The 72,089-nt window shown below is 32.0% G+C and overlaps 1 protein-coding gene across 1 annotated transcript; it reads right to left on the bottom strand.

The window, feature by feature from the left end:
- Positions 1-56,390: 56,390 nt before the first annotated feature.
- On the bottom strand, positions 56,391-60,264 carry LOC110664888 (beta-glucosidase 17). The gene is made up of 13 exons (XM_058145649.1): positions 60,091-60,264; positions 59,933-60,002; positions 59,763-59,821; positions 59,588-59,663; positions 59,425-59,502; positions 58,928-59,015; positions 58,584-58,839; positions 58,388-58,503; positions 58,035-58,252; positions 57,911-57,942; positions 57,284-57,386; positions 57,061-57,169; positions 56,391-56,786 (listed from the first exon to the last, which is right to left on the bottom strand). The coding sequence occupies exons 1-13, from the start codon at positions 60,217-60,219 to the stop codon at positions 56,546-56,548; spliced, it is 1,575 nt and encodes a 524-aa protein (XP_058001632.1). The 5' UTR covers positions 60,220-60,264; the 3' UTR covers positions 56,391-56,545.
- Positions 60,265-72,089: the final 11,825 nt, after the last annotated feature.

The following is a 72,089-nucleotide window of genomic DNA, read 5'->3' as shown; positions in this document are numbered from 1 at the left end:
TCAACTCTTTTACTTCCCGAGTCAGGATCCGTAGAGGTTCTTCTTCATATGTCAAATCCGATTGTATTTCAATTTCTTCCCTGGAGATAACATGTGAAGGATCTGAGCGGTATCTTCTTAGCGTAGACACGTGGAACACATTGTGGATCTTGTCCAGCTCTGGTGGTAAAGCTAGCCTATAGGCCACTGGACCCACACGTTCAATGATTTCATATGGGCCAATGAACCTAGGGCTTAACTTACCTTTTCTTCCAAACCTCAATACCTTCTTCCACGGTGACACCTTGAGGAACACTTTGTCGCCAACCACATATTCTATTTCTTTTCTCTTCAGGTTGGCATAAGATTTACATGCATGCGAGGCAACCTTGATTTGCTTTGATTAGTTTCACTTTCTCCTCGATCTGTTTCACAGTGCAGCCCTACAAGTTTGTCTTCGCCCAATTCAGTCCAAAGACACTAGAGTTCTACATTTTCTCCCATACGATTACTTCATATGGGGCCATTTGGATGCTAGCTTGGTAGCTATTGTTGTATGCAAATTCTGCCAGTGGGAGGTATCTATCCCAACTTCCCTCAAACTCAATAACACAACTCCTCAGCATATCCTCAAGGACCTGACGTATATTTCATGTTATTATTATCATTTCAGTTCAATATGTGTATTTGTTTAATTGGTTTCAATTGTTTACCTGGATTACTCTTTCTGATTGCCCATCCATCTGAGGATGGAAAGCTGTGCTGAAGTGGAGTTGCGTACCCAAAGACTCGTGCAATTTCTTCCAGAATCTCGATGTAAACCTTGGGTCTCGATCGGATATGATGGAAAGTGGAATTCCATGCAGTCTAACTATCTCACTGATATACAATTCTGCTAACTTCTCCAGTGAGTAGTCAGTCCTAATTGGCAGAAAGTGTGCTGACTTCGTCAATCTATCTACTATCACCCATACTGCATCATGTTTCTTCTGGGTGAGAGGTAGACCACTTACAAAATCCATGGTGACTCGATCCCATTTCCATTCAGATATGCGTATAGGCTGTAGCAATCCTGATGGAACTTGATGTTCTGCCTTGACTTGCTGACATGTCAAGCATTTAATCACATAGTCAGCTATGTCCTTCTTCATACCAGGCCACCAATACTGAAGCTTCAGATCATGATACATCTTTGTACTTCCTGGGTGCATAGCATATACACTGGTGTGTGCCTCTTTTAGAATACTGGCCTTCAATTCCCCATCATCCGTACACAGTCTTCCTTTGTATCTGATACCCATCTGCTTTCACCCCAAAGTCAGTTGCTTTTCCTTCTGAGATTTTGCTCATAATAGCCATTAGCTTCTCATCTACCTTCTGCCCATCTAAAATCTGCTGTAGCAGGTTTGGCCTCACTTGCAACTCGGCCAAAATAGCTCCATCTCGAACCAAGGATAGACGGGCATTCAATGATCTCAAAGCTGTGATGGACTTTCTGCTCAAAGCATCAGCAACTACATTTGCCTTCCCAGGATGGTAGTCAATTACACAATCATAGTCCTTCAGGAACTCAATCCACTGTCTCTGTCTAAGGTTGAGCTCCTTCTGGGTTGGCAAGTATTTCAGGCTTTTGTGGTCTGTGTAAATGTAGCACTTTTCACTATACAAGTAGTGCCTCCATATCTTCAGTGCGAAGATAATTGCTGCAAGCTCTAGATCATGGGTAGGGTAATTCTGTTCATGTGGCCTTAGCTGCCTGGAAGCATAAGTGACCACCTTCCCCTCTTGCATCAATACACACCCTAACCCATTATGAGAGGCATCACTATAGACCACGAAGTCTTTTCACGACCTTGTGCTGCACACTGGTGCCTCTGTCAACATAGCCTTCAACTTCTCAAAACTGGTCTGACACTTGTCATTCCAGTCAAATCTGACATTCTTGTGTAACAACTTAGTCATTGGGGCAGCTATTAGGGAAAATCTCTTCACAAATCTTCTGTAATACCCAGCTAGCCCCAAGAAACTTCTGACCTCAGTTGTATTCCTAGGAGGCTTCCATTCCATCACTGCTTCTATTTTCTTGGGATCCACCCTAATCCCATCAGCTGACACTATGTGTCCAAGGAATGCAATCTCATTCAACCAGAAGTCACACTTGGACAACTTAGCATACAGCTTCTTTTCTCTCAGGGTTTGCAGAACAATCCTCAAATGTTCATCATGTTCTTCCCTGGTCTTGGAATACACCAAAATATCATCAATAAAGACCACTACGAACCGATCTAAGTGTGGATGGAAGATACTGTTCATAAGGTCCATGAATGCTGCTGGTGCATTTGTTAGGCCAAAGGGCATCACTAGGAACTCATAATGCCCATATCGGGTCCTGAATGCAGTCTTTGGCACATCTGCATCCTTCACCCTCAACTGATGATACCCTGATTTGAGATCAATTTTAGAAAATACCCCTGCTCCCTTCAACTGATCAAACAGATCATCAATTCTAGGCAACGGATATTTGTTCTTCATAGTCACTTTATTCAACTGCCGGTAATCGATGCATAGCCTCAAAGTCCCATTCTTCTTTTTCACAAACAGCACTGGAGCTCCCCATGGTGACACACTGGGGCGTATGAACCCCTTATCAAGCAACTCTTGCAACTGAGTTTTCAACTCCCTCAATTCAGTGAGTGCCATCCTATAAGGAGCAATGGAAATGGGTGCTGTACTCGGCAGTGTCTCAATAGCAAATTCGACTTCCCTTTCTGGTGAAAAACCAGGCAATTCTTTAGGAAATACCTCTGGGAAGTCTCTTACTGTGGGTATATCACTCAGGTTTGGTTTAGCCTGCCTAGTATCCACCACATGTGCTAGGTAGGCTTCACAACCTTTTCTCATCATTCTTCTTGCAACTGTGGCTGAGATAACATTGGACAGGAAATCTGTCCTTTCACCCACAACAGTGATCTCATTACCCTCACTAGTTTTCAGAGAAATTCTCTTCAATTTGCAATTGATGACGTGACAACCAGTCCATTCCCAAAATCATGTCAAACTCGTAGAAGGGCAACTCAATTAGATCTGCCAAGAATTCACACCCCTGAATCCTTAACGGGCAACCCTTGTACACTTTGTTCACCACTACACTGTGGCCCAATGGATTAGTGACCAGAATGTCTTGGTCACTCTCCCCTACTAGTGTCCCCCTTTCTACGGGTAGGTTGATGCAGATGTATGAATGAGTGGATCCTGGATCCACCAATGCATGCACAGGTGTATTGTAGAGGGAGAACGTACCCCTGATGACGTCTGGGGCATCTTGCTCCTCCTGAGCTCTCAAGGCATAAGCTCTGGCAGGTGGTCTGTTATCTGGCCTCTCTGCTGGCTCAGATGCAGGCCTCTGTGATGGTCCCACTGCGTCAGATTTGCCAGATTTCCTACCCCTTTGTGGTGCAGGAGCAGGTTTGTCTGTTTGTGTTGGAGCAGCTATAGTAGTTCTGTGTGGACAGTTCTTCAACTGATGCTCTGTTGACCCACACCTTAAGCAGGCACCAGTCACTCTCCAACACTCTCCCTTATGCCACTTCAGGCAGTGTGGACATGCAGAAGATGCTGGGGCTGGTCTCCTGAACCCCATCCCTGGAGAGCTGCCCACTGATGGTGTGGACTGACCTCTCCTAGGGGTAAGCGTGGCTGGGCCCCGAGGTGACCACGACCTTGTGGTTGACCTGAACTCTGTACAGGTGGACCCTTGAACTTCTTCCCAAATTCAGGAGCTGAACTAGACTGACCTGGGCCCCTCTTTTGCTGTCTCTCTCTTCTGGTTTGCTCACTTATTCTAACCTTTTCAACTTTATTGCAGCTTCCACTAACTTGGTGAAGTCAGTGATTCCCAAGGCAGTGATCATGATCTTTATATTGTCATTCAATCCCTCTTCAAAGCTCTTGCACCTTTCAGCTTCATTAGGGACTATCTCCCTTCCATAGCAGCTTAATCGGACAAATTCCTTCTCATACTCGGCCACTGACAGCTGTCTCTGCCTCAGATTAATGAACTCTCTTCTTCTCTCTTCCAGGTATACACTACCCACATATTTCTTCTTAAATTCGGAGAGAAAGAAGTCCCAAGTTATTATTTCTGGCTGTACTTCACTGGACACAGTATCCCACCATTCATATGCATCGTCTTGCAGCAAAGATATGGCAGCTTCTAAATTTTGCTCTGGAGTGTAGTGGAGTTGTTTTAAAACTCTGCCTGTTCTGTTCAACCAATTTTCGGCTGCAACAGAATCATCTTCTCTCTTGCCAAAGAAGTCCACTGCTCCATATTTTCTCAATTTCTCCAAGTGTGATTTTGGTTGTGGAGGTGGTGGTGGTGGTGGCATTACCCCAGCCATTTGTTTAAAGAATTCGGCCATTTGTTGAAACACGGCCTGTGGAGGCTGAGCAGGCTCTGCTTGAGTGTGAGCAGTTCTCCCATACCCCAGTCTCACCGGTGGAGCATGACTCTCCACTTCCTCCTCAACTGCTCTCTGAGATGAAGGGTCCATATCCTATTCAAAATAACAAAGACAAACAGATCTGCATTAGTGTCACCTCGACTCTTACAAATGCAATGCATGGTATGGACTCAATCTAGGCCCAGAAACGCCTAAACTGTGCTCTAATACCACTAAATGTGACACCCCTTACCCGTGTACAGTATATCCGAGTAAGCAATGTCACACGGTGTACCAGCACATTCTATTTTACCTTAATTAATTTTTATCATGGTTTTGAATACAATTTATGAAAAATAATTTATTTAAGCCATTTATCGAAATTATAATTTATTTGAGGTTCCGAAAATTTTATAGAAAATCCGGCAGAGTACCGGCTAAAAATGGAGAAACCAGTTCTTCGGAACCTGTGAAAAACACTTCCTATATTCATATTCAATTATCTCAAACTCCAATATCAAAATCTCAACATTTTTCAATTTCATTTCTCAATCATTCATCTCATGTGATGGTCAAGTACAATTCACAGATAGATATTCACATTTTCCACTCACCAACACAGTTTTCATTATTTACATGAACATCAAAATACATTACATAGATCCAAATACATATGAGAAAATAAAAATTAGTTTACAAAATACCAAAATGCAACCTAGTGTCCTACCAATGCACTGTGGAGGGTGAGGTGACACGGACACTATGCAGAGTTGCAGGATGGACTCACCCAGTCTGCGGTCTACTGGGCTCACGATCAGTATCTCCAGAACCTACGCGTGGTAAAAGCAACGCGCTAAGCAATCATGCTTAGTGGTGCAATAATAAAATAAAAGAAAATATCAGAAAATAAATATGTATTGAATGTATATGTCTTATTTGTTTTGCGTTTGTTATATTCATTTATTTCGTTAACTTTGTCCATTTTCATTCATTTGGTTGCCCAAGTAACCTATACTGGATGACTGGACTGCATAAACGTGACCTTTGGGTATCAAGTACCTCGGGCGTCACACCATCGGTCACATATGTATCTCTGGTGTGCATGAGCAGCTAACAAGTCAGAATAATATTAGGCACGAGGCCAAGTCTCAACACAATGTCAAAATGGCTAAAAGCCATAAAATCATAGAATGGCATAATGCCATGTGCAGTACTGCTAACTGAACCCTATTGGCATGCCAAACTATCCAAACCAATCTTGCTAGGTATACTAGGGCATTTGATAATTTAAAATTCTTCAATATGTGAATTTCAAGTTTTGGTGTCACTATTCACTTCATTGGTCAACAAAAAGTTGACTTTTGTATAGAAAATAGGTGCATTGGTTTTAACACTCCCAATGTACCACATTTTGCATTTAAAACTTGTTGGAATAAGTCACCAAATCCATTTCCAAGCTTAGCACTAAGGGGCAGAAATTTCAGAATTTGTACCATAATTTTACTGTTCCATTAGGGACTGTTACAGTGGAAATTTGAGGAAATGGTAAACATGAAAGTTGTTCCTTATTTTGTCTAGTTGAATTTCTTTTTTTGAATCACTCCATTTGGAGTTTTGTAGCTCCAGATATGGTCCAAAAACCACAGCTGGCCGGATTTCAATTATGCAAAATTTACCAAATCTATAGTACCATGAACAGTGACTGCCACTGTCTTGTTGGATAGGTTCTGGTCACAATTTGGGGTGGATTCCTTCATGAAAGTTGTTTGTATATATCTCATCTTGTTGCTGTAAAAATTTCAGGTCAAATGGACCATTCTACAGTGAGTTATGGCCAAATGAACAATTACTGTTTATTTGGTCATTCTGCAGATTCTGCTTGCAGGGTATCCGGATTGGGGCCAACTTTTGGTCCACTTTCTTTGGTCTTTTGGGCATGGTTTCTTCAGCAAAATTGTGCCATTATAAGTCTAGTTTCAGGTCCAATTGGCCAAACACCAATTGAACCTACACAGCCAAAGATATGGCAGTCCAAACAGGCTGGACTCACAGCCTCCCTGCTGCTGTCACTAGGCAGCATGCCCATTTCAGTTTGCCATGCAATAGTTCACTCCTAATTATGGTCAACTTACCCCAAATGGTCACTAATTGACCATTAGAATGTTCTTTAACAATTTCCTAAGCAAAGTCAAATTTTCACTCCCAAACCCTAGCTCAAATTCAAGGTTTTCACAAATTTCCTTAGTTAACTCTTTCATTCCTTATATATATATATATATATATATATATATATATATATATATATATATATATATATATATATATATATATATATATACACTTTAAACATAATCTCTAATTCACTCTAAGTCCATTAAAACAATCAAACTCATTCCTTCCTTAGGGCTGCCGAAATTCATGGTATACATACACATGAATTCTTTTCATTTAATTTACAAATTCTTGCTCACTTTAAGCCCTTAACATGGAATAAAAGGGATTTAGGTATAAATAGGCACTAACCTCTTGTAGGGCAGAATTTTCCAAGCTTAAACTTCACTTTCCTTCCTTTTCTAGGCTGCCAAACACTTCCCAAGAGTGTGTGGATAAATTTTAGTGAAGGTGACTTAGGGTTTTAGGGTGAGGTTTGAGAGATTTTTAAGCTTGAATGGGGTGTTAATGGGGGTTTGGCTTAGGGTATAGATTTCGACTGGTTGGGGAAGAAGAAGGCTGATAGGTTTTTTTAATTCCTTTGGTCTCTCTTGTCTCTTTTATTAGTTAATTAAATAGTTGTTTAATTGTGATTGGTGAGAACTTTTTAAATGACATCATATTGATGTCATTATTTGCATTATATTGTATTTTCTTTTCCTTTCTTTTCTACTAACTTCAAATTAATTTTTCATTAACATTAATTCATATTTTATGTCACAATAATTATTTACTCAACTGGACAAGTCGGCCAAAAATCACCTCTGAAGGCGAAATGACCAAAATGCCCTCCGTTTGGCTTAACGGGTCAAAATTGTCTGTACCGATTGAAAAATTTTTCTAAATATTTTCTTGGCATTCTAATGCCATAGGAACCTCAATGACCCTTCTCTGGAGTCCCAAAAATTATTTTATGAATTTTTCCCCGGGTCTAGGGCTCCTAGTTGCGAGAACCGCAACTTACCTCTGGTTACCCATCGCTTGGGCATCGGCTCATTTGACTTGGTTGTATTTTATTTCTAAAATTTTTACTAAATTTTTCTTATTAATATTTGAGTTAATTATGGTTCCTCACTTTAGTTTAAATATTTTTCCGGACGTTCTAGCTGTCCGGACCGATACCGGTCACCGGAACAGTAGAATGTACGGAGTTGCTACCGGGAGGGTGTTACATTAGGTGTTAAAATTTGATTGAAAAGATTTCGGGAAAGAACTCTATCCCGATCTCTTAAAATATATATATTAGAACCTTTTTTGAGAGGATTTGGGTAAGGACTCTCTCCCGATCTCTTAAAAAGTTTTTATTAGGGTTTTATTTAAGAGAATTCGGATAAGAACTCTCTTCTGTTCTCTTAAAATGTTTTTATTAGAACTTTGCTAAGAGAATTCGAGTAAGGACTTTCTCTCGATCTCTTAAAATGTTTTTATTAGAATTTTGCTAAGAGGATTCAGGTAAGGACTTTCTCCCAATCTCTTAAAATGTTTTATTAGAGTTTTAACTAAGAGAATTCGAGTAAGGACTCTCTCCTGATCTCTTAAAATGTTTTTATTAGAATTTTGCTAAGAGGATTCAGGTAAGGACTCTCTCCCGATCCCTTAAAATGTTTTGTTAGAGTTTTAGCTAAGAGAATTTGGGTAAGGACTTTCTCCCAATCTCTTAAAATGTTTTATTAGAGTTTTAGCTAAGAGAATTCGGGTAAGGACTCTCTCCCGATCTCTTAAGATGTATATATTAGAATTTTTGCTAAGAGAATTTGCGTAAGAACTCTCTCCCGATCTCTTAAGATATTTTTTATTAGAATTTTTGCTAAGAGGATTCAGGTAAGGACTCTCTCCCGATCTCTTCTGATTCATCAAAAATGAATTTTAAAAGGTCTCGATCATGAGACCGAACTCGTTTGACCCTATTAGATAAGAGAACATCACTCACATCACCTCTTACTTTTCATATTATCCCAGACTTTTAATTTCCGATCTCATGATTTATTTACCGAACTTTTCTTAGCTTATTATGACTCCTCATTTGGAGTCGCCTAGCCATCTTATTTCGGAGGTTTCCCATCCGAGCTGAATCCCGAATCCCAATCTCATTCCTGTTTTTTCACGGAGTTAGACTGAGTAGCTAACCTCCCAATTCGTCTGTACTATTTCTAATCATTTTTACCTTGATCAGGAATCTCCACATTGTTTTCTTCCATTCATACTCCTTATGGTACTTATGGAATGTCAGTATCCTGAATTATTTTTTTTGCACGAAATATCGTAAAGAAATTAAGGACAACGTAAAAAATAAAAGGTAAAACTTGCGAACATCATAAAAGGTGAAATAAATCCAATTCAAAGTAGACTTATTCTAAAGATTTATTGCAACAAAGAACCTAACAAAGACTCTATGTCATGAACATTTGAGAATAATAAGTTGAGCACTTACCTGTAGAAAAGACTGAAATAACAAGTAAGCTGGTACCGATGTTTTCGTGTATCCGGCGCCACTAAAACTGAATCAGTAAGGTGATTTTGAGAAGTTATAAACGATTGAAGTGAGATCTACTCGATAGATGGTGATTGAGTTTCCAAGACCGTGTGAGGTTGTCTAGGGAATGGATTACAAGGCCTATAGCTTCCGTGGTAAGATCCTTTAGAAAAACTTATTTCTAAAGTCTCTAAGAACCTTGAGAGTTTCTAATTGAAAATAAAGCTACAGTAAAATTCTAGGGTTTTTCCTTAATAATCACCCGCTCCATCCATAACATTGCATGCAAGTATTTATAAGAGATGGGTACTCAAAACAGAGGGTCAAGATTCTAGCAAGAGGAGATGGAGGGCTCGGATTTAAAAGAATGTGATCTAACGTCTTAGAATTAAAGAGAATCAAGATTGAGGGTCAAGATTTGGTTCAGAATCTCTATCCTTTCATTCTTTAATCCAACGATCAGGAATTTTGCCTTACAGAATAGATCCAAGGGCTGGGAGCTAAAGGTGCTGAATTAGTTATTTACTTTTAATCTAAAAGTCTCAAATCTGTCCTTACAAGTGTGATCAATAGTGTAAATTGAGATGTACTGGGCTGCTTTAATCGTTTGAGATCCGATGGTGAGGAGTTAATCTTACAAACTTGAAAGTGATTTTGATCCTCCAAGCTTTCTTATCTCTATAGGTCATTTCTCAGTTTAGTCGATCTCTTTTATGGTTGGTAGACTTGAGGCCTCTTGTTTCGATCTCTCAATCTGATATTTTTTCTTCTCGATATTAATTTTTGATCCCTTCCTCACCTCTTAAAGCAATTAATTCTTTGATTACCAATGAACCGCTTTGAGTTCTGCATGCAATAAATGCCAAGGCCCTATATATATGCAGAAGAATTTTATCCTTCACATACTCACAACCTTCCTTCTCCAGTGAATTTTCAATGTTTTATTTTTTCGTTCTTGGCTTTTCCGGCAAGAATTCTTCTCACGACAACCACCTTAATCTTTTTCCAAATATTTTCTTTATTCATCTTCTAAAAATGAACAATTTTGGTGATCAGAGGTTTATGAGGGCATCGTCCGATGACGGTGAGAGAACTGGACTAGTTGACCAATCAAGGTCGAAACTGACTACCTCGCTAATCTCAGATCGGCTCATCAGTATGGCTTACAGATCGATCTCTAACAAGAGAATTGCTAATTTCAATTTAATATCAGTGACTGCCTTTTGAAGTTTATTTGGCTCCTCACCATCTTGGGGGTCCCGATCGTAGCTCAGTTCTGGTTGATGACATCAACGAAGACACCGAGCTTCTTGTAGTCTTTGCCATAGTTGACGAGAGCTACCCTCCCGATCTCCACGTATCTCTTGAACGGTATCTTGAAATCGGGAGTGGTTCAATCCGCAGGAACAAGATAGGTAGAATGTACTAGAGGGAAATTTGTAATTATTGATCTTGAGAGATCGCCAAAATGATGTAATCTGACCTTTTCGAAATGAAATAAAGTTTTATTTATTCAAAATTGATTGTTTATTTTATTTTATTATTGCATTATTTTCCATTCTCTTATGACTGTGTCTGATCTGATCTTGACAATTCACACTCATGGACCGATCTCTCCTGACCGATCTTTAAATATCCGATCTCCTTGCCACGTTTCTGGAATTCACCTTTGATGAGTCATCAGAACAGTTCAATCCCATTAATTGATGCGTCTCTTTGGGTTGCGTGAGCATTTAATGCTCGGGCAAGTATAAATAGAGGAGAGTGTTGGCTATTTGCCTACTTATGCCATTTTGAGATTCTCTAAGCAACTACTACATTCTTTCCTACCTTCTAAAGTTTTCTAACACCGTTTTACACTCTGGTAAGAGCTTTAATCTTTTTCTGATCAATTTTCTTTTTATCTTTGAAAATGAGCGGTACCGACTGTCAGAGAGCTGCTAGTCCTCCTTCTGTTCACATCTTACGGACATCAAACGAAAGTGAAGTGACCAGACCAAGTGAGTGACCTAAACTTTCTAGAACCACTGTCTTGGTCCATGGTCGAGCGACCAAGTCAAAATAAGCATCGTCTTCAAGGAAAGAGAACTTACACATGGACGAATTGCCATCGGTCCTCAAGGAGACCGATCTCTAGTCTATTAGCCAAGAGTACAATCTTCTGACTAACTCTTTTGAACTTATCAGATGTCATGGCAATCTCTGAGCCGATCATTTCTTTGAAGAAACCAACCTAATCATTGTAAATGAAGAACAATTGAAAACCGAGCTTCGGTTTCCCCTAGACAAATTCTATAAAGCCGTTCTAAAGTTCCATCATGTCTGTATAGCCCAGGTGCATCCGAACTCTTGGCAGACTCTGGTGGCTTTCAGAGGTTCATGTCGAGCTAAAAAGCTCGAGCCTACGGCAAAGGTTTTTGTTGAGTTGCATAAGCTCGCTCGGTGGAAAGACGATGAGTTTTGGTTTTTCCTAGCCAAGCCAAACTACGGGCTTTTCACCAATCTCCCTTCCTCATTGAAGAACAGGAAAGATCGATTTTTCATATTGAGGAGCAAGGACCCGAATGGCTTTGAGGGCATTCTGTAGTTGGCAGTATTTGGTTCCTTCAGTTCCAAGGAAGATCGCCCTAAATAAAGACGAGAATGCCATGATAAAGGAGTTGAAGGATCAGGCGGCCGCTCACAAGTACTCATGTTTGGATGCGATTATGGCCGAACTGAAATGGTGGTTAATGCAAGTGATCACCCATGAGGACTATGAGCTGCAACTCTCTGACCTTGGCCCTGGGATCAGTATAATCTAGATCTTCAGTCTCCTAACTTTGGTGATCTCACTAACTTGCTCTCTGTGCAGGTATGGCAGGAGGTAAGAGTGCAAAGGAGAGCCGTAAGTGAAAAGGGAGCTTGCTCAAAAAGTGTGGGAAATGAAAGTTACCGCTGCTGCTACTACTCAGACAACAAGGTGAGACCTGGTAGAAGTACCAAGCTCCCCGTTTCGACCTCCATAGCAGCCAGCCTCAAAGGTAGAGATCATTCCTTCTCCACCTCAATAAGTCGAACCTCCACCTCCACCAATCTCTTCAAGTGCAGAAGGGGGCCTTCCTGACCAGTCGTAAGGACACTCTTTCGAAGTGCTCAAGTCCTTATCCATTCTCTGGAAAGGAACCGTTCAGTTCAGGGTAATCCTGACCTAGCCAAGGTCCTGAGCACCACCATCTACTTTCAACAAGATCGGAATAGATTGGCCCCGGATAGCATTGACGATCTCTTAGCTCAGACGATGAGCTTGGGTTTGGAGACCATTGTGAAATAACACATAATCAGATAAAAGGCCCATCTCTTGAGACAGGAGATTTTGAAGGCGGTCCAGGATGCAGCTTTCGTCGAAGCCCAACTCTCATCTGCTCAGGACCACATCGCCCAGATAGAAGATTGGACGAAGTCTTACGAGGAAAAGATAGCTGAAATGGAGTGGGAACTTAAAGATGCTCGGGCCTGCCGATCTGCCGATGTCACTCGCCTTACCAAAGAGATTAAGGCGAAAGAAGAAGAGACCCTGGTGAGAGAGGTTGGTGCTTATGTGAATGCTCATGGCAATCTTCTGGCCGAGCTTGTGAAGCGCTATCCTAAAGAAGACTTCTTTTGGATGGAGGACCTCGTCCCGAGAGCTAAAGAAGATAGCGAGGAGGACCCTGAGAGAGAGAGAGGGAATGATGAAACTAAAAATATACCTGAAGAGCAGATTAGGGGAGACCCTCCTGCCGAATGATTTGTATATTTTCTATTTTGAAATGAATCTAAGTCTTTTTCATGCTCAATTTTCTTAATGAGATCGGAAAATATCCAAACCAAATTGCCTGAGTAAATCAATTGAATACAGTTGAACATTAAACCTGAGACCGGTTATTAATCATGAAACATCAAGCCACTTCAAGATATCAGAAAACCATTACATGTGAACATGAGATCGGACGGTGCTGTGACCAAATATCGACTGAAACCTTGAAACATTTAAAGAGTGATTTGGTAGAATTATAAAGATTTGAAAATGACTTAAGCTTATTAGGGTCGGAATCATTATTTAGAGATCGAATAAAACCTTAGCTTTGTTGAGAAATGTGTGAACAATTTGAATGAGATACCTGATCACAAAACTATATGCAGATTTGGAATTTTGAGGTATCTGAACATGGTGAGATCGGAAAACTATAGCATGTAAGATTGAATGGTCCAGAGATCCAATATCAATCCAAACACATCAAATAAAGGCGAAGAGATCGGAAAACAATCTAACTTGAACGTGAGATCAAGTTATTCTGAAGACAAACCATTGCTGAGTTCAGAAAGGCAACCTGTGATCGGGTCATTAGTTGAGAACGGATAACATTAAAATGGATAATCCATTCAAGAAAACATAATGAAATTTCAATCTCATTACAACTTTAAAAGAAAATTGTATATTAAGTTATGCATTTGAGGGTCGACCAAAATATGGTGTCTACACTGAGTATAAAGAAGATAGTGTCATGTCTCATTGCTCAGACTCTCCTGCTTGGAAACATTTTGATCATATACATCAAAGTTTTGCATGTGAAACAAGAAATGCCAGATTGGGTTCGTGCACTGATGGGTTTCAACCATTTGGGCAATCAGCCCAACAATGCTCTTTATGGCCTGTGATAGTTACACCATACAACTTGCCACCATGGGTGTGCATGAAGGATTAGTACATGTTCTTATTTGTGATTGTGCTTGGTCCGAAAAACCTTAAACAGAAGTTGGATGTGTTTTTACAGCCCCTCATTGATGAGTTGAAAGATTTATGGGAGGTGGGAGTCCAAACATATGATGTTTCCAGCAACAACATTTTTCAAATGTGAGTTGCATTGATATGGACAATAAGTGATTTTCCTGTATACTCAATGTTGTCAGGTTAGAGCACAGCAGGGAACTTAGCTTATCTTGTCACACCTCACCCTTTCATAAGATATGACATGCTCTCATAATATGCCTAATAAATTACCGAAACACCCTCTACCAATAATCCATTAAACATATTACAAGGGATTTAACGATTTCAAATTATTTTTTAAATTAAACTTATCGATAAAAGATGTAATAGTTATTTAAGATTTAAGAAAAATACTATCGAATTAACTAAAAAAAAATTTGGCGTGGTGACGGCTAAAAATCTATATATCCAAAAATTTTAAACTTGTCAAACAAAACCTGTAGTAATAAATGTATATCACAAATTTATCAAATCAACATTTTATCAAATGCTTTTCTTCATTCACAACCAAAAGAAATACATTCTTACAAATTTATATTCATTATAATAAAATGATATTATATCACTTTTATATAACTGCTCAAAAATTTCTTATATACATATAGTCATTATTTACATATGAAACAAAATTCAAAAGGGTAACCTAGAAGTATACCCCGCTTGCCAAGTAGAATACGGCTTCTATTTTTCTCACACGACAGTCTTTTCCTTTCCTCTACCTGTGACAGCATAAAAACAGTAATCGCTAAGTACAAGAACTCAGTGGTGCACAACCATCAATTTATAAAACTAACATAAAACATAAGATGTTAAATTATAACAAAGTATTTAACATGTTCAAATTTTCCATGTAACATGAAAATAATAATATTCACAATCTTCAACAAATCATTTATTTTCAACAATACATTTATTATAACATTTAAAAATAACTAGTATTGCCAATATCTCATAGTTAAGCAATAACACAAAATTTCTGATCAATGCCGTGTTGTACACCACGACAAAACTCTCTCAACCCCATCTAGTCGAAACTAATGAGGGAAGCAAAGCTAGATAGCAAATATGAGTGCACCCATCCAATCTCAATATCAATTGGTAAGCCACAGAGAGAGGATAACATAACCAATCTCAATCCCACAAGTGAAGGGTAAACATATCCAAACTCAATGTCATAAAATGAGGGAAGCAATCAACGTTTGTCATCCCAACTATGGTTTTAAAATAATTTTAAAACAATTTCCATTCAAACAACAAATATTTCAAATAATCACAAATCATCATATATGGTTGGTAACACATCAATTTCACAAACACTTCTAAATCCCATACATCCGGCCACCCTGGTGCTACAATAGAATATATGGTCAAATGTTCGCGTTTTCAACACAATAATAAATTCTTTTCAACATTAAAAGTATTCTCAAAACAATAAAAATAATTCTCAAAGATAAAGGAAATTCATATTTAAGCTTGAAGAAAATCTATTCTTTTCATTTGCAAATTTAAAACACAAGAAAATTTGAGTTGTGCACAAACCTTATCTTAGTCTCCTTTCTTTGACCTATTTCTCTCTTTACTTTAAACTTCTCTTCTCTATTAAAACACACAATTTCAAAAGCTTCAATACTTATTCTAACTTCCACCAATAACTAACTAAATAAATTTCTAATGAATTCCTAAAATAACTACACATTCTAACTATTTCATATTACAGGGTAGAATTTGAACATGTCTTTAGAACTCAATTTCAGTCAAGTTCTAGTCATAATTTGTCAAATTGGTCTTCATGATGTCTTAGCTTTAATTATCATTTTGAATTACTCAATTTGGACGTCTAGATAATTAGTTATAATCAAAATACCAAGTACTATTTCTGGGTCCCTTATCCTGAGATTTTCAGGTTTCCAAGATTTTTAGCTGAAGTTGCACTCAATATCCAAACACTTTATATCCAGAATTTGTACTAGGTCTCTAAAGAAACGTTTTAGACCTTTGTCTTAAGTTTCCAAATCATTTTGTATCACCTCAATTGGAGATGTACAAAGGAAAATCTGCTCTGTTTACTACACAAGGGTTTTGCTGGAAATTCAGGAATCTCAGTCTGGCCAAACCAACTTGCACTAAAATTTCAATCACTTTACCCTTACATTTGGGTCTGGGTCTAGGTCAAAACATGAAAGTTGTAGCTCTATGTCTTATCATTTCAACAAATTAAGAATCAGCTCATTTGGAGTTTCCTAGAGTGAGTTATACCCATTTTAATCTAGACTATTTAGGGTGTCCTACTCCTAAGTTCCAGGTGTTGTAACTTAAATTCTAGCCATTATTTCAAGTATCTACACATACAATTAGGGGAACTTATCTGCATGAAAATTTTAGTATATTGTCTTATCTTTAATTTTCCATTAGTTTCACATCAATTGGAGTTATGTAGCTCAAGTTATGAATTTTTAAATAATCTGGTCCTGTTATCCCCTATTAGCGGACTAGGGTTTTGGGCACTCCTTTAAGTTCCAAATCACTTCTAGCCTAGTGTATCCAAGAAACTCCTACCAAAACTTGATAAAGGAAGAAGGTTATAGTACTAACCTTGATGAAAACCAGCTGTTACATGTTTCCTTCCTTCAACTCTCTAACAAATCTTTCAAGGAAAAGTCTTCTCAAGCTTGAATCTCTAAGTTTTCCTTGCTCCCTTCACTTGAATCTTCAAAATTGGTAGGATCTAGGACCTCACTTAGGGTTAGCTTCTGAAATTTGAGAGAGTTTGGGGCTGTTGAAAGAAAGAAACAAAGAATAAAAATGGAGGAAGAGTGAAAAGGTGGCCTACCAAAATGGAGAGATAAGGGAGAAGAAATTTGATTTTCTTTTATTAAAAGTTTAATGAGCTTTCAAGTTTTGATTGGTTGTCTTTTCTTTTTTTTCTCTTTTTTTTATTTTATGGCTTTTCTTATATATTTATAGCATAATTTGCATGTGCAAGTCACATGCCAACCCTTGTTACAAGTGTGCCCTCAACCTTCCTTAGAAATGCCATTCATGTCCCTTTTTGTATTCTTATGTAACTTATGTCCTTCTTTTCATTTCTTTAACTTATTATTTCCTTATTTTACCTTATCTAAGTCTAAATTAAATGTCTCATAAGGTGCCACAGTAATTAGAGTAGAAGGCAAATCCCAAAATACTGACTTCAGTTACTTCCCAAGCTAGTCACCCATCGCTACAACTAGAGCACATTTAACTGTTTTTAAATCTGTATTTTTTGACTACTTTTGACTTAATTAATCTTAATATAATTTAAATTATGACTCCACACTTCAATTTAAGGATGGTTCCAGACATTCTAGCTGTCCATATAAATGTCAGTTTACCAGAACAATAGAAAGTTTAGAACTACATAAGGTGAGGCGTCACAATTCTTCCCCCCTTAAAAGAAATTTTATCCTGAAATTTACCTGTTATCAAACTCTGAACAATTGTGGATGTTGCCTTCTCATATGCTCTTTACGTTCCCCAGTGGCTTCTTTTTTAGAGTGGTTCCTCCATAACACCTTCACTAGAGGAATTTGCTTATTCCTCAACTACTTTGTCTCCTTTGCTAGAATAGCCATGGGCTCTTTATCATAAACAGGATCTGGACTAACTATAATAGACTCCAATGGTAATATGTGTGAAGGTTCTGATCTATATCTTTGAAGTATGGATACATGGAACACATTATGAATCTTATCCAACTCCGGAGGTGAGGCAAATCTATATGCCAATGGCCCACTCTTTCTAGAATCTCATATGGTCCTATGAAGCAAGGACTCAATTTTCCCTTTCTCCTAAATCTCATGATCTTTTCCCATGGTGAAACTTTTAAAAACACCTTATCACCTTTATTATACTCAATGTCTCATCTTTTCAAATCCACATAAGACTTCTGCCAGTTAGATACAGCCTTTAGTCTATCTCAAATGATTCTAATTTTCTCCTCAGTTTGCTACACAAACTCTGGGCCAATCAACTTTCTTTCGCCCACTTCATCCCAACATAAGGGGGTTCTACATTTCCAGCCATACAATGCTTCATAAGGAGGCATTCCAATGCTTGATTGGTAGCTATTATTATAAGCAAATTCAATCAAAGGAAAGTGTATATCCCAACTTCCTTTAATCTCAATAACACAAGCCCGAAGAATATGCTCCAAGATTTGAATTATTCTCTCATATTGGCCATCTGTTTATGAGTGGAATGCTGTGCTGAAATTTAATCTAGTTCCTAGGGCTTTTTGAAGACTATCTCGAAATTTGAAAGTAAATCTCGGATCTCTATTAGATACAATAGATACTAGCACTCCATGTAATCTCACCATTTCATCAATATACAACTTAGCCAACCTGTCCAGACTATAATCCATCTTCACTGGTAGGAAGTGTGCAGACTTAGTCAACCTGTCTATGATTACCCAAACTGCATCATGACTCTTTTGAGTACGAGGAAGTCCCATCACGAAATCCAAGGTGAACCTTTTCTATTTCCACTCAGGGATAGGCAATGGCTATAATAATCCTGCTCGTACCTGGTGTTCTACATTCACTTGCTAATAAGTTAGGCATTTAGCTACAAATTCTGTAATGTTTTTCTTCATCTCTCTCCATCAATAATGCTCTTTTATAGTTCTATACATTTAAGTCTTACTAGGATACATGGCTAATGGTAAATCAAGTGATTCTGATAAGATGATCTGCTCCAATCCAACATCATTAAGAATGCACATTCTACCCTGATATAGCAACATGCCTTCATAATTTAATGAAAATTCTAGTTTTTTGCCATCCCGAGCCTCTTTCATTAGCTTTAAATAACTATCATCATTCTGAGCTACTGCTTTAAGCTGTTTAATTAGCATTGGCTTCACTTGCAGAGCAGCTAAAATCTACCCATCAGTAACTATCACTAATTCTGCATGTAATGCTCTTAAGTCATGCACCATAGATAGAGTTGAAACTTTCAAGGTAGCTATGGTATTATGATGTCACACCCTACTCCTCATAAGGCATAACATGTCTCCGTAGTACACCTAATATATTACCGTACTTCGCCTACCGGTAACCCATTAAATATACTACAAGGGATTATAAAACAATTTTCGATCATTTTTATAGTGGTGGGAACGTTGAATATTTATCAAAAGCCTTTAATTGAAATGTTGGTCATGGATCAAATCCTCGATTAAAATCTGGTGTTAAGAATTATTTTCAAAATTTTGGTAGAGTGCCTATTTTGAGAAAACAGTTCTTCAAAACCTAAAAAGAAACACACTCCTAATATTTTTACTCGACCACAACTCCAATAAAATTCATTTCTCCACACAATTCAATCCCAACAATGAATAAATCATTTACAGCAATCAACTCAACACATTTTTAAACCTACACTGGACATCTCATTTCATAAAGGAAATAATTTATCATTCACAAAATACAAAAATTTAATTATTTACATTAATTACAAAACTCAGAAATAAATTTGAATATTACCATAATTTGCATTTTAATTACATACCCAAAATAATATTATAAAAGTTCTTGTACAACTGCTCAAATAAATTACATACATATAATTACATGCATACATCAAAATCTATGTTTATACCTATGATATACTCAGAGCTAATCCAAATGTGTCTTCAAGGCAAAGCTACAGGAAATCTCACTCGGCTACTCTATCATTATTTTCACCTGTGACAGCATACAAAGCTATCGCTGAGTGGTGAACTCAGTGCTGCACAACTATAATTTAAAATGTAATACAATATGCATTGACAAAATTATAGCAAAGAATTTGAAAATCTTGAAATTCATCAAAACTCCAAAAGTCAAAATATTCATTGCCAATAATATAAATCATTTGTTTAAACAACCTTGATCAATAAATTCAATTTTGTTAAATCATAACTGAACATTTAAAGTAATTCCAGCAATTTATGGAAATAGATATTAATTTCAATCAAATTAAGTATGCTCAAATTTCATTTAAAATCACAATTCCTTACTATTCAAAAACTATTATTTATCTCACTAACTATGCAAAACTAATCCGTAAGGGCCATCTTCAGAGCGATCCTAACTCCCTGTGACGAGGAGGTCGAATCATCGTGCACATTACACACCACAATAATGCAACTTCCGAAAGGGTCAATGAAAAACTTAGATCTAACCTCTAATAAGAGGAGAATCTAAGCATGTGTACGTACCATGATAATCAAAACAAAGCTAACTCCATTGTCTCCTCAACAAATGAGAGAGACGGGTAATAACCTAGTCAAGCATCTATAGTGAGATATAAAATAATATCATGCATCTCTTTGTCCTTTTTGTAAGCATAAATCACAACACAATTCAATTCAATGTCAATTCCAATATCTAATAATTTTTATGCTCATCACAATTCAAAACATATTTTTATCACAATTTTTTCAAAACTAATTTATTCAATCCACGACAATGCTCAATAATTATTGAAATACAATTTTATAAAGCTAAATTCATACATACTATAACAATTTCAATAATCATTGAAATAAATCCAATACTTAATAAACATAATACATAAGAAAAATAACGTCTTTTAATCATATGAAATATTCAGAATAAAATAAATTAAAAACTAGTTGTGCACAAACATCTTTTGTTGACTAATTTACTCCAATTTTCCGTTTTTCCTCAAAGATCCTTTTCCAATCTCTTTTTCAACTGAAACACATAATTTACAGTGTTTCAGTATCATATCTCATAATTAATCCATTAATTTATATCATGCCTACTTAATTATAGCCTTAAATTTGCTTAAAATGGTATCCTTTGAATTTTGCATTTTGGGTCACTATTCATTACACTATTCAAGTTAAAATGTTGACTTTTTCCTACTAAATAGGTTTATTAATTCTAATTGCACTCATATACCACATTTTGGGTGTCAAATTTATTGGCATTGATTGCCAATTAAATTTCCAAACTACCTAATTAAAATCCCAAAAATTTAGTTTTTGGTCACAAGTTTCTATTGTTTCATTGGTCTATCTACAGTGGAAATTTGGCTAAGTGTCATTCATCAAAGTTGTTCCATATTGTCTTAGCTTTTTTTGAATCACTCTATTTAGAGTTTTGTAGCTCAAGTTATGCCTATTTTTCTAAGGCTGGCTGAATTTGTTTTAACCAAGAATTCTGGGCACTTTCTTGGTTCTGGCAGTTTTGGTGTGCTGACTACAGCTCACTTTTTGGATGGGTTATGGTCAGAATTTGAGTTTACGTTCTTCATAAAAGTTGTAATTCTATGTCTCAGTTTTTCATTGGTATAAAATTCAGGTTATTTGGACCTTCCTAGACCAAGTTATAGCTATATGAACATGTACTGTTCATTTGATCAGTTTTGTACAGAGCAGTGTGCTTAAATCTGGATTTGACCTAACTTTTCACCACTTTATGTTCAGTTTTAGGGTTGGGTTTCCTCATCAAAATTGTAGCATTATGTCTTAATTCCATCTCCAATTGGCCTCACACCAATTGGAGTAACCAATTTTTAGTTATAGCCATTTGAATTGACCAAAGTCAAACTGCCAGCGTTCAACACTTTGCCAACCACCATGTATTTCAATTCAATTCATCAATTCACACTCTATAATACACTAATTGACCAAATTAAGTATCACTATTGTCATTTGGTCATTAATTCAAAAAAAGTCCCCAAATTTTCAACCAAACCCTAACTACCATAACCCTAATTCATCAACTAACTCAATTCATACACAATTCTTTTACTAATCATGTTTAACACCACAAAACACATCACAATTCAAGTTTTATTTAAACAAACTCCATCAACTTCTACCATAACCATGGCTGGCCGAATTTCCATAAGGCTCAATCATGCATGTCTTCTTCATTTTTCATTAATTTTCACTTTAACTCAACTTAAATTCATGTTTAAAAGAAGATAAAAGTTAAAAATTACACTAACCTTAATTGAGCCAATTCCAAGCTTTCTAAAACTTCAACCTTTCCTCTCCTTTTTGCTCCCAAGTTCTTAATCAAAGTCTATAATCAAATTTTTGTGTTGGGACTCAAGGATTTTATGGTGTAAAATTAACGTTGGTAAGAGCTCAAGTGTTCATTAATGGTGGAAAGAAAAAGAAAAGAGAGAGAGAGGAAAAAGAAGGTGAGCCAGCCAAATGAAAAGAGAAGACAAGAATTTCTTTTAAATTTTCTTTGTTTTTATCTTCACTTTTGACTTAGTCAATTTCTAATTAAATAAATTTTATTTATGATGTCATGGGTGAGGTCATTTGGATGATGTTATTAATTCAATTTTCTTTTCTTTTTTCTTTTTTCTTAGTTTTTTTATACTTCTTTAATTAAATTCCATATTTCAAAATTTTCATTTCTCATATTTTATTGGACATTTAGGTCCTGAGTCACCTCTAGGGGTGAATTGATCAATTTGCCCCTCACCGTTCTGATCCGGTTTACTAATAATTCAGTATTTTCTTTCGGAACCCTGATCTAACTATTTAATCTGGTTCTCCACATTTTTCTGTGATTTTCACATTTCCCCTGGCTTTGCAATTTTTCGTAGGCTTGCGGTTTCACAATACCCCATACGAAAACAGGGTTATAACTGACATCGCAGTCACTTCCCGGTGCGGTCACCCATCCCCGTGACCCCCGACTTATTTAACTTTTTATGTTCTATTTTTTTTATCTGTATTTAACTTGTAGTGATCATTATTAATTTTTGTTCAGGATTTTTCTAGGTGACTTAAACATTATTCTAATCCTCTTAATTGCCCGAACCGACACCGATCACCGGAACAATAATTTGCATAGGGCTATGCATATAGGGGTATTACAATTCTCCCCCCCCTTAAAAGAAATTTTGACCTCGAAATTTTGCCCACTGTCAGTCCTTAATCATCTGTATGTGTCATTTTCTCGTGTCTCTCTCATATTTCTATGTAGCCTCATAATCTGAATGATGGTCCGTAGCATTTTAGCCAATAATATTTACTCATCGATTGCACACTTCGTGTGCCAAGTTTCTTATGAGCTTCTTGTCATAAGTTAAGTTTGAATTCATTTCAATTTTAAAGGTAAGCAAATTTGTATGCTAACATATCCACTCTTTCTAGGACTTCATATAATCTTATGAAGTGAGAACTTAGTTTTTCTCTTATATAATCTTTTTTTTTTCTTTGAGTCTATGTAAGACTTCTAACAATCTAATACAACGTTTAATTTATGTGTATAACACTAATCTTCTCTTACTATTGTTCTATTTAATATTTCGATTCATGTTTTTTTATTGAATGGTTATTGTGGTCGTATTCGAATTACTTATCTAGTTATTGGCCGTAGATTCATAACTATTATCTTACCAACTTTATTTTGAATATAGGTCTATGAGCTATTTTACACCATCTTGTTTGCTTTTGTTTAACTCATTTCTTACTGTTCTATTTGTTTCTTTTTCCATTCCACAACTTAACTCTAATTATTTTATTCCTCAATCTTATCTTCTTCATTAACTTGACTGTCGAGTCATGATTTAGCACCTCTTATCATCCCTAATAAATCCGCTATACTTCAATATTACTTTGATTTGGTCCTCTGACCATTCTAGTCAATACTTTTACTAATGTTCGTAACATTTCTTTGTTACATTTGAGCCAATTATTCCAATTTTCATTTATACCTTTCTTTTATCTATCGATATTCTATAGCTTATTTTTCATTGATTTACAATCATTACTTCCTCTTGTACTGAACTATAACCTATCCTTTAATACCCTAAGAAGGGAGTATACAGAATTGTCCTTTTTCTCTGGTCCTGTACCAATCATAATCTATTCATTATGGTCCGCACAATAGAATTGTGCTCTTTCTAACAAATCCCTGGCCAATTATTCTTATCCTATCCTTGTCTTAATTAGAACATCATTTTACAATTTATGATGATCATCCATAGCATCCTGTCTCCTTTAGGGGGAACAAAATTTTTCTTTGTGATTTGCTATTATACTATTATAATACTGTTTTTCGCTAGACTTTAGGTGAAGAATCCATAACAATACCAAAATAATTATAACCCCATATCCGAGATCGGATGACCTCGCCCTATCAATGTTATCTTAATTTATGACTATACCGAAATCTCTAGTCTTATGGCAATTCCTGACGTATCATCATTTGGGTTAGACAACTAAGTCAATGACTCTAGCTATCTTATAACTATAACCTTTAAATATTCTAACTTTAGAGATTTAAATCCAAGATTAGGATTTTCAAACTCATTTCCAATAATAAAATTTTGTCTTGGCATTATTGTACCAAAACAGATGCCGTGGCAACTATTCTCATCTTGGTGTACTATTGGGTAGTACGTAGCTCTACACAATAATCTCAAGTCAGTACTATAATCTGCAGTTTACAGTACAAACATTAAGAACATTACATAGTTACTATGATATATTCCAATAGATCAAACTTTCCTATATTTTATTCTTTTCGAATTCACTAATATCCAAAACTTATTCTGATTACCATATCCATTGACAATTACTAGTAGTAACATCTTTGCCCTCATTTAGATTAATTCTATTACTGTAACTTACTTTTAGGTCCTCTTGCTTTACATTAAATAGGCTAACTAATTAGCTTTATAAATTCTTGTGTGCTAGCAAATACTTTTCACTGACAAACTCTTCTAAAACTAATTTCAATTACACTTATTATCGTAATTCTTATCTTAAAGGACTAATCACTGATGCATCAAAATTTATTCTCATGTAAAGGAATAGCAACAGAACATATAATTCTAACACTAACATACAAATAAGTAGTGCTGGGATCAAATAATAACTAATTGTTTCCTCTAAAATTTAAAAACTTACCAGTAGCTACATCCGAAGTTTCTATTCTTTCTCCTTGGCGCATAGTGGATGCTCTGACTGGTGCACTACTATATTCGGGTGATTCACTGTGTTATGGTTGTGAGGAGTACCAACTCTATTTCTATCTCGGCCCTGACCAACTGTCTGTAAACTTCAGAGAGTTGGTCGATGTGCTCTAGTACAATCTCTAGCAAAATGTCCAAGCTTTCCACAATTGTAGCAGGCTCCAATGGCTTTATGACAAATACCCCATGTAGTTTGCGACAAGAGTTGTATATGCAAGGAGGATATGAACTTCTAATTGTTCGATGACTGGACCTTAGTGGCTTCTGTTTTGATAATCCTCCTCTGTCATATCCCTAAGCTCGGGGTTCCTCAAATTCTTTTCTCTTCCCCAAATTTCTACTTGAACTCTGACCCATAGGTTTCTCCCTCTTCTCTATTTCACAGTGCCCTTGTGGAGGTTAGGTTTGTGCTTGAGCTTGAGCTAACAGAGTATCAGCCATTTGCTGAAAGAAAGTGGCCATTTGCTGGGCCATTTATGCGATAATTTGTACCGGTGGAACTAGTACAGTCAGGCCTTCGACACTCTGAGGAGCTGAGGCCTCCCCTTGTGCCGTAACTGCAACTAGTTGTTCTACTGGTTTATCTCCCTCTTCCATTTCTATTCACAAAATATTCTTTTCTTAGGATAACCTACACAAGGAGATTTCTCTCCATTAGCTCATATTCATGATGTAAAAGTACTCTATGTATCAAATATTTGAGCAGTTGTATTTACCAACAAAATATGTCAAATTCACAGTTCAAAATTTATTTTAAAACCATTGCTGTGATACCACTAAATATGTCACACCCTACTCCTCGTAAGGCATAACTTGTTCCATAGTACACCTAATGAATTACCGTACTTTGCCTAATGGTAACTCATTAAATATACTACAAGGGATTTTAAAACAATTTTCGATCATTTTTATAATGGTGGGAACGTTGAATATTTATCAAAAGCCTTTAATTGAAATGTTGGTCATGGATCAAATCCTCGATTAAAATCTGGCGTTACGAATTTTTTTTAAAATTTCGACAGAGTGCCAGCTGTATTTTGAGAAAACAACTCTTCAGAACCTGAAAAGAAACACACTTCCAATATTTTTACTCGACCACAACTCCAATAAAATTCATTTCTCCACACAATTCAATCCCAATAATGAATAAATCATTTGCAGTAATCAACTCAGCACATTTTTAAACCTATAATAGACATCTCATTTCAGAAAAGAAAATAATTTATCATTCACAAAATACAAAAATTTAATTATTTACATTAATTACAAAACTCAGAAATAAATTTGAATATTACCATAATTTGTATTTTAATTATATACCTAAAATAATATTGCAAAAGTTCTTATACAACTGCTCAAATAAATTACATATGTATAATTACATGCATACATCAAAATCTATATACAAGGGTATACCTAACTCAGAGCTAATCCGAATGTGTCTTCAAGGCGCAGCTACAAGAAATCTCACTTGGCTGCTCTATCTTTATTTTCACCTGCGACAGCATACAAAGCTATCGCTGAGTGGTGAACTCAGTGGTGTACAACTATAATTTAAAATGTAATATAATATACATTGACAAAATTACAGCAAAGAATTTGAAAATCTTGAAATTCATCAAAACTCCAAAAGTCAAAATATTTATTGCTAATAAAATAAATCATTTGTTTAAATGACCTTGATCAATAAATTCAATTTATCAAATCATAACTGAACATTTAAAGTAATTCCAGTAATTTATGGAAATAGATATTAATTTCAATCAAATTAAGTATGCCCAAATTTCATTTAAAATCACAATTCCTTATTGTTCAAAAACTATTATTTATCTCACTAACTATGCAAGACTAATCCGTAAGGGCCATCTTCATAGCGATTCTAACTCCCTATGGTCGGGGAGGTCGAATCATCGTGCACATTACACACCACAATAATGCAACTTCCGAAAGGGTCAATGAAAAACTTAGATCTGACCTCTAATAAGAGGAGAATCTAAGCATGTGCACATACCATGGTAATCAAAACAAAGCTAACTCCATTGTCTCCTCAACAAATGAGAGAGATGGGTAATAACCTAGTTAAGTATCTATAGTGAGATATAAAATAATATCATGCATCTCTTTGTCCTTTTTGTGAGCATAAATCATAACACAATTCAATTCAATGTCAATTCCAATACCCAATAATTTTTATGCTCATCACAATTCAAAATATATCTTATCGCAATTTTTCTAAAACTAATTTATTCAATCCACGACAATGCTCAATAATTGTTGAAATACAATTTCACAAAGCTAAATTCATGCATACTATAACAATTTCAATAATCATTGAAATAAATCCAATACTTGATAAATATAATACATAAGGAAAATAACACCATTTAATCATATGAAATATTCAGAATAAAATTAATTAAAAACTAATTGTGCACAAACCTCTTTGTCGACTAGTTTACTCCAATTTTCGGTTTTTCCTTGAAGATCCTTTTTAAGTCTCTTTTTCAACTGAAACACATAATTTACAGTGTTTCAGTACCATATCTCATAATTAATCCATTAATTTATTTCATGCCTACTTAATTGTAACCTCAAATTTGCTTAAATGGTATCCTTTGAATTTTATATTTTGGGTCACTATTTATTGCACTATTCAAGTCAAAATGTTGACTTTTTCCTAATAAATAGGTTTATTAATTCTAATTGCACTCATATACCACATTTTGGATGTCAAATTTGTTAGCATTGATTGCCAATTAAATTTCCAAACTATCTAAGTAAAATCCCAAAAATTCAGTTTTGGGTCACAAGTTTCTACTATTCTATTAGTCTATCTATAGTGGAAATTTGGATAAGTATCCTTTATCAAAGTTGTTCCATATTGTCTTAGCTTTTTTTGAATCACTCCATTTGGAGTTTTGTAGCTCAAGTTATGCCTATTTTTCTAAGGCTGGCCAGATTTATTTTAACCCAGAATTCTGGGCACTTTCTTAGTTCTGGCAGTTTTTGTGTGCTGACTACAGCTCACTTTTTGGATGGGTTATGGTCAGAATTTGAGTTTGTGTTCTTCATAAAAGTTGTAGTTCTATGCCTCAGTCTTCCATTGGTAAAAAATTCAGGCTATTTGGACCTTCCTAGTCCAAGTTATAGCCATATGAACATGTACTGTTCATATGATCAGTTTTGTACAGGACAGTGTGCCTAAATCCAGATTTGACCTAACTTTTTACCACTTTGTGTTCAGTTTTAGGGTTGGGTTTCTTCATCAAAATTGTAGTATTATGTCTTAGTTCCATCTCCAATTGGCCTCACACCAATTGGAGTAACCAATTTTCAGTTATGGCCATTTGAATTGACCAAAGTCAAACTGCCAGCATTCAACACTTTGCCAACCACCATGTATTTCAATTCAATTCATCAATTCACACTCTATAATACACTAATTGACCAAATTAAGTATCACTAATGTCAATTGGTCATTAATTCAAAAAAAGTCCCCAAATTTTCAACCAAACCCTAACTACCATAACCCTAATTCATCAACTAACTCAATTCATACACAATTCTTTTACTACTCCTGTTTAACACCACAAAACACATCACAATTCAAGTTTTATTTAAACAAACACCATCAACTTCTACCATACCCATGGCTGGCCAAATTTCCATAAGGCTCAATCATGCATGTCTTCTTCATTTTTCATCAATTTTCACTTTAACTAAACTTAAATTCATGTTTAGAAGAAGATAAAAGTTAAAAATTACACAAACCTTAATTGAGCCAATTCCAAGCTTTCTAAAACTTTAACCTTTCCTCTCCTTTTTGCTCCCAAGTTCTTAATCAAAGTCTATAATCAAATTTTTATGTTGGGACTCAAGGATTTTATGGTGTAAAATTAAGGTTGGTAAGAGCTCAAGTGTTCATCAATGGGGGAAAGGAAAAGAAAAGAGAGAGAGAGGAAAAAGAAGGTGAGCCGGCCAAATGAAAAGAGAAGACAAGAATTTCTTTTAAATTTTCTTTTTTTTTTATCTTCACTTTTGACTTAGTCAATTTCTAATTAAATAAATTTTATTTATGATGTCACGGGTGAGGTCATTTGGATGATATCATTAATTCAATTTTATTTTCTTTTTCTTTTTCCTTAGTTTTTCCATACTTCTTTAATTTAATTCCATATTTCAAAATTTTCATTTCTCAGATTTTATTGGATAGTTAGGTCATGAGTCACCTCTAGGGGTGAATTGACCAATTTGCCCCTCGCCGGTCTAATCTGATTTACTAATAATTTAATATTTCTTCTGGAACCCTGATCTAACTATTTGATCTGGTTCTCCACATTTTTCTGTGAATTTCACATTTCCCTTGGCTTCGCAATTTTTCTTAGGCCTGCGATGTCATAATATCCCATACGAAAACAGGGCTATAACTGACTTCGCAGTCACTTCCCGGTGCGGTCACCCATTGCTGTAACCCCCGGCTCATTTAACTTTTTATATTCTATTTTTCTAATCTGTATTTAACCTTCTGGTAATCATTATTAATTTTTTTTCAGGGTTTTTCTAGGTGACTTAAATATGATTTTAATCTTTTTAATTGCCCGGACCGACACCAGTTACCGGAATAGTGATTTGCACTAGGCTATGCATATAGGAGTGTTACATCTAACTTAAGGCATCTGCCACTATATTAGCTTTCCCTGGTTGATAATCAATCAAACAATCATAATCTTTTATTAACTTTAGCTATCTCCTTTGCCCCAAATTCAGTTCCTTCTGAGTGCCCAAATATTTCAAACTTTTATGATCTGTATAAATGTAACATCTTTCCTCATACAAGTAATATCTCTAAATCTTAAGAGTAAAAACAACTATTGCAAGCTCCAAATCATGGGTGGGATAATTCCTCTCATGTGGCTTAAGCTAGCGTGAAGCATAGGCAATGACATTCCTATCCTGCATCAACACACAACCTAGTACATTATGAGAAGCATCACTATAGATGGTATACTCTTTGCCTGGTGTAGGTAAAGTCAATATTAGAGCTTCAGTCAAACACCGTTTTAGCTTATCAAAGCTCTCTTGGCACTAGTTAGTCTATTGAAATTTTTCATCTTTTCATAGTAACTTAGTCAAAGGAGATACCAACATAGAAAATCTCTTCACAAATATCTGCGATAATATCCAGCTAAACCAAGGAAACTAAGAACTTCTGTAACATTCTTCTGCGGTTTCCAATTAAGGATAGCTTCCACCTTACTAGGATCCATTTTAATTCCCTCTACCGACACCATATGTCCTAAATGGACAATCTTCTTTAGCCAAAACTCACACTTGGATAATTTGGCATACAACTGCTTCTCCCTCAAGATCTGTAATACAGTTCTCAAGTGTTCATCATGCTCCTACGCATTCTTCGAATACACCAAAATATCATCAATAAACACCACTACGAACTGATCAAGATATGGCCTAAAGATTGTGTTCATTAGGCTCATAAATGCAGTTGGAGCATTAGTCAATCCGAATGGCATTACCAAAAATTCATAGTGGCCATATCAAGTCCTGAAAGCAGTCTTTGAAATACTTTGCTCTTGCACTCTCAATTGATAGTACCCCGATCTCAAATCTATTTAGGAGAACACAGTTGCATCTTTTAACTGATCAAATAAATCATCAATCCTGGGCAGAGGATATCTGTTCTTCACTGTTACCTTATTTAGCTGTTTGTATTCTATGCACAGACGGAGAGTACCATTTTTCTTCTTAATAAACAGCAATGGCGCTCACCATGGTGACACACTAGGGCGTATGATATCAAGCAATTCCTGTAATTGAACCTTTAATTCTTTCAATTCTGCAGGCGCCATCCTATATGGAGTGATGGATATTGGCTTCACTCCAGGTATAACCTCAATCTCAAACTGCACTTCTCTTACTGGGAGCAATCCTGGTAATTCATCAGGAAAAACATCTGAAAAGTCACACACTATAGGGATATCCTTAAGATCTAGACTCCCCACACGTGTGTCTACCACATGTGCCAGATAAGCCTCATACCCCTTTCGAATCATCTTCTTAGCTAGTGCAGCTGAAATGAGATTAGAGGGCAACAACTGTCTCATCCCTTGTATCTCCACATCTATATACTCAGGGAGGCCAAAAGTGACTATCTTTAATCTAAAGTCAATCATTGCATGATGCCTGGATAGCCAATCCATGTCCAAAATAACATCATAATCTTTGAAAGGCATCTCAATCAAATCAGACAAAAATGTGTGGCCTTGAATCACCAATGGACAATCTCGATATAATCTATTCACTTTCACCTCCTGTCCTAATGGGCTAGTCACCAACACATCATAATCCATTTTCACGTAAAGAATAATAGTATAACTAACAACTCCAGCACTAATATATGAATGAGTAGATCCAGGGTCAAATATACATATACATCTTGATCAAAGATGGAGAATGTACCAGCAACCACATCAGAAGTTTCTACCCCCTCTCTTTGACCCACGGTATATACTCTTATCGGTGCACCAATCTACTCAGGCTGATTAACTATACACTGACTAGTGGTAGTATTGCCTTGGCCCCTACCTCTGCCTCTGCTAGCAGACTATGAAACTCTTAGGGTAGAACCCTAAATTGACCCCTCTGCTATTGTGTAAGGCATAGGTCTACATGTACTGGTGCAATCTCTAGCGAAGTGTCCAGCTCCTCTGTCACACCCTATTCCTCCGTAAGATGTAACATGATTCCGTAGCACACCTAATGAATTATCGTACTTCGCCTACCGGTAACCCATTAAATATACTACAAGGGATTTTAAAACAATTTTCATGAAATTTAAATCATCGATTAAAATCTGGTATTATAAAAATTTTTCAAAATTTCGGCAGAGTGCCGGCTATATTTTGAGAAAACAGTTCTTCAAACCTGAAAAAGAAAATACTCCTAATTTGTTTTCTCAATTACAACTCCAAGAAACTTCATTTCATCTCACAATTCAATCTCAATAATCAATCATTTCATTTTCAAACCAATCTCATCATAAAAGAAACATTTCATTGATTACAAGACTCAAAAATTAATATTACAAAACTATTCAGGTAAATGAAATCTCAAATTTACATTTATAATAATTTACATTTAATTACATACCAAAATATTTTACAAGAGTTTTTATACAACTGCTCAAATAATTTACATACATATTGTTACATGCATACATCAAAACCTTTGTACATGGGTAAACCTGGAGCTGATCTAAATGTCTCTTCAAAGAAGCTTACTCAATTGCTCTATGCTCTTTTCACCTGCGACAGCATATAAAGCTATCGCTGAGTAGTGAACTCAGTGGTGCACAACTATAATTTAAAACATAGTACAATATACCTTAACAAAAATTACAGCAAATAATTTGGAAATCTAGATACTCACCAAATTCCAAAACTCAAAATATTCATTGCCAATAATATAAAGTATTTGTATAAAATGACTTTGATCACGAAATTCAATTTATCAAATCACAACCAAACATTTAAGGTAACTCCAACAAAATCAATTATACACAAATCATAATTGAAATCACAATTCTTTACTATTCAAAAACCATTCTTTATCTCACTAACTATGCAAGACTAATCCGAAAGGGCTATCTTCGGGGTTATTCTAACTCCCTATGGTCGGGGAGGTCGAATCCGATTCTAACTCCCTATGGTCGGGGAGGTCGAATCATCATGCACAATACACATCACAATAATGAAACTTCTGAAAGGGCCATAACATAAAAAACTTAGATCTAACGTCTAATAAGAGGATAATCTAAGCCTGTGCATGTACCATGGTAATCAAAACACAACTAACTCCATTGTCTTCTCAACAAATGAGAGAGATGGGTAATAACCTAGTCAAGTATCTATAGTGAGATATAAAACAATATCACAATCCTTTTAGTGAGCATAAATCACAATACGATTCGATTCAAAGTCAATTCCAATATCCAATAATTTTATACTCATCACAATTCAAATCATAAATTTGCTTTTTTCCATGCAAATTGCCCATCACAATTCAAAACATGTTCTATCACAATTTTCCAAAAACATAATTTATTCAATTCACAATTTCACAAAGCTAAATTCATATATACTATAACAATTTCAATAATCATTAAATTAAATCCAATGCTTGTTAAACATAATACATAAGAAAAATATATCATTTAATCATATGAAATATTCAGAACAAAATCAGTTAAAAACTAGTTATGCACAAACCTGATTTGAGTCTCTCCTAGGCCTTGACTCAATGTTTTTTATGCTTCTCAATATCCTTTTCAACTGAAATACACAATTTAAAGTGTTTCAGTACTCAGTTAAATTATTTCTAACAATAAAATCCAATATTTAAATTTGCTTGATACTATTCTCTTTAATTCATTTCATTAGTCAACCTATAATGTTGACCTTTAATGCACTCTAGGCGAATTAATTTTAATATTCCCAATATGTCACATTTTAGAGCCCTTTTGTGTTGGTATATGTTACCAATTTCATTTTCAAGTGTATTGCATTTTATTGCAATTTACCAGATTTCAGTGTACTATTTTGACCTAGCCGGACGACCTAGTTCCCTCGGTTTTCGGCTTTTGGTCCAAACTATAAACTTGTAGGTCTATGTCTTATTGCACGCGAGGCAAAATTTCAGGTCATTCTGAGTTGTGTATACCAAGATATGGTCAATTTACCAAAGCTGGACAAAATGCACTAAAATGGTAGGCTTAGGTCATTTTTAGGTCATTTTCATTTCGGCCAGTTTTGGTACCCGAACTTGTGCAAGCTATTTGGCTTGGTTCTGGTCATTTCTGGGATTTAGTGTCTTCATAAGAATTGTAGATCTATGTCTAAACTATTCATGGTAAAAATTTTAGGTCATTTGGACCTGTTTTGAGTAAGTTATGGTCAAAACACTAACTGCTGCCCAAATGGTCAATTTTCAGGCTTTCAAGTCACTAATCCGGATTTGGTCATTTCTTATGTCACTTTGTGGATAGATTTTAGGTAGGCTTCCTTCATAAAAGTTGGCACATTTTGTGCCTAGTTTAACCTCCAATTAGTCTCATACCAATTGAAGTCACACACTTAAGGTTCTAAGCTAAAACATACACTGCCCTGCTACACATTCTTCATCACATACCAATTACACATTCTATACTTACCAAGCTAACCCTTTCATGCCAATTCTAGTTTGTACCATACCATTAACATACTTAACAACACATTTTGGTCATTTTGGATAGCTTGTAACCATTTTCAACATACACATTATAACCTAGAATTTTCCAAAGTCCATTTACACAATTTAACCACATGAACATACCCCATTTACATATCCAATTCCAAACTATTATACACATATACATGCTGCCACAACAAACACCATAATTTAACAAACCATTCCATGAAATTACACATATCTAACCACTCTTTAAAATTTTCGATTCACCTCATGGAAAATATCTCCTTTAAATTTGCTTTCAAGCTTCCAAAACCAAGTGCACTATCACACATATACTTAGTTTACATTATCTAAATTATTTCTATACACATAAACACCTATACCAACATCTTAAACAACCATTTATAAGTGAAAAGAAACAACAAATAGTAAGTTTCCATGGCTGCTGAAATGGTGTACCACCATTACTCCATCAAACTTCAAAATTTCTTCCACAAAACAACTCCCTGCAACATCCACTCAAAGTTTAATGAAGCAAGATTGAAAAATACACATTTACCTCTTTTGGACTTCTTCAAAACTCCACCAAAACTTTCCTTTCTTGCTCTCAAAATGTTGCCCAAGCTGTATAGAACAACTTTAGTGAAGAAACCTAGAAGAACTAATGGCTTGATCATACACCAATGAAGGTTGCATGTGGGGCGGCAATGGTGGTTTCCATGGTGAGACTTTCGGCTGGTTTATGGAGCAAGGTTGAAGATGATAATTCAGCTGTCCCAAGGCTTATATAGGTGTCCAAATTTCTGAATTAGTGGAGCACTTAACACTAGTTTAATGGTTAATTATACTAAGTTCCATTATTTGCACATTTAGCTCAATTCTTTTACTATTTACATATTGTATCCTATTTTAATTTTTCATGACATTTCCTGAGTGCAATATCATTTATTTTTAATGTACATTTAGGTCAAAAGGCAACTCAAGGTGTCAATTGACTACAATGCCCCTATTCAGGTTGCATTCCTAATTTTTCGGTAACACCGAGTTTTGTCGTTTTCTTGATTTCTCATTTTTCTTTGTACTAATTAATTAATTTTTCTTTGATATTTCTAATGACATTTATAATTCAACAAGTCTTTAATTTTGTCTCAAAACTAAATTCTGAGGGTTCCCTGTAGTCCTGGGGTCGGCTATTGCCTGCGCCGTAACTTCCTCGTGCGGTCACCCATCGCTGCGGTGCTGGCTCATTTAACTTAGTTTCATTTTATTGCTATTATTTTTCTTTTGTTTTTCTTGTATTTCCTTTTCATTTATTTCATTATTTTATGTCTCCTCGCAAACTTTTAAATGTAGTTCTAGACATTCTAGCTATCCGGACCAACACTGATCATCGGAACAATAGAACGCACTACCGAACATAGGGGTGTTACATCCTCCATAATTATAGCAAGCTCCTGTGGCCTTGAAACATACTCCCCCATGCATTTTGCCACGAGTCTCACATGTGTGAACAGACAATGATCCTCTGGACATCTGCTGACTAGGTTTGGTTGGCCTCTATATTGAATATCTACCTCTGCCAAATCTCTGAATATTGGATCCCCCAAAATTCTTTCTCTTCCCTAAACCACTGCCTGTACTCTGAATAGTCATCTTCACACTCTTTTCTTTCTCTCCCACTCCCTTCTCCACTGTCTCCTTAAGTTCTATTCTCTCTAGCTCGAGAGCCTGTGAAACCAAATATGAGAAATTCACATACCAAAAGCCCACTACTTACTTCCTAATGCTTGGTCTTAAACCTGCCTCAAACCTCTTACACCTGTCTCTGCTGGTAGTAAGTAGGCCTCGTGCATAGTAACTCAATCGGGAGAACTTTCTTTCATACTCTACTACTGTCTTGTCCCCCCTATCTCAAACTCAGAAATTCTTGGAGCTTCATATCAACATAAGTGTCAAAAACATACTTTTGTTTAAACTCCCTAAGAAAATCACGCCACATCAGAACAGGAGGCTCTATCAAACTATTTGGGACATTTTTTCACCACTCATAAGCATCCCATTGAAGCAATGAAACTGCATACTCAAATCTTAATGCATATATACACTGCAGCTTCTTGAAAACTCTATCCATTCTTTTTAACCACTGTTCTGCCTCCAATAGGTCTACAGTACCCTTAAATTTAGTAGCTCCATATTTCATTAGCTTTCATTCTGCCTCTTTGGGGGCTTCGCTTGTGCATTACTAGCCATTTGCTGGAAGAATGCAGCCATCTGCTAAGCAAATTAAGCAAGAAACTGTATTAGAGGGGCTTGCACAATTGGCCTTCTGCACCTTGAGGGGCTGGGGCCTCTCACCGAACCTCAACTGCTATTGACTGTTATGCAAAGTTATCCCCCTCTTTCATTCTATCACACAAAGATCTCTACCTCTTGGACAACCAATGCAAAAAAAAAAATAAAAATAAAAATAAATAAATCTACTCGTGCGTTCATTCCATGATGTAAATGTACTATATGTATTAATCTACAACATTTGAGCAGTTATAATTATTAATAAAATATTTTTAGTACGTAACTCAAATCTTACTCTGATACTACCAAAACATGTCACACCTCACCCGTTTATAAGATATGATATGCTCCCGTAATATGTCTAATGAATTATCGAAACACCCTCTACCGATAATCCATTAAACATATTACAGGGGATTTAACGATTTCAATTTTATTTTTAAATTAAACTTATCAATAAAAGGTGTAATAGTTATTTGAAGATTTAAGAAAAATACCATGGAATTAACTAAAAAAAAAATTCGGCGTGGTAACAGCTAAAAATTTGTATATCTAAAAATTTTAAACCTATTAAACAAAACTTGTAGCAATAAATGTATAACACAAATTTATCAAATCAATATTTTATCAAATGCTTTTCTTCATTCACAACCAAAAGAAATGCATTCTTACAAATATACATTCATTTGATTACAATAAAATGATATTACATCACTTTTATATAACTGTTCAAAAATTTCTTACATACATATAGTCATTATTTACATCTAAAACAAAATTCAAAAGAATAATCTAGAAGTATACCTCACTTGCCAAAAAAGAATACGGCTTCTATTACTTTCACTCAGCATTTTTTTCTTTTTCTCTACCTGCGACAGCATAAAAATAGTCATTGCTGAGTACAAGGACTCAGTGATGCACAACCATCCATTTATAAAACCAACATAAGACATAAGATATTAAACTATAACAAAGTATTTAATATGTTCAAATTTTCCATGAAACATGAAAATAATAATATTCACAATCTTTAGAAAATCATTTATTTTCAATAATATATTTATTATAACATTTAAAAATAACTAGTGTTGCCAACATCTCATAGTTTAAGCAATGACACAAAATTTCCAATCAATGCGGTGTTGTACACCACGACAAAGCTATCTCAACCCCATCTAGTTGAAACTAATGAGGGAAGCAAAGCTAGCTAGCAAATACGAGTGCACCCATCCGATCTCAACCTCAATTGGTAAGCCAAAGAGGAAGGATAACATAACTAATCTCAACCCCATAAGTGGAGGAGAAACATATTTAATCTCAACTTCATAAAATGAGGGAAGCAATCAAAGTCTGTCATGCCAACTGTGGTTTTAAAATAATTTTAAAACAATTTTCATTCAAACAAGAAATATTTCAAATCATCACAAATCATCATATATGGTTGGCAGCACATCAATTTCACAAACACTTCTAAATTCCATACATCCAGCCACCCCAGTGCTACAATAGAATATATGGCCAAACGTCTGCCTTTTTAACACAATAATAAATTCTTTTCAACATTAAAAATATCCTCAAAACAATATAAATAATTCTCAAAGATAAAGGAAATTCATATTTAAGCTTGAAGAAAATCTATTCTTTTCATTTGCAAATTTAAAACACAAGAAAATTTAAGTTGTGTACAAACCTTATCTTGGTCTCCTTTCTTTAACCTATTTCTCCCTTTACTTCAAACTTCTCTTCTCTGTTAAAGCACACAATTTCAAAAGCTTCAATACTTATTCTAACTTCCACTAATAACTAACCAAATAAATTCCTAGTGAATTCCTAAAATAACTACACATTCTAACTATTTCAAATTACAGGGCAGAATTTGGACATGTCTTTGAAACTCAATTTCAATCAAGTTCTAATAATAATTTACCAAATTGGTCTTCATGAAAGTTGTTTCTCTATGTCTTAGCTTTAATTATCATTTTGAATCACTCAATTTAGAGGTCTAGATCATTAGTTATAGTCAAAATACCAAGTACTATTCCTGGGTCTCTTATCCTGAGATTTTTAGGTTTCCTAGATTTTTACCTGAAGTTACACTCAATATCCAAGAACTTTATATCCAGAATTTATACCAAGTCTCTAAAGAAAAGTTTTAGGCCTTTATCTTAAGTTTTCAAATCATTTTGTAGCACTTCAATTGGAGATGTACAAAGGAAGAGATGCCCTATTTACTACACAAGGGTTTTACTAGAAATTCAGGAATCTTAGTCTAGCCAAGCCAACTTGCACTAAAATTTCAATCACTTTACCCTTACATCTGGGTCTAAGTCAAAACATGAAAGTTATAGCTATATGTCTTAGCTTTTCAAAAAATCAAGATTTAGCTCATTTGGAGTTTCCTAGGGCAAGTTATACCCATTTTAATCCAGACTGTTTGGGGTGTCCTGCTCCTAGGTTCCAGGTATTATAACTTAATTTCTACCAATTATTTCAAGTGCCTGCACACAGAATTAGGGCAACTTGTCTTCATAAAAATTTTAGTATATTATCTTATCTTTAATTTGCCATTAGTTTCACATCAATTCGAGTTATGTATGTCAAGTTATGAATTTTTAAGTAATCTGGTTTTGTTGTCCCTTACTGGCAAACTAGGGTTTTCAGCACTCCTTTAAGTTCCAAATCACTTCTTGCCTAGTGTATCCAAAAATCTCCTACTAAAATTTGATAAAGGAAGAAGGATATATACTAACCTTGATGAAAATCAGCTGCTACCCCTTTCCTTACTTTAACTCTCTAATAAATCTTTCAAGGAAAAGTCTTCTTAAGCTTGAATCTCTAAGTTTTCCTTACTCCCTTCACTTGAATCTTCAAAATTGGTAAGATTTAGGGCTTCACTTGGGGTTAGCTTCTGAAATTTGAGAGAGTTTGGGGCTGTTAAAAGAAAGAAAAGAAGAATAAAAATGAAGGAAGAGTGAGGAGGTGGCCAGCCAAAATGGAGAGATAAGGGAGAAGAAAGTTGTTACAAATGTGTCCTCAACCTTCCTTAGAAATGCCATCCATGTCCCTTTTTGTATTCTTATGTAACTTATGTCCTTCTTTTCATTTCTTTAACTTATTAATTTCTTATTTTACCTTATTTAAGTATAAATTAAATGTCTCACAAGGTCCCACACTAATTAGAGTATAACGCAAATACCAAAATACTGACTCTAGTTACTTCTCGAGCTAGTCACCCATCGTTACAACTAGAGCACATCTAACATATTTCAAATATGTTTCTTTTGACTACTTTTGACTTAATTAATCTTAATATAATTTAAATTATGACTCCACACTTCAATTTAAGGATGGTTCCAAACATTCCAGCTATCAAGATAAATGGCGTTTACTGGAACAATAGAATGTTTGGAACTACCTAAGGTGAGGGTGTCACATGTCCTTATTGTAAGGAGGACTCAGATGCTTTTACTTTAACTAGTGGTGGCAAGACTTCATGGTTTGATAATCATCGGAAGTTTTTGCCACTGGATCATCCATTTAGATGGAATAAAAGGTGCTTTAGGAAGGGTCAAACAGTATAAAGACAGAAATAACTGAACAATCGAGCGAATAAATATTTAAGGAGATTAAGAATTTAGGACTCCAAAAAGTTACAGTTGATTCAGAAGGAATTAATGCTATAATTTCTAAGAATTATGGATGTGGGTGGAAGAAAAGAAATATATTTTGGGACTTGCCTTACTGGAAAACAAATCTCATTAGGCATAATCTTGATGTAATGCACATAGAAAAAATGTGTGTGATAATATTTTCAATACCATTATGAATGGCCAGGGGAAAATGAAGGACAATGCGAAGTCTAGAGCAGATTTAAAAGTATTTTGCCATCGATCAGAGTTACATTACTATGAAAATACCAAGAAATATCCTAAGGCTCCTTACACATTGGACAATAATGTAAAAGAAGTGTTGTGTAATTGGGTGAAAGATTTGAGATTTCCATATGGATATGTGTCTAACATGGGAAGATATGTTGATATGAACAAGCTTAAATTATTTGGCATGAAGAGTCATGATTGTTATGTCTTTATGCAGCGACTAATACCCATAGCATTTCGAGAATTACTTCCAGAAAATGTCTGACAATTATTGACATAATTGAGTCTTTCTTTAAAGATCTCACTTCTAATATCATAACAGAGGAAGATATGAGATGTTTGGGAAAAAAATATTCCTTTTATTTTGTGTAAGCTTGAGCGTATTTTTCCTCCAGGCTTCTTTGACTTTATGGAACATCTTCCAATCCATTTGGCTTATGAAGCAAGTATAGCGAGACTAGTTCAATACCGATGGATGTATCCTTTTGAGAGGTAAGTAACAATAACTATATAAAATCATATAAAACTTATTCAATGCATCTATTAATTACGTATTCTTCAATGTAGGTATCTTCAAAAGTTGAAGAATAATGTGAAAAATAAAGCCAAGGTTGAAGGTTCAATATGCAATGCATATTTTGGTTAAAGAAGCTATATCATTTTGTGCACACTATTTCAAGTCTCACGTTTCAACAAAGCATAACAAAGTGCCTCAAAATGTTTATGGATGTGGTGTTGAAGCATATGAACATCTAGGGATGTTTTCTATATTTAAACAATCTAGACAATCTTTTGGTTGAGAGAAATCCAGATGATTAGATGATACGGAATTTCATTAAGCTCGCACCTATATTTTGTTGAATTGTGATGAAGTTAAACCATATATTAAGTAAGTCAGCAATGATGCATATATCAAAATCATTTACATTTGATGCTAGATTAATATTAATTTTTTTTTTAAAGAATCTATGAAGATACCTTAAGGCAAAGTCAACCAATTATTCAAGATAGCGAGGTTGACGCAAAACTTGAAATGGTGTTTACATCTTGGTTTGAGAAATATTTAAGTAATAATTTATATAAATTCTTTGTATCTATTATCAAAACCAAATTTTCTTACATATTAGCTTATGCTTATAATTTTTCAATAGGCACATGATCCTTCATCGAACATTACCAACCAAATCATTAAAGACATTGCAAAAGGTCCATTGCATATGGTTAAGTCCTTTCATGGATATTATGTCAATGGATATAAATTTCACACTAAAGGATATGGTTCAAGTAGGTCTACAATGAATGGTGGAGTATGCATCAAGGGCTCTAGTTATAGTGCAAATGATCTTAAATATTATGGTAGGCTGACAGAAATTGTGCAATTAGAGTACCCTGCATTACCAATCAAGCGAACCATAATATTTAAGTGCTCTTGGTTTGATCCAACACCACAACATGGTACAAGAGTGCATCCACAATATAAGCTTGTTGAAGTTAACAGCAAAAGGGCATTTAATAGATATTAGCCATTTATTCTGGCTACGCAAGCTACTCAAGTGTATTATGCAACCTATCCTACATTGAAGAGGATTGTGAATGAATGGCTTGCCGTTTGTAAAATAAAGGCATGATCTATTGTGGAGGTTTCAGAAATATCACAACAATCCATTGATTCAACATTTCAAGAAGATTGCATTCAAGTGCATGAAATTGATCTTCACTTAGATGAATTAAATAGTATGCTGTATGTGGATGGTTCATTCATTGACATAAATAATTTACCGAAAAATGAAACTATTGATGTAGTTGAGAAAGAAGAAGAGAAAGAAGAAGAAGAGGAGGAAGAAGAAGAAGAAGAAGAGGAGGAAGAAGAAGAAAAAGATGATGATGATGGTGGTGATGATGATGATGATGATAATTAATAAAATTTATTGCTTAATTGTCTTTCATTTACAATTTCGATGTAATGACTATTAATTTACTAAGTTAGAATACAATTGTTATTTATATGATGTTAATTATTAATGAGTTGTGTTTAATGTGAGTTGAGAAAGAAAAATATTGTTTATAGAAATGACAGGTGAAGGTGGTCTTCCTAGCTTGCCACCTGGACATATGAGTAGTTTGCCAGCATCATTTCCTACTACTCCAGATGCTTTTATTAGTTCTGCTCCTAGCTCATACCCATCTAACCGAATTATGGTCAAAGTTGTAGGGGGAAAGTAAGACCAATTATTTTACTTTAGATGTCTTATTCCTTAATGTAAACAATCCAAGGGATTCAATTTTAAATATGATGGAAAATATTAATTTTTAGTCTTTTTCTTTTTAGGTTCATTCCTAATGGTCATACTATCTCAACACATATCATGGGCACCTTCAGGGAACGACAAGATCCTACTGGTTACACATGGAAGGATCTTTCTCCATCTACTCGTGACTTCTACTGGCAGAAATTTATGGTAATTGTTATTTATTTCAAACAAATATATATATATATATATATATATATATATATATATATATATATATATATACTTTTTGTTATTGATATAATTATTTTAATAATCAAAATACATATTTTTTAGAAAAAATATCAATAGAATGCAACTGATGATGGCGTAATTAAAGATGCTTGGGATAAAGTGGCATCTCTCTTATATAATAAGAAATTATACACTTGGCGGAAGAAAGGAACAAAACCTACCGGTGTTGCACAAAATGTATGGGATAACTAGATGGTACCCTGGTCCACTCCATAATGGATTGTTAAATCCTGTATCACTGCTCAAAACCATCGTAGCGAGGCTAGTGGTCCAGGCACTAGTTTAAGCAAGCATATAGGTGGTTCCAGATCTACTGTGGAGCATAGTCTGAAAATGGTATTACATTTCACTTTTTAATTCATTAATTAACTATTGCCACATATTTCATGGCATTAACTATAGATTTATTACTTAAAATTTATATAAATTTTAGGCGAAAGAACTACACCGTGACCTTAATTCATGGGAAATGTTTAAGAAATTGCATAAAAAAAAAAAGAATGGAACCTTTGTTGATGCAAGGTCTCAGAGCATTAACATAAACAATTTTTATATATTTTATTTTTATTTCATTTAGATTGTTATGAATATGTTATATTGTTATTATTATTAAACTTTATTTCATTTTTACTGTTATTTGTATCTTATGAATGTTTTAGAAGTGTTTGGGTTTGTGAGCAAATTATGTAGTTTTGGGTGGTACAAAGAGAACATCGGAAGTATTATTTTAATTACAAAAATATTATTTTTCCTTCATGGCAAGTATGACATATTTTAGTGCAAATGATACTTTGCTGAAATTTTGATACTTATTAAGATTTTAAATTATTGTATATATTTAATTTTCACATTTATTGTTATTTGTATTGATATTTATATTTCATTATCAAAGTTAATATAATAGTGATATGATTCAATATAATATTGTTGATTGACTATTATAAATTGAGCTATATTATTAATGCTAGAAGTTCTTGTGTTTGTGTATAAATATTGTAGCAGTGGATGGTATAAGGAGGATATTGGAAGTGTTAGTTTATATGCAAGAATATTATTTTGCCTTAATTAGCAGGTATGATATGTCCTATTATAGACGAAACTATGCTAAAATTTTCTTAATTATTAAGTTTGAATACTGGAATTTTTAAATTTTATTTTCCTAGTTTCATTGTTACTTATAATTAATTATTAACTCTAATAATTATACACAGGATCAAATGAAGGTTATGAAAGCTACTACTACTGATGCTACTTCAAACTCACAGGATGACGATTCATAGAAGATCTCAACAAATGTGAATCGCCTATACTTGGCTATTATGGGTGGAGAGAAGAAGGGGGGTGTGTATGGTTTGGGCTCTCATGCTTCAACTTTGTACCCAAACTCATTCAGTGGCTCTGCCACTTCACGCAGGACGGCTACAATAACAAATCATGTTGCTGATGAGTGCATTAGAGTGCTTGAGGAGGAGATCGTGTGCATGAGGGAAGATCAAGAGCGAATTCTCCAGCAACGCATTGAGGAGGAGGTGTCGCACCTTAGGCAACTGAGTGAGGAGCAGTTTTGCTCTATGCAAAAGAAGATGAAGTGTATGATGAGGCAGATGATATCATCATCCCACCCTTCAAGTGATTCTATTGATCCCCATGATCAAAGCACACCAAATATATAGCATTATACTGTTTATATACATTTGTTAACTGAACTTGTTATTTGTACAGTTAACTTTATATTTTATATAATATATGGTATTTTTATGTACTAATTATTGTACATTTTATTATTACATTTATTTATGCTTATTACTAACTATACAAATATAATAATTTTTAATTCACTATTATTTATTATTAAAAAATTGAAAATTTAATTTTTTTGAAAAAATTTAATCCATCACAAATTTGTGACGGACTGATCCCTCACAATTTTGTGGCAGAAAGATTTCTGTCACAAAAAAATTAGTCACAAAATTTGTGACGGACAATATTTTGTGACGGATTTGCCGTCACTAATCCGTCTCAATTTTGTGACGGATTCATGTTTGGACTGGCCAACATTTTATGACAGACGAATGAATTCTGTCACAAATTTTGACAGATGTTTTGTCACAATTTCATCACAAATTTGTGATGAATTTTTCTTAGCCGTCACTAAAAATTTGCGACAAGTAAAATTGTGATGTCAATTTTTCCGTCACAAAGTTAGATTTTTTCCAGATTTATGATGGATTTTTCGATCACAAATTTGATTTTTTCTTGTAGTGAGCTTTAACAGACAAGTTGGAAAGAAATCTGAGACAAGTGTGTAATTGTTACACTATAAGAAATTTTAAAAATAACTACGAAAATTGTCGATTATAGAATTTCATTGGTAATTTATCAATGATTTACAGACGAAAAAGAGAAATAAAATTTAAACTATTTGTACCGATGAAAATTACCAATTAATTACCGACGATGCAATTCCATAAGTAAAAGTGGCGCTTAGTATTGGCAGCAAAATTAGCAATCAAATAAAAAAATATTGATAAAAAGATTCATTGGTAATTACCAACTAATTCATGTTTAGTTAGTAATATTAAAAAGAAAATTAAAAAAAATTAAAAAACTTAAAAAATTTTACCTACAAAAATTTTTCGTCGGTAATTATCAATGAACTCATTTTTTTATAAGTAATATTAAAAAGAAAATAAAAAATAAAATTTTAAAATAAATACCTACTAAAATTTTTCGTCAGTAATTATCAACGAACCATATTTAGTCAGTAATACTAAAAAGAAAATAGAAAAGAAAAATTTTACCTATGAAAATTTTTTATCGATAATTATCAACAGGTCATATTTAGTTAATAATACTCAGAAGAAAATAGAAAAAAAAATTTAAAAAATTTTACTTACAAAATTTTTCGTCTGTAATTACTAATGAACTCGTTTTTTATAGGTAATATTAAGAAGAAAATAAAAAATAAAAGTTTAAAATAAATATCTATGAAAATTTTTTATCGGTAATTACCAATGAATTATATTTAGTCTGTAATGTTAAGAAGAAAATAAAAAAAAAAAGGAATTTTAAAAAGCTTAAAAAATTTTACCTATAAAAATTTTTTATCGGTAATTACCAACGAAACACATTTAATCAGTAATACTAAAAAGAAATAAAAAAGAAAAATTTTAAAAAGCTTAAAAAATTTTACTTATAAAAATTTTTATCAATAATTACCAACGAATCATATTTAGTTGGTAATACTAAAAAGAAAATAGAAACAAAAAATTTAAAAAGCTTAAAAAATTTTACCTATGAAAATTTTTCGTTGGTAATTACCAACAAACTCATTTTTTGTAGATAATATTAAGAAGAAAATAAAAAAATAAAATTTTTAAATAAATAACTACGAAAATCTATCGTCGGTAATTACTAACAAACCGTATTTAGTCGGTAATATTAAGAAGAAAATAGAAAAAAAAAATTAAAAAGCTTAAAAAATTTTACCTACGAAAATTATTCGTCGGTAAATTACAAAAAATATGAAATTCCTATACCGTTTGTGAATACATAAGAGAGGAGCAAGTTTCTCTATAAAAGAAAAGCCATTTTTCAACATAGAAAAATTATGGCCTAGCTACTATGCGGGGCCTACTTTGAGTCCAACTAGTAATTTTTTTTAAAATCATTTAAATCTTAAAAAAATTAAAAAATAATTTTACACTTAAATTAAAATAATTAATATTTAATTTAAAAATAATAAAAAATTTAAAAATTAAAAATTAAATTAAATTAAAAATTTAAATTAAATTTAAAAATTAAATTTAAATGTTAATTTAAATTAAAAATGAAATTAAAATTAAATTAAAAAATATGAAATAAAAATTAACTACGAAAAGTTGTCGTTACTGATTACCTACGATAATTCATTGTCGTCAATAATTATTAACGAAAAATATTATCGGTAATTAGTTAGTAATTTATGAGCATACAATCTCCCATGAAATTGCCTATAAAAAAAATCTTAATTTACCTATGAAATAATTAGTTGGTAAATTTAGTGACAATATTTTTTTCATCAGTAAAAATTACCTATGCTAGAATTTGTGAACGAAAAAATTTCATCAGCAATTTGTTGGTAATCTTGATTAACAACGAAATATAGGCATATTTGGTCGGTAATTTTCATAGCTATTTTTTTTAATTTCTTATAGTGTTATTTTATTATATTAAATTTTTTTATATATTTAAAAAAAGTAATAAAACATAAAATATAATCGTAATTGTGCTTCATCAAACACAGTCTTAATTAATAATATCCCATATTTACAAGCACCTATATCTAAATTGTGAAGTAAATTTTTGCATGGATCGATCAGCTAATGGATAATGAAGTACCTGTTAGCTAATCAAGAATCGATTTGTTGTCTGGTGGTTGCTTGATCTAGATTTTGTACTATGAGTTAATTTTGGTTGGTTTGTCCCGTTTGTAATCATTAAAAAAAAAATTAAAATGTAAATGGCCTGAGTAAATAATTTTTTTTTCCTTTGTAGAAATGGAGAAAATACTTCATTAATTAGAAATAGAGTATAAAAGAGAAATATAAATCAAAGTGTCATAGTTTGCATGAATGAAACTAATCACTAATTAAAAAAATAATATGAAGAACTTGGAAAATCTGACTGTTGTTAGGGCATATAGATTGGTTAATAAGCAAATTGTGTGCTCAACGCGTCGACTTCTTGATCTTTTTCTAAGTCTTGGATAACATTCAAATTTAGATTCACTATTGAATGAAGAATTGTACCTCGTAGAATACTCATTTAAAAAAATCTCAATAAAAAAAAAAAAAAAACTCTAAAGATCAACACCACATAAACTCAAAATCTACCAAAAGGATATATTTAAAGAATAATTCATTCAAATCTATCAATAATGATAAATATGAGTAGATACATCAAAAATATATTCCAAATATATATAGATATGAGGGTTATTAGAAAAAAAAAAAAAAAAAAAAGAAAAGAAAGAGGGGAGAGTTACTATCAGTGAAAATGCTCATCGATGGCCATTCAAAGAGAATATCAAAAAAAAGAAAAAAAAAAAAAAGGAAAATTTAGAAAGGCTGAGCAAATAATTAGTAAGAACTTTTTTGTACAAAAATCGTCCTTGCAATTTTGATTATATTATCAAAATGTGATCATAATTAAAAGAAAAAGAAAAAAAAAGATTGATTATTATTGCATGCAGTTTAGGCTTATGTAGAGGAAAAAGAGAATAAAAATTGAATAAAATTAAATTCAATGACATTATATTATAGTTAAAAGTTTTTCGTTTAACACCAATATTATATGCAAACATAAAATTAAGAAGATTGAATAAATTCATAAAACGTGCAACAATCAATAACCACAAAAGGTTTTCAAACTCGGTGTAATCATTGAATTGATGGATACAGAGGGTTAAAGGTTTAAAGTTTAATAAGACACTACAAGAAAAAAGGAGATTTGAAACCGAATATTCGGTTTTAAATCAGTGAAAATCGGTTTCTAAATACATTTAGAAACCGATTTGAAACCGAAATATTCAGTTTTAAATCCGCAAGTTTCTAAATAAATTTGAAACGGAAAGTGGCGTCCGTTTCAAATTCTGAAGCTGTTTTCAAACCACTATTCCGTTTCAAAGTTAGAAACCACATATATTCAGTTTCAAAATCCGTTTCAATTTAAAAACGGATATTTTGGTTTCAATTTTTTCGAAACAGAAATTCCGTTTCAAATCGATTTCTAAATTCTAAAATCGATCCTTATGCTATTGGATTAGAAATGGAAAATTTTGTTTCTAATCCGTTTCAAATTACTAGTAGAAAATTTTTATTTTTTTTTAAATATATTATTTCCTGTATTGAAGCACATAATATAATATTAATTTTAAATGCTCAATATCAGAATATTTATAATATCAGGCTGTCAAATATCAAATATCAGTCAATATTATATATAAATATGACAGTGAAGGGTTATGACAATAATGTACTGTATAGAAAAATAAAATATCATAATAACAAAAAAAAACAAGCTACTTGTCATTAACAAGATCATCACTCATCACCACTATCAGCCTCTCTACCATCATCCTGATGAGTCGATCCGAGTTGGGGTCAGAACCGCTGCACTGCATCATTTGTGCCATCATGTTTTGTATCATTTGTTGCATGCGCTCCTCCGATTAAGCTCACGTTGTCTATATCTCTCCTCTAGCATCAACTCGCGTTGTCGGTCTCTCTCCTCCATTGCAACCAAACTATCCTTGAGCGTTGCAACAGTCTGATGCAATTGTTGAATCTCTTCCTCCATTGCCTCCGACTGAGCGCAATAGGATGCAGTGGAAGATGATCTATGTGATGAGCTAGGGTAAAAAATTGATGCTTGAGATCCAATGCCATAAACCCTGTTCTTCTTCTTCCCCCCCAACTTGATAATATAGTGCGACCTCATCTACAATAAGAGGGTCACTGCACCCCTCTTGTGGTTGAGAAGACTGCTCCTTAAGCGCCAAAAATGCATCCTGCATAAGTTAATACACATATTTTAAATTTATTTTTCTTGGCAATTGAATAAACAAACTCACTTATTCATTTTTTTCGTATAATTGAAAGACATAAAATACTTGTTCACTTACCTTAATTGATTGTGCTCGTGAATCAACCATATCGGAGGTGCCTTTCCTAGTGTGGGTCTTATGGAAAAGTTCATAAGGAAAAGGTCTTCGGCCAAGCTTGGCTTCCTGAAAAGATATAATGATTTTAGTGATGTTTATAATAATGTTCGATTATTTGCTACTAATATGTAGACAGACAATAACAAAACCAGTAAATATGAAATCATTACCATTCTATCTGCGTGAGTAGCATGTGAAACTGAACCCCCTGTGTGTCTAGAGATGCCTGCCCCAACTCCTCCTATCTCACTACAGCGGTTAGCAGTGAACTGATGGTTCTTGGCTTTAAACTCTGGGCTACTCCATGCCTCCTTCCATTTTTGCATTGTACTATTAGGCATGATGACCTTGGATTTTCCTTTCCTGACATTGCACATTAGCACCTTGTAGCGCTCTATAGCCTTACGCCTCCAAGCTTCCTTTACCAGTGTAGTCACCTCTTGCCAATCAAAGTATTTCTGTTATAAAACAAATAAAAATTAAGACAGTTGTATTAGTATGATAATATTTTAGAAAAAAATTGACAGCATTTCCCCTTAATTTTGGACAATCCAGCCTAGTTATTAGGTATCAATTGCACCTGTTAAAAACACTTCATATATTCTCAACAACAAATAACATCCACCCCAACTACAACAACTCACAACAATATATATTTTCAACATCCTCAACACACAAGCTGTACATAGAACATTTAAGCATTAATATACTTCAATTGTTTTCTTTTACATTAATTCACAAATTCTCATCACTTAAATGATATTTGTTTGTAACATTCTTTTTTGAGGTTTCATAAACTATGCAAATTAGTTATCTGATAGATAATTATATTTAAATATTTATTTTATTACCTAAAATTCATCCCAGTAAAACTCTTTTGTTTCAGGCGTGATAGTTTTCCAAAAGTGCCCCTCTGGGTCCATCCTCTCCTTGAAGATATTCTTCATCTTCTTAGCACATTCCTCAGATGGATGTAACCTATACAAAAAAAAGACAGCAAATATATTGATTTTATGTAAATGTAGAAACATGGTACTTCAATTGCCAATGATATGTAATACCAAATCATAGATAAAGTTAATTAATTTTTAATACTTACGTGCCATTAATGAGCTTTATTCGTTTCTTTCTTCCAAATTTAGTGAGTGATAGGCCATCCATTGATGATATTGGTGCTGCCCCAACTGAATGACCTTCATGACCAGAGGTTGATCCAATTGCAGGCTCAGAAGATGAGGTAATAGGTGGTGGCGGTGGAGGTGGAAGTGTAGCTCGATGCTGTGTTGAAGCAGTAGACCCCTCCGGATCTGGTGTCGACCTCCTAGTGGATCGTGAAGGAACTTGAGGCTGACCCTGTGTAGATTAGTCTAGTTGATCATTGGGCTCATCCTGCACAGGTAACTGCCTTGACTATGAATGACCCAACAAACCTCCCTTGCGACCGTTGCCTCGCATCGTCCATAAATAATTGTATTAACAAGTTAGCTTCATTCAACTTATGATACATAATACAGATGAAATTTTCTAATAGTTAGAATTTATACTTCAAATTTAGAAATATAAATTCATTAAGAGAAATACCTAATTCTAATTAGTATCACTATCATATACATCATCGCATTCCTCATCGCTTTCTGAGTCCAACTCAAGCTCTTCTTCATCTTCAACATCCTCTTCATTAATTTCAACTAGTACACCATTTTGATCATTCAAATATTGTTGTTGATCATCATCATCATCAATTTGAATCAAATGGACTTCCATTTCATCTTCTTGAAATGGTTCTTCCCACGCAGGGGGGGTTGTCACATTCATTTGCTCAGGAAGATCAATAACAGATCTCGCTTTGATTTTGAACACGGCCCACCAATCATCCTTGTCACGCTTTAAGCTTGGATATATGGAATAATTCACTTGAGCAGCTTGGATAGCAAGAACAAATGGTTCATACCTATTGAAGGATCTTTTATGATTAATATCCACAAGTTTATATTTTGGATGAATCTTTGTTCCCACATTTGGTGTTGGATCAAACCAATCACATTTAAACAATACAGTTCTTTTGATTGGTAATCCAGGGTACTCCAATCGTAGCACTTCAATTAATTGTCCATAGTAGTCACTTTCATTAGTACTGTAATTAGTCCCCTTGATACATACCCCACTGTTCATCGTTGCCCTATGCGAACCATGACTTTTAGTATGAAATTTATAACCATTAACTACATAACTATTGTAGGACATAACACTTCTTAATGGACCCTTTGATAGATCCTTTAAAGACTGGCTTGATATATTGTTGGAGGGATTGTGAACATATTTATTGAACCACTTGTCAAATTCACGCTCTAGTTTCTCATCAACTTGTTTATCATTGATATTTGGATTGGCCATGTGTAACTCATTAACAAAAATGCTTCACACAATGAAAATAGTTAATTAAATGTTTGGAATCAATAATGGCATTGCAACAATTATAATAATTGAATATTAGAAAAACTTACTCGATGTACGGTTTTACTTCTATACAATTCAACAAGATGTACATTTGTGCTGCTTGAAATTCTAGTTCTGTGAGATATCTAACCTTTCCTTTTCCCAGTGGCCTACCGGAATGAGTGAAAATTGATAGATTCCCTAGATGTTCATCCATATGTTCGACTGTATCATCATTGTGTGGAACCTTTCGATGCCTTGTGTTGACATGGGGTTCAAAATAATGAGCACAGAATGACGATGCTTCTTCAACTAAGTATGCATTGCATATGGAACCTTCCACTTTGGTTTTATTTTTCACATTATTTTTTAACTTCCTAAGGTACCTGTACCATTTACTATTTAGTCACAACAAAGTTTTTATTTGGGTATTTGGGAGATTTGTTCTAGAGAGCAAAGAAAGCTATTTGGGTATTTGGGAGAACAGGCACGGGCAGCTGAGTGATATTAGATGAGAGTTTTTTTTTTTCTTAAATAAATAAATGGCAATTAGAAACTGACTAAAATCGGTTTCTAATCCAAGAGTTTTTTGAAACCGAAAATATTCGGTTTCTAAATATACATAAGTATACATAAACTTTTGAAACCGCACAAATCGGTTTCTAATTATAACAAAATAAATTAGAAACCGATAAAACTCGGTTTCTAATTCCTTTTAATATTTTAATAAATAAAATAAATAATAGATTAATTTTGAAACCAAAATTAATCGGTTTCAAAATATAAATAGAAGAATTAGAAACCGATAAGAATCAGTTTCTAATTTGATTAAGTTTGAAATCGAAAATAATTGATTTCTAAATAAAATTAAATAACACTTTAATTTTTGAAACCGAAAATAATCAGTTTCTAAAATTAACCAAAAGAATTAGAAACTGATGTGAATCGGTTCCTAATTTGACTTTAAAGTTAATCGATAAAATTGATGATAGATTTAGTTTGAAACCAAAAATAATCGATTTCTAAATATTACTGGAAATAGAAACCGATAAAAATTGGTTTCTAAGTTGACTTTAAATATATTAAATAAAATACACAATTAGATAGATTTTAAACCAGAAAAATATCGGTTTCTAAATTTCAAAAAGAAAATTAGAAACCGATAAAAATCGGTTTCTATTTTGACATTAAAATTCATAAAAAAAGTAGAAATAATATTAATTTTGAAACCGACAAAATCGGTTTCTAAATATACCTAATAGAAATAGAAACCGAAACAAATCGGTTTCTAAATTAACTTTAAAATTTATTAAATAAAATATACAATAAATAAATTTTGAAACTGAAAGTTATCGGTTTCTACAATAAATTAGAAATCGAAAATAATCGATTTTTATTTTCACCTTAAAATTTAATAAATAGAATAGAAATTATATTAATTTTGAAACCGATAAAAATTGGTTTCTAAATATAAATAGAAAATACATTCATTGTGGAAACCGAATTCAATCGGTTTCTAAATTAAATTCAATGAATTAGAAACCGACGTTATTTGGTTTCTAATATGACCTAATACAATAGAACTAATTTTGAGCCTTCAAATTAGAAACAAAACATATGTCAATTTTAGATTTCGGTTTCTAATCGGTTTCTAAATTGATGCTAATTTAGAATTTTGAAACCGATATTTTTCTATTTCAAATTTCGGTTTCAAATCCGTTTCTAATCGGTTTTTGATAAATTTAACTAGTTCTACTCAATTTCCGTTGCAAAAGCTGTTTTAAATTATAAACCGATATAAATCCGTTTCTAAAGTCGGTTTCTGTTTCGATATTTTCTTGTAGTGAGAGTTGAATAGAAAGCAAATTAAATTTAAAATTTAGAATATATAAAACATTTGTGATAATAATTTGTGGGTGCAAGATGATGGTGCCAATATGTGTAATCGTTTACTTGGTGCTGTCTAGAAGAAAAACAAGAGAAAAATGGGTGGATTGTGATATTTCTAAAAACAATGAAAGTTAGAACATATGTGACTGGAGGCTCCTGTGTCCATTGTCTAGGTTCCAATGCTCACATCACTGTTGCTAAAGAACACCAGTTGTGTTCATTGCCTGTGAAATTTGCATTACTTGGTTTCATCACATTTCCCCTTTCATATACTTGGCTATCTCCTACTGTTTTGTGTTTGATAAACCAAGGCTTCGATCAACAGTAGTTCCGTTTCCATCTAGCGCATCATCATCAATAGGTGTTTCACAAGCTTGAACAATATAAGATGGATTTTGTTTAGAGACCTTCTTTTGTTTGAGATCCTTGTACCAATCAGGGTACTTGTGTAGCTTAAGACATGAATCATTAGTATGGCCTTGCGCCTTAAGATGGTTGCAAAAGCTATCATCCTTTTTTCCATAACCTCGTTTTTGTTTTCAGAGTAATTCTGATTTTTTGCATTGCCCATCAAATTTATGCCCAATATTTTTTGTCATTAAAATATTGACTGTATCAACGGAATCTGGGATAGTGAGTACCTCTCGTTGCTTTTCTATACGGTTAAGCATGGAGTACGCCTAATTGGTGTTGGTAAAATCTGATTGCGCGCATGGTCATAGTGATCGTTGAGACCCACGATGAGTCGAATCATTTTGTCTTCATCTTCCATTTTAGCCATTGCTTTTGCTGCACCACACGTACATACTAGAATTTTTCTCAGACAAAAGAGTTCAACCCATAGCCTTTTGAGCTTGGTGAAGTAAACGGCTGGTGATTGATTCCCTTGGCTAAAGAGACTAATATCCCTTTTTAAATGATAAAGCAACTGTCTCCAAACCGCTGCTTCAACTCAACCATAGTTCATGCGCTATAGTTGAATATAACAATGCCTCAACAAGTTTCTTTGAGATGGAATTTAGGATCCATGACTATAAACACACTGCCATTTTTCGCAACTTGGAGAATCTACCTCTGGTGCGACACAATTGTCATCAACAATCCTATTTTATCTTTAGCTCTGAGTGCGATCATCATTGATCGACTCCATGAGTGGCTATTCACTCCTGTTAGCGGCACCCAGAACCATTCCCGAGTGGTCTGAGTTCTGAAGTGTATAAGGATCAACGATGTTGCCATTGTTTTGAATATCAGATTGAGTTTCTTCTTCCATGAAGATTGAGAAAATAAGAAAAAAAAAAAGAAAAAAGAATAAATAATTAGTAAGAACTTTCTTATACAAAAATAATTTTGTAATTTTAATTAAATTATCAAATGTGACCATAATTAAAAGAAAAAGAAAAAAAAGTTTATTATTAATTGCATACACTTTAGGCTTACGTAGAGGAAGAAGAAAATTAAAAAAAAAATGAATAAAATTAAATTCAATGACATTATATTATAATTAAATGTTTTTCTTTTAACACCAATATTATAAGCAAACATAAAATTAATAAGATTAAATAAATTAATAAAACTTGCAACAATCAACAATCACAAGAGTAGAAGGAGTGAGATGTGATGGATAAATCCAAGGTTTTCAAACTCGTTCTGGTGATTAAATTGATGGAGATAGAGGGTTAAAAATTGAAAATTTAATTAGAGTTCAGCTAAAGTTAAACTGATATATTATTAAATAAATATTAATTATATATTATAAAATTAGAAATCTCTTAAAATTAATAATGATATATTATTATAATTAAAAGTTCAGTCTTTTTTATGAATAACTAACTTTTAATATGTAATAGTTTTCAAAATTTTATTTTAAAATATTTAATTAGAATATTAAATTTCAAATAATAATTTTTTGTAGTAAAAGAAATACTTAAAATAAAATTTTCATAATAATAAAATTATTTATATCAATAAAAAATAAATTTGATACATTAAAATTTATACAATAATAAATAGACAAAATTTTATATACTTTTGACTATATAAAAATTTGTAAAATTGAAAATAATTCAATACTTCAAATTAACACACTAATAAAATAAATTCTTGATACTATTAATTATTTAAGTCATAAAATGATGAAATGAATAAACTTTCATTTTTTACAGTCATGACATTTTTTTTTAAGGAATGGAGAGTGAAGACTCAAACTTGAGCTGCAAACTAAATTATATATTTTTAACTATTGAATTAAATCAGATTAGGCAAGTGTTAATTATTTTGTATTAATGCAATATAATTTAAGTTAATTGAAAAAATAATTTTAATATATTTTATGCAAAAATTTAATAGACATATATACGTGTGAAATATATGATGTAATTTAAAGAATTTTTTTTTTTTTAGACTATGTCTATTATGGATTTAAAAAATAAAATATATAGTAAGACCCACGTATTAAATATATGAATCTCACATATTTATGTATTAAATTCATAATAAATCAAGTCTAAACAAAAATTTCTCATAATTCAAATGGCAATAAGCTTGAAAACACATTCTTAAGGTCTTGTGTTCAACTCTGATCGATAACAAAAGCAAGAAGGTCAAACTAGTCAGCCCGAAGTTTTAGATATAGGGTTTTCCATATGAACCAGACTAGCCACTAATCCAATTCTTGGTTAAGCCAATCGAATGATCGGTTTGATTCAATTTTGAGAACAATGGATAAATCTTTATTTTGAAGGAATTTTTTAAACCATAAAGCTGAATTTTTGGAATATCTTTTTAGCCCATCATTGAAATCTACATAATTAATTCCCAGCTGAACTGTGTAGCCAAACTCCCATTCAAAGTCATCCATAAATGACCATAAATAATATCCTCCCACATTTGCACCATTATCCCTGTCAAATTGAAATTTAATAATAATAAACATACAAGTAATTTAGTCAATATTAAAAAAATAATAGTAAATTTTTTGTTTAAACTATATTTATTATGAATTTGAGATATAAATATGTAAGATCCATATAATTAATAGATACATTTTACTATATATATTATGTCTTGGATCCATAATAGACTAGGTTTAAACAAAAAAAATTAAAAAAAATGAAACATATATATATATATATATATATATATATATATATATATATATATATATATAATACTCACTTGATTGCTTTTAGAAGATATGCCAAATGTTGATGATGGAATGATATTCTCAACTCATCCTTGAGTGAATCTTCTATTGATAATGAGCTATTTCTCACATCAAGAAGTCCTAAAGCCAACAAAGAAAGAAAAAAAAAAGGGTATATATATATAGCAACACAACAGCTTAAAAAGTACTTCCAATTCATCAAGTAATAAACATAAAAGTAATATTAACTCTTACCATTTTCGGTAATGTAAACAAGGGGATTTTTGTATTTCCATTTTATATATAATACTAACTCTTCAATTCCTTCAGGATAAAAGTAATAACCTTCATAAGAGGTCTGCAAAACAATTTACAAATGTAAATGAGTGTACATCATTATATACATACTTGGCATGCAGTTAGGGCTGCCACTCATTTGGTTCGAATTGGTTTTGGGTTGAAAATGGCAATTCAAGTTCCAGGGAGGGAGCGAACTAAAACCAGATCGGATCATTCCAGTTTTAGTCAATTTTGATTCCTAGCCAATTCCAATTTGGTTCACAGGTGATTTTGATTCCAATTTTTGATGATTTTAATTATGGTTTGAAAATGGTTTAATTCACATGGCGCTCTCTAAAATAGCCATTTCAAGTGGTTCAAACCATTGGTTCCGATTTATGACTTGAGGAGGGATTGAAACCAGCCCCTATAACTAGTCCAGTTCCAGTTTAAGTCCTTAAATCGTTGACCCAGGCCAACTTTAAATTTGACCTGAATTGATCCCAGTCTAATTCAAAATCTGAAAGGACCCCTGACCAAATCTAAATCTATATGCAGTGCACTCCAAAGAAAAAAATGAAAAGAGAGAGAAGGGTACCGTACCGGTTGACCTAAGGGAATCCCATTTTTCTCCGCTGTGATAGAATTACGAAGGTATGTAAGTTGAAGCACTAAGCATGTCAGCAAGGGTGTGATACAGATTATGCATATAGAATAAATAACTTACTAGTAAGATTAACATGGTTATCTGTTGTGTAACTTAGATTAACATTGCTTGAAAATGCTGCATCTTCTACATAATATGCAGTGTAGTAATTAACACCAAGAAAATCATATGACCCTTTTAGCGTTTTTGATTGTGCTTTGGTGAATCTGGGCAGTCGATGCCCTACGATAGAACGCATTGTTCGAGGATAGTCACCAAATGTAACTGGATTGAAGATCCTGCAACAATGACAGATTACCAGAAAATCACTTTACACTCTAATTAAGGACTAAAGATTGATGAACTGGAGTTATCCGTGAGATCTTGATTTCGAACCCAGAAGAGATAAGTTGGATGAAGTTATCAGCAGTTACCATCCAAATTGGAAATCCATGGCTCTGGAGGCAGCTTTGAGGCATGAACTTGTTTGGTACTTAGGCACCTTCCACTCTGCCAGCACTGAAATCCCAATTACCCCTTTTTGAATCTCCTACATGAATGAAAATTTTTGTATTCAATTTGTCTGCAATTATAGCTTTATATGAGATTCTTATCTCTGAATATGCAAACCTGATACTTTTCCCTGTATAATTTGACAGCAAATGCATGGCAAAGGAGCATGTGATGCACTGCCACATAAGGTTCAGTGCCAGAGTTGCCAACCTTGCAATTTTCATCTACATAATCTGAACATCTACAGGGTGGCCCTGTACTTGCTGCATACCCATTAGAACTGAATAAATTTGGTTCGTTGATTGTAACCCAATACTTCACTCTGTCCCCAAACTCTTTGAAACAAAAATCTGCATAATCAACATAATCATCCCTACATTTATAATTAATTAATTAGCGGAGTTAAATTTTAACTTTGTTATAAATTATTCTTGAGAAGTTTGAGTAGATTCATGGCTTACACAATACTAGGGCTTAAGAATCCACCATACTCATCTTCCAAGGCTTGTGGGGGATCATAATGCAATAGAGTCACAAAGGGTTGTATGCCTATCATGATGATCACAAAGCCAAAATTTCAGAAACACAATTGAGAGAGAGGAATTGTTGCAATCCAAGAGTTGGAATGATACCATAAAATAAATTTAAAAAAAAAAGTGTGACTTATTGCAAGAAACATTAAGCTACACTTGTGAATTTCAAGGAGGATTGATGTACATAGTCTTGCCGCTAATTTTACAAACAGACTATTTCCGTAGCTCGGATGTGTGACCTCCAGGTCACAAATGGAGTAGGCACTCTCATAATATAAAATAAGGGAAATTTTTGCTTAAATGACATGGACTCAAGACACAAACATATAGAATTCACGTCCCACCACACATCTTGTGCTTTGGGTTCACCGATAGAAGCAAGAAAACACCATAAAATAAATAAATAAAAAAGGAAAAAACTTCACCATTGGATATGAGTTCATCAATGAGATTATTGTAGAAATCAACACCTTGCTGGTTTACTCCTCTGCTGAGTTTTCCCTCTAACAATAGTACAGGACAAACGTTTTCTTACTTCACATTTGCCATTATACTTTGCAAAAATAAATATTAATCCAACAAACTTACTGGGTAATACTCTGGACCATGAAATGGAGAATCTGAAGGAATCCAATCCAAGTTGTTTCATCAGAGCTATATCCTCCTATGAAATTAATTTCTTAGACATTTTTATTATTTTTCAAACAGAAAAAAAAAAATAAAAAATAAAAAAATTCCATCCACATGATCTTCTTCCAAATACCTTATAATGATGGTAAAAATCTTCTGCTATATTTCCATCTCTATGGTCCAAAATTTTTTCTGTCATAGAAATAAATATAAAAATTAAAATTTGTCATTCTCAATAATACTAACAAAAAATTTTCTTATAGGTCCTGAAATGTTTTCAATTTTACATTTATTCGCCCAAACCTGGATGTAATTTTGCGAAGGTATCCCATATACTTGGTCCTTTGCCATCCATATATGCAGCTCCTTCACACTAAAACAACAGATAGATCAACAACTTAAGAGAAAATTTAAAGAAAGAAGTGAATGAATTATTAAAAAGTGACTAATAATTGATGAACCTGGTAGGCACTTGATCCTGCTCCAAATATGAAATCTGCTGGAAAACTGCTTCGATTAAGAGCTTCAATGCTAACCACCAAGTACCCTAAAACGACAAGTTGAAGAAGCTGCCATTGCTCAACTTCCATATTTTAACATGAACATATATTTGTTAACTTTTTCTTGTAAATTATGACTTGTGTGACTATATATAGGGAATTGAACGTTGGGATTCATTATTTATTTATTTTAAAAAGAGAGCATGATACACATTTTAGTGTTTTATTTGTCAACCAACTTTCAACTCCACTTGCTAACATTCTTCGATGAGTTCGATCGTACATGAGAAAAAAAAATTGGCCTTATCTCATGCCATGTGTGGACAATTAGTTACGAAATAAAAATGGGTAAATTATATAAACGGATACTTTAATTTAGAGTAAATAATAATAAGATATTTAAATTTTAATTTATAAAATAAAATTTTTAATATTTAATTTAAGTAAAAAAAAAATTCATGATATTTAGTAATCAGTTTCTAAATTATTTTTACTGACGAAACATTTATCATACTAAAAATTATATTTTCTTTATATTAATTTAATACTTATCGAGAAAAAAAATAATTCTTTTCTTTATCCACCCATAACCATAACAATAAAATTGCACATATTGAGACTTTAATAATCCATAACTTATCAACTTGAAACCACCAGTTCATGAAAAATATAATTTTTTAATTTAATAAATGTCACATTAGTATAAATAACCTAAAATTCAACTACTGAAGTTTATAATAAGTTTTATGTTATTTAAAATAAATATTAGGGATTTTGTGTTATAAATTAAAATTTAAGTATTTTATTGTTATATACACTAAAATTGAGGTATTGTCGATATAATTTACTCAAATAAAGTTATCTACAATTAGCTTCCACCGAAATTTGGGAAAATTATAGTATATACTAGAATAACAAAAAAAAAATCTCTTAAATATAAAATTTTTATTTTTTTTAATTTATAAAGAAATGAGACCTATATACTTATAAAGGAAGCATATATATATATATATATATGGATAGCACTGAATAATCACTCTGAAATTGAAATTCAAAATCTCACAATTTCATAAATCATTTCAACACCACCAACTGATTATTCATAAAAATAATTTTATTGCCAATCAAGTTTATTCTGATTTGTATATTAAGTGAATTTTCTTTCACCCAGAACGTGGTGAAATTATTATTGCTATTTTTAATATGGGAATAAGGGTTGATAATTTTTATTTCAAAATCTCAAATTCAAAGTTCACCAAGATTGGAATAGAGAGTTGGAGGAAGATCACAAATGAATGTCGCCAAAAATGTAAAATTTAGTGGTAAACCTGCAAGAAGTTTGCAGAGTATGGAGTTTGATTAAAAGATAAAATAAAGGCCTATTTGACAACGGTTGAAGAAATCCACTATCCACCCACGAACCCAAACTCAAACATTGAAGCTCAGCGCACAATGCTCCCTCTTAAGATCATCCTCACATGTTACTCACATTATTAAAAATCATTTTCAAAGAAATATAAAATTCAGCCAAAAATCTGATTTTGCAATAATTTTATTTATTATTTTTAAGAATTATTTTAAACCCAGGGAGATATATAAAAATTATTTTTAATTTTTTATTAGATGGGTAGAATCATATTTGATTAAAGCCTTTCAATTAATAAATTTTAAATTAATTGTAATGAAGTTTTTAGTTGAGTTGTAAAATTTTAAATTTTAATTTTAATTTTAATTAAAATTTTAAAAAGAAAAGACCAAGGGCTCCTAGACAATCAATCTGGCATCTATAATAAACTCAAAATTGTCTAGACAGTTGCACAATGGTGATTCTACATATAATATCTTACATGAAATAGCAAACAAATAAAAATTAGTTATGTATAGATAAATGAATTTTATAAAATTATAATTATTAAATAATTACTAAGTAATTTTTTTTTTAATTTAATAATTAAAATTATTTACACATTTAATTTTTATTAACTTATCATTTAAAGTAAATTGCCTACAAAAAAATCACAATTTTTTATAATTTCTCCTAGACTGCTTAGATAAAGCTATTATGAGACTTAAGGAAAGCGTCCCGTCTAAATGTGAAGGGTGTTTTGGAGTTCGTATATATTAGGGGGGTGTGTGTTTTTAAGGATCACAACAGGTCGGGTTTTAAAGATCGTAGATACACGATCCGATTGAACTCTAATAGAACGAATTTGGGATTGATTCAGATTTGAAAAATAATATCTGTGACAGGTTCGAGTTTTACATGTTGGGTATTCGTTATTCGAACCCGTTTAAATAAATACTTAATTAAATATAAAATATATATTTTTATAATAATATTTATAAATTTTTATATATTTTATTTTATATAAAATAAAATTTAAATATTTTATGAAATTATTAAATTTTTAAAATATAAATTATTAATTAAAATAATTTTTTATATAAAATATTAATTAAAATATATAAAATTAAACGAATTCGGGTTTTTTCGGGTAATAATAATCGGATTTGGAACGAATTTGGGTAATTAAAAATAAATTTTAAACGGATTTAGGACGGGTTCAGGTTTTGATAATATTAATCGGGTTCGAGTTCGAGTACGGTGATTTTCACGGATACCTTACCCGTTGCCATCCCTATGTGTTTTTGGTTCTCCAACCGAATGAAAGAATCAATTTGAATGGCACTGAATTGATTTTACTGTTTTAATTTGATTCTAATTTTTTATTAAGAATCAAATAAATACTATATCCAAATCGTATTGAGTCTATACTAAATCAAAATTAAAAAAAAAGTTAATTTTATATGTATATATTTTTAAGATTTTTTTAGATATGTTTATATATATATATATTATTTTTTTATTATATATATATATTTTAATTTTTTTATTTCTCTACTTTGTCTTACTAATTTTACTTATAAATACATTAAATCACAATACAATTTAATTATAAGTGTGCTATTATATTATATAATATATTTAACTTTTAATTATATATATAATTAAAAATTATATAATTATAAAATAGCTAAAATACATTTTACATCATATATTGTGTATTAATAATCAATTTTAAAGTTTAAATCATAATTATTAAATCCGGAGCTTTTTATATTTTAATTTTAATTAAAAGTTTAAAAGGAAAAGACGAAGGGCTCCTAGACAATCAATCTAGCATCTATAATAAACCTATAATTATCTGTGTAAAAAGGTTATTTCATATAGGATATTTTATATAAAATGATAAATAAATAAAAATTAATTATGTATATATAAGTGAATTTTATAAAATTATAATTACTAGATAATTACCAAATAATTTTTTCTTTTTTAAATTTTAATAATTAAAATTATTTATATATTTAATTTTTATTAACTTATTATTTCATATATATTACCTACGAAGAATCACAATTTTATAGAATTTCTCCTAGGCTACTTACATAAAAGCTATTATGAGAATTAAGAAAGCGTCTCGTCTAACGTGAAGGGTGCTTTGGAGTTCGTATATATTAGGGGGGTTGTCTGTTTTTGGTTCTCTAACCGAATGAAGGAGTCGATTTGATTTTACTATTTTAATTTGATTTTAATTTTTTATTAAGAACTAAATAAAAGCTATATTCAAGTGGCATTGAGTCCATTCTAAATTAGAATTAAATGAAAATTTAATTTTATATGTATATTTTTATAAGACTTTTTTTAGATATATTACACACTTTTAAATTTTATATATATATATATATAATTTTTTTACTTCTCTATCTTGTCTTAATAATTTTACTTATAAATATATTAAATCACAATATAATTTAATCATAAGTGTATTACTATATTATCTAATATATTTAATTTTTAATTATATATATAATTAAATATTATACAATTAAAAAATAACTAAAATACATATTACATCATATATTGTGTATTAACAATCAATTTTAAAGTTTGAATCGTAATTATTAAACTTGGCTCGGAGTTTTACCCAACTAAAAAACTAGATCGATGAGTCACTGATTCAATCAGTAGATTATTAAAAAATTAATTAAAATTATACTTATTAATATAATTAAATAAATTTAATCAATTAAATTTTATTTTTAAAATTAATATTTCAACATTTATTAGGTTATATTTACATATATCTTAATAATACTTTTAAATTTTATATGGAAATATTAAAAATATTTAAATTTTAAACATGCTAAGCTATTATTATTATAATTAAAAAAGAATAGTAAAATAATATCTTATTAATTGACTAAATACAAATGTGAATTTTTAAATATTAAAATATTAAATCTTTAATATTTAGAAAAAATTAAATTTAAATAATTTTAAATCAATAAGGTCAAACCGTCATTGGATGAACAAGTCATCGTTTCAATCATTGAGTCATATAATTTTTTCTAAACTCCTTATCCAATTTAATGAGAGAACCATTCTGATTTTATATACGAATCACTAGTTCATTAGATCAGCCCACTGGATCGGTTTGAATTTTATAACGGTGGCTTAAATAGTAATTCATGTGCATTTTTTATGGAAACAATTGCATAAATTTATTTTAAGAATCAAAATTTAAATCAAAACTGAAGTATTGAGAATAAAATCGATTTAGAACTAAAACATCAAAGAATTAAACCAAATTCATACTGGAATTTCAATTTGATTATAATTCCTACACAAATATCAAACCGGAATCGAAAATTTACAACCCTAATTTGTGTGTCTAAGAACATAAAAATCAAAATTCATAACCATATTATCAATTTAATTCAACAATATTAAAATCACACGCAACTAAAAATCGGAGGACCTATTACGAAGTCTTAATTCAACAATATTAAAAGAAATTTTATCGGATTTTTAATATGACTTAGAATATCTTTATTTATATTGTGTTATTGTTATTTGTTTTACATACATATGGATAGGATACTCAAACTATGGTGTGAGGCGAAAGATCACTTATTGGGATTACATAAATTGTACTGGGTAATGCCCATGAAAGATGGTGAAATCACATTAGTCTCACTTAAGTAACACTTCCTTAGATAATATTTCCTAGATATGCGATTTTCATAATCTTAATATAATTGAGTCCACTAGTAAGTACCGTCTTCCTATAACACTACCATGATACTAAATATTTATGCTATAAAAACATAAATAGTTAGGAGTCACCACCCATATGATAACTGAGACATATTTATTGTTTCTTCCAAGAGACATAGGGTCGTGGATGACAACTTGTTTCTGGATCAATAGTTTTTTATTTGATCAATATGTGAATTGAATATTGATTATTTTTATAATTTCGATTATATAATTGCCATGCTTTATACATAAAATGCCCTCTCTCTTTTTATATATATATGATTGTATTTGGCCGCCCTACTTATGGATGAATAAGTCATTGATTGTAGCTTGCTCTCTAACGAAGATTATATATGGATACATTGGATAGATCGATAATAAGCATTTTCTTTAATCAAGATTTAGAATTGAGTGACTATTAATCATAACTTACTTTTCGGTTAGGAATATAGACCAAGTATCCGAGATAGAGAATTAACTCCTATCTATATATGTGTGTGAATCACATTAGGTATATGCAAGATTTTAAATTATCTTGTGCAACTATAGGTTTTTTTTTTTTTAATTGATGCTATGTGTGCATTTTCAACTTTAACTATATTAATTCTAAATAGTTATAGGAATTAAGATTTTAAAATCCTGTCCGATCATTGAATCAGTGAAAATAGAGGATCAGTGAAAATATAGGATTAAGGATGGTTTAATTGATTAATATATAAATTGAAAAATAAAAAATTTGTATTAACTAATAATATTATATTTAAAACAAATTGATTACAATTTTTGGAATGGAAATATACTTTTTATGTTTTATTTTACTTTTTTTATATATTTTTTAATTATTTAGAATATATATTAATATAAATTTATACTAATAATTATTTCTTTTAATATTTTATACATTTTTAATGCATTTTAGAGATTTATCTTTTAATAATTTTTATAATATTAATTTATATTTATTATATTATAATTAATTAATATTAATTATAAATATAAATATATTAACAATTTCAATATTAAAAATTAAAAAATTAATAAATCCACAGAGGATTTAGCTGGTTCTGAATGGAGAAGGGATAACGTTCACATTCGCAAACAAGTAGGTACACTGACAGCTGGATGTATGACGCAATTACCTAAATTATTTACTTTTAATTATTTTTCTTTTATAAGAGAATGATTATTAAGAGTGAGCTACCACTGATTATTTAATTTAATATGATATGAAAATAAATAAAATTAAGAGAAATTTATTATTTTGTCTTTATATTTTAATAAAATTAATATTTAATTTTTATATTTTAAAAAATATATTATTTAATTTTTTTTATTAAATTTTTTGCTTGTCAAAGATTTTATTTTCAATTCAACTATTTAACGCTTTTATTTTAGTATTAATTAGTTGATTCTTATATTTTGATAAATACATTAATTGATCTCTATAATTTAATTATATTAACTCTTTAATTGTTTTTATTATTTTTTTTATACTCAAACTATCATTATCATCTCTCCCTTATTTCTTTCTTCCCATACTTCTTACCTTATGCACCCACACCCTATTTTCCCTAATTTTCTCTTTATTTTTTCATCTTTTTATAAAAATTATTACAAATTATATGCGTAAATTGGTTAATTAATTTTCCTAAATTTTTAAGTAATTAAGGTATTAATCTAAGAAAATTATTTTTTAAAAGAAAAAACATAAAAATGATGCTACATAATTGAATGAAAATAGTTGAATAATTTTTTAAATTTATATTTAATCTCCACACAATAAAATTTTTATTTTCATTTTCATTAGGAATATGTTTTTCAAAATTCATAGATCAATTAATTAGTTATACTAAATAGAAAGACTAAATAATAATTTGATATATATTAAAATTAAAAAATTTGATCACAAAAGTAAAATACAAGAATTAAATAGTATATTTTTAAAATATGAGAATTAAATAATTATTTTCATTAAAATGTAGAGATTAAATAATTATTTTACTTAAAATTAAATATAAATTAAATTTAATAAGAGATAAATTTGAATCAAACTCAATAAAAAAGAGAAAATCAAATGTAATATCAAACCAAACTGGTTCGATATTATCTAGGTCATTGATTGTTAGCTGTGCCTTAAATATTTTTTGAATTTATTAATTAATTTAAGTAATGTTTAATAATAATAATAATAATAATAATGTATAACAATGATTTTAGACTTATTTGAAAAAAAAAAAATTCTCCAATTTTTTTTGCATATATTTTCTTGCATTTGGAGTAAAAAAAAGATAGTTTGATGAAAAAATATTTTCTTAGTTACAAGAAAAAATAACTTATTTTTAAGTTACGTATGTTTCACATAAAACTTTTTTTTGAAAAATATGAAAAACATTTTTTATATTTTTTAATATTTAAGATATTTAGGAAAATAAGACAACAAAAAACATTTTTTTGATCAAAGAGAAAATTAAATAATTTTTAAGTTAGAATGTAAAAATACAAAATAATTTTTAAGTTAGAATATATATATATAAACACATACCATTAGTTTAACATTATAATCAAATAATAAAAAATATTTTTTTACAAAAAATATTTTTTAAAAAAATAATTTTCTTAAAAAATATTTCTCATATAAAAATTATTTTTATAAAAAAAACTTAAAAATCTTTTAATAAAATAAAAAAGCTAAAATGTTGAAATTTTTATTTTAAATTATTAATAATAAATAAAACTAAAAACAATGTCCTATAAAAAAAATAACGTTAGCAAATATAATAATGTCCTATAAAAAATTTAAAATTAAAAACTAATTTTCCAATTAAATCAATAATTTTTTATTTAATTAATATGTGAGTTAAATATTAATTATTTTTATAATTTCAATTATATAACTGCCATGCTTTATGCAAAAAATGCTCTCTCCCTTTATATATATATATATATATATATATATATATATATATATATATATATATATATATATGACTGTATTTGGCTTCCCTACTTATGGATGAACAAGTCATTGACTGTAGCTTGCTCTTTACCGAAGATTATGTATGGATATATTGGATAGATCGTTGATAAGCATTTTATTTAATCAAGATTAAGACTTGAGTGACTGTCAATCATAACTTACTTTTCGATCAAAAGATTGTAACGACCTGAATTTTTTTTAAAATATAAATTTCATATTTTTATATATAGCGATTACTATTTTAATATTATCTAATTAATTTATTAGTTTTTGTAAAACTTTCATTTATAAATATATTTTTATGTTATTTCTAAATAAATTTTATAAATTATTTAATAGTTTAATTTTAATTTGAATGATTAGTTCTAAATATAAATATTAAATCAATTGATAAAATATATTATTACATTATTGTTAACCTTAATTTTGAGATTTGATTTAATGATTAGTAATTTGATTATTATCATTATTATCAATATTATTTATTTTATTTTCTTTATTATTTTAATTTATTGAGTAAGAGTTCATTATAAATACTAGTAATATTTTTAATTATATTTTGATTAAAACTTAATAAACATGTTTAATAAATATTATATATTTTAAAAGTTAAAAAGTATTGTTTTTATATATTATAATTTAATATATATATATATATATATATAAAAAGAAAAGAAAAAAAAAAAAAGGAAAAAGGGGACGTGTGAGGTGACAATGGCGTGTGACAATGCAATTGAAATTCCACTATCAGCTACAAATTTAAAAAAAAAAAAAGAAAATCGGAGACTGCTTCCCCCCTCCCCACCACCTTTCTCTCTCTATCTCTCACCTTCCTTCTCCCTTTCTTTCTTTCTTCGGCAAGCCACCCAACGTCGGCGAGCCTCCTCCATGGTGTTAGCAAGCACCGGGAACCTCCAGCCAACGTCTGGCAAGCTCAAGTAGCAGCAGCAACTGCGGCAAAGCAGGAGAAAGAAAAAATGGGTCCCAAACTTTGGAATGTCATATTCGACGATCCCAACGTCCGATCGAGGTGATTCCAGTGACTATGGACTCCTGGTAGAGAGTTATTTCATATGAGACCAACCTCACTGGATTTAGTGGCTATTTTCGACGCCGGCGATGAGAAAGAAAATCGGCATTTCGCACTTTTCCAGCCAGATTTCCAGCGATCCAACAATTGGATTGGAAATCCGAGGCCACCGAAGGACTCAGGGTAGTGAAATCTTTGAGATGGGACCAACCCAGCTCCGATCAGACACCATTTGAAAAAGGCAAATATCGGACAGTCTAGGTCGCTTGATGAAATTTTCGGGTCTTTTCAATTATCAAAAATTAAAAATAATTTTATGATAAATATTGATAATTTTTAGGCTTAATTTAAGTGTGATAAGATCTGTGATAGCTTATCGACCTCAGGACCAAGTTTTTGACATGGTCTGGGTGTCCTGTGGCTGTCCCAGAAAGGGATCGTGTTTATAGTCAATCCTAACATTTTCAGACATTCCTAACATGTTCTAAGTATCGGAATTGACATAGGTAAACCTAAATTTTCTTATTTATTTAGTATCGGGTTTAGAATGAAAATTGATAAAAATAGTCAATCCTAGCATTTTCAAACATTCCTAGCATGATTCTTGTTGCAATAGATTTATAACCTTGTTAAGGGCTACGGAATAAAATTTTAGAATTTTTAGAGATTGTTTGAGTTTTTGTAGAATGTTAGTTTTAGGGACTAAAATATATATATTTTTTAATTTTGTGGGAATTGTGCTTTAGAAGTATTATTTGAACTCTTTTGTAGGTAGAGTAAGTCCTAAATATAGAAAAAAATTTTGCTAGATTTCCGACATAAATTAAGTGTCTTTTGTCTTTTTAAAGTCCTGTTTTGAGTTAGTACTAATGAAAATATAATATAATTGTTTAGGTGATCAGGGTCAGCCGTCTTTCTTCACCCAACCGCTACAGTAGTCACCGATTAACCAGTGAGTAGATATTGATTTTATTTACAATTTCAATATTATTATTATTATATGTCACAACATGTCCATGCATCACTTATAGATATATGTATTAGCTACTATAGGTACGCTTTGTGTTGCATCTTTACTTAATGGTTTGATGCGAGTGTCGCCTTAAGGTAATTTGGAGCTTTGTGCGTGTGTTGGCATGCGTGTAGTGTATTGGTGGTGGATATGGGTAGGATGAGCAAATCGATTAGAGCTAGTCTCGCTTGGGACTTGATCATTTTGTAATAAGTTGGAGTGAGTATGGCTTTGAGTTGATCTCGCTAACCCCCGTACTTGGATTGTAAGAGAAAGTTCGGCTCTAGTTGATCTCACTGGCAAGTCTTGGATTAAAAGAGTTATATAGGGGATCAGCTCTCATATTGTATTTATACTGGTGTGACACATGGGTGTGTGAGCACTCCAAATTATTTTTGTGCGAGTATTGTTGAAATTGCTTATCTATGCTGCATTTTATCCTTAGAGATGCATTAGTACTAGATAGTTATAGAAATTGTATGTGAAATCAATATCTTACTCTATGAGTCGAATGCTCACTCCTGTTCACCCTATTTTTCTAGGCTATAGGAGGAGTTCTTTTTTTCAGAATAAATTGCTTCCTTCCTTGCAGGTTTATTAGCAGTTATGTATTTGTATTACTGTCTTCTAAATTTGTAATATACGACTCCGCATGTATTAATAGTAGTGTTAATCTTGTCAGATGCTATGTTAATTAAGTTTTTTTTAGTATTAATAAAAGAAAATTTTTGTGATATTTAAATTGAGCTGAGCTCTCCTGGCTTTAGCTTCTGATGGTTATCAAGTTAGATTGACCCGAATTAAAAATATAATATTTTATTTTACTTTATTTTATTTTATATGGTGGGCCTCAGTTTTGGGCCATGATTATAGATTTTGAAATAGTAAGGCTTACTATGGGTCTCAGGGGCTTTGTGCCTGCCCAGATCCTAATGCCGGTTCGGTCTGTGGGATCGAGTCGTGACAAATACAGACTAAATAGTCAAGATAGAGGATTAACTTTCATATGTGTGTGTGTGTGTTAACTACATTAGGTGCACGCGAGATTTTAAATTATCTTGCGCAAATATAGATATATATATTTTTTTATGCTGTGTGTGCATTTCCAACTTTGAAGTATATTAGTTCTAAATAATTATAGAAATTAAGATTTTAAAATTCGGCTCAGTCATTAAACTAGTAAAGGTAAAAGATTAAGAGTTTAGTTGGTAAATATATAGATCAGAAAATAAAAAGAAAATTATATTAATTTATAATATTATATTTAAAATAAATTGATTATAATTTTTAAAATGGAAATATAATTTTTATGTTTTATTTTACTTTTTATTTATATATTTTCTATTATTTAGAATATATATTAATATAAATTTATACTAATAATTATTTCTTTTAATATTTTATACATTTTTAATGCATTTTAGAGATTCATCTTTTAATCATTTATATAATATTAAATTTATGTGTATTATATTATAATTAATTAATATTAATTATAAATATAAATATATTAACAATTTCAATATTAAAAATTAAAAAATTAATAAATCCACGTAGGATTTAGCTGGTTATGAATAGAAAAGGGATAACGTTCACATTTGCAAACAAGTAGGTCCATTGACAGCTGGACATATAACGCATCTTATCTAAAATTATTTAGTTTTAATTATTTCTCTTTTATAAGAGAATGATTATTAAGAGTGAGCTACTACTGATTATTTAATTTAATATGATATGAAAATAAATAAAATTAAGAGAAAATTATTATTTAGTTTTTATATTTTAACGAAATTGACTATTTAGTTTTTGTATTTTAAAAAATTATTATTTAATTTTT

Source organism: Hevea brasiliensis, chromosome 4 (assembly GCF_030052815.1).
Source record: "Hevea brasiliensis isolate MT/VB/25A 57/8 chromosome 4, ASM3005281v1, whole genome shotgun sequence".
Classification (NCBI taxonomy): Eukaryota; Viridiplantae; Streptophyta; class Magnoliopsida; order Malpighiales; family Euphorbiaceae; genus Hevea; species Hevea brasiliensis.
This window is presented reverse-complemented; position numbering and strand designations above follow the sequence as displayed.

Bases quoted from the DNA above. Each gene is read 5' to 3' on its own strand.
- LOC110664888 (XM_058145649.1), bottom strand. From the start codon at position 60,219: ATGGAAGTTGAGCAATGGCAGCTTCTTCAACTTGTCGTTTTAGGGTAC. The intron at 58,840-58,927 runs GTAAGCCATGAA...TTATAAATGTAG, and splicing joins TTCTTAAGCCCTAGTATTGT to GGATGATTATGTTGATTATG. The intron at 56,787-57,060 runs GTGAGTATTATA...TCAATTTGACAG, and splicing joins TATCTTCTAAAAGCAATCAA to GGATAATGGTGCAAATGTGG.